The sequence below is a fragment of the Anolis carolinensis genome, chromosome 1, assembly GCF_035594765.1.
Source record: "Anolis carolinensis isolate JA03-04 chromosome 1, rAnoCar3.1.pri, whole genome shotgun sequence".
In the NCBI taxonomy this organism is placed as follows: Eukaryota; Metazoa; Chordata; class Lepidosauria; order Squamata; family Dactyloidae; genus Anolis; species Anolis carolinensis.
The window spans coordinates 62,742,306-62,814,394 of record NC_085841.1 but is presented as its reverse complement, the minus strand read 5'-3'; the positions used below and the strand labels follow the sequence as shown (position 1 = coordinate 62,814,394).

Sequence of the window (72,089 nt, the reverse complement as noted above, 5' to 3'; positions counted from 1 at the left end):
CCAAAGTTGAACTATGTTTTAGCTGCTGGTCCTGTTAGGATGTGTGTGTACTATGTCTTTGAGAAACACAGAAGGCATATTGATATAAATAGCAGCAATTAACGTAATTGTCAAGAAACAGACTGTGGTTTCAAGGGGGTTCCTTTTGTATTCCCAAATGAATTAGCAAATGTCATTGTGCTACCTTTAATGACTTTCCTTTTCCACAGAGGGCCTAGATTATCCTTTGATAGTCCACAGACTTGCTTTCAAACCATCAGAGACTATGTGCCCGGACACCCGCATTTCCTCCTTCCTTTTTCCTGCATACTTTCTGGAAACATCTTTGACTGATAAAGATGTTTTTGGTTTCAAAAGCATGCTCAGAAACATGAGGTTGGCCTAATAAAGGTATTGCACAGTGGGGGCTTTAGACCTCTACTTACCATCAGTTATCCTGGATTTGTATCATTTTTAATTTACTTCTCCAAGAACACAGCTCCGTTCTTTGTGGAAACTCTATTGGAAAAGCAGTGAAACAGCTAGGGAGAAAACTCTCCTCACAAGCTTATGTGAATACTAATCCAATTGCAGCAGGAGGCAAAAATGAATATTCAGCAGAAATTCAAGCACAAAATCTCAAATGTAATGTTTTCTCTATCTAGTTTTTACCACATCAATATTTTCATATAAGATAACTGCTTGAAATGCTCCATAAAAGGACTTCAAAATGTCCCAATTATTGTTTGTGTCATTTTTATTCTGTGGTGCTAAGCTTTCATGAATAGTCCTTGGTTTATTGCCAGCACTGAAAATATGGACCATTAAAGTGGTTCAGAATGCAGCTGTGATAATTACCCCGCCCTCTAGCCTGTTTTTCTAGGATTTTCTAGGAAATGAGACTCAGGGGAAAGCAGACCCTCAGCTTTAAGGATGATAAGAAGGCCTTTGTGGCTTTTCATTCACTCTCTCACCCTAATACCCTTGCTCCCCAAAGCAATTTACCCCAGTTATGTCCTTGAGTAAAATTTATAGCCCCCCCCCCCCATGGCACAGGGGGTTAAACCGCTGAGCTGCTGAACTTGCTGACCAAAAGATCAGCGGATGGAATCCAGAGACCGGGTTGAGCTCCTGCTGTTAGCCCCAGCTTTTGCCAACCTAGCAGTTCAAAAACATGAAGATCAATAGGTACCACTTCTGTGGGAAGGTAATGACTCTCCATACAGTCATGCTGGCCACAACGGACAATGCCGGCTTTTCAGCTTAGAAATTGAGATGAGCACCAACCCCCAGAGTCAGACATGACTAGACTTAATGTCAAAGGGAAATTTTTACCTTTTTATTTATAACCAGTAGGCTATAAATTATAGCCAGTATGCTGTTAGGAATTGTGCAAGTCCAAAACACTGGAGGGCTGAAGTTTGCCAATGCCTGAGGTAGACTCTCCCAGATCCTGAGATTTTAGGGCCAAAAGTGGAATCCTTTGGCTGATCTCTTTTTAATTAACAGAAAATAGGTTACAAAAGTGATGTTACAAGGGGCAGCTCCTGCTGACATCAAACATAATATCTTAAGCATCAATCACACTATTTAGACAACACAGTTTAAATACAAATGCCAAATCTCATCAATGAAGAATACACACAGACATGTATTTTCAAGACTACACATTCGCCCTCAGATTGCTCCCATACAGAAAAGGGGAGCTGTGTCCAGAGATAAGAAAATCTTAATTGTGGAGTGGTTTTAACAACGCTCAATGAATGATTATCATCAATTGCATTCTATAACCAACTAGCTGTGCCCGGCCACACGTTGCTGTGGTGTTGTCTGGTGGTGTTGGTGAGAAATTGTTGAGGTAGTGGTGGTATTGAATGTCTGTTGTATGGTTGTCTTTATGTTTAGTATGCATTTGGTGGTTTGTGTACTGTGATGAGGGTAGAGGGGGTCTATGTCCCTGTGTAGTATTGTATAGTATTTATACATTGTCCATGTGTTGTGAATGCTTGGATTGTGTCCTGCTGTATAGTAGAAAGGGTTGGGCTGGATGGCCCTTAGGGGTCTCTCCAAACTCTTTGATTCTATGCTTCCATCATTATTATTATCATCATCATCATCATCATCATCTTCATCATCATTATTATGTAGAGGCTGGATGGCCATCTGTCAGGAGTGCTTGGATTGTGTCCTCTTGCATGGTAGAAGGAAGTTGATCTGGATGATCCTTAGGGGTCACTCCAAACCTTAGGATTGTGTGATGATGTTATTATTAGTAGTAGTAGTATTAGTATTGAGAGGCTGGGTGGCCATCTGTTGGGAGTGTTTGGCTTGTGTCCTGCATGGCAGAATTGGGTTGGGCTGGATGGCCTTTAGGGGTGTCTCCTAACTGTCTGATGCTATGATTCGATGTGTATTATTATTGTGCAGATATTGATGGCCATCTGTCAGGAGTTATTGGATTGTGTCCTTCTGCATGATATAAGGAAGTTGAACTGGATGATCCTTAGGGATATCTGCTAACCTTAGGATTGTATGATATTCTTATTATTATTATTGAGAGGCTGGCTGGCTATCTGTTGGGAGTGCTTGGATTGTATCATCCAATGGCAGAGTTGGGTTGGACTGGATGGCCTTTAGGGGTCTCTCCTAACTGTCTGATTCTATGATTCAATTTGTATTATTATTGTGCAGATCTTGGATGGCCATCTGTCAGGAGTGCTTGGTTTGTGTCGTCCTGTGTGGTAGAAGGAAGTTGAACTGGATGATCCTTAGGGGTGTCTCCTAACCTTATGATTGTATGATATTCTTATTCTTATTATTATTATTATTATCATTATCGTTATTATTATTGAGAGGCTGGGTGGCTATCTGTTGGGCGTGCTTGGATTGTGTCCTCCATGGCAGAATTGGGTTGGACTGGATTACCACAGTAATTATTTCATATTACAGTAGAATCTCACTTATCCAACTTATCCAGTGTTCTGGATTATCCAACACAGTCTGCCTTTTAGTAGTCAATGTTTTTGTATTTTGCAATTAGGGGGCCAGTTATCTGGGTTTCTATGTGGCCCAAATGCTCATTTTGTTGTTGTTGTTTTTCAAAAATACATTATACAACATATCATGCCTCTGCAGTTGTAGAGCACAAGATGCAGTTCACGAAACTCTCTTATTACAGAGCTTGAAAAGGTTACTTTTGAGGATGGCTCCTCCCAGAATTCTAACACCGGACTGAAATTGTCTGGGAGCCGTAGACATCCAAGGTAAAGTTTTCATGCTGTGTACTCCAGATTTTTACAAACTCTGGACTGTTTTCCTGAGATGCTGGGCAAAGCAAGAATTGATCTTCTTGTGTGTTCTCCCTGATTAAAAATGTTTGCCATCCTTGACCATCCTTGACCATCCTCTGATGTTGCTTGGCCACTCATGTTCCAGTTTTCACTGGTGAAATGTTGGAGATATGCAACTGCACCACTAAGCTGCCATTTTACAACTTGTCCCATTTCCAAGAGAGTGATCCTACACTTGCAAGAAAGCCTGTGCCCTACATTCCACTCTCTAAATTGCCATTTATCTTTACACGGAGCACTGATAAACTGCATTAATGCCAAACTAGCCGAAAAACCAAAGAATAAAGCATATTCTGTGCACTGAAGTCCAATTGTTGACAAGGTTTTTGTGTGTGTGACTTTTGTGGTAAACCACCTTCCGTCAGAGTTGAGAAAATGTCAACAGCAAGACAATAAGTAAGCTCCATAAAGGATATTACAATATTTCCCTGGCTTGTGATACTTCCCCAATTAATCACCATTATTTAAGCTTTAATTGCCCTTTCCTTCTTCACCTATCACTGCTTACACATTGAACAGAGTGCAATGAATAGTACTTAATGGATTGGTATTTAATGCTGCCTCTCTGACCAAATGGCTTCCATTTCTATCCCATTATCACATATGCCATTAAATGCCATTTAAGAGTCAGAGATCAAAGAGGAAGATATTTCTGGCTATCTTCTATTAACATATGTGTTGGGGCTGAACAACCAGCTGGTGATGTACCCAGTGATTCTTATGTAACCCATCACCAGTGTAAAGACTGATCAGTATCCGCAGGAGCCACAGACAGAATTCGTAGCCCTTAACACCTTGACTTTTAAGCAGCCTAAGCTGGTTTCATGAAAGTAAAGATGTTTACAAAGAAGTTAGTTTTAGCCAGTGCTGTGTGACTTAAATACGAGTGAAATTGGAGTACGGATTCAGCATGATGTAATGATTTGAGTATTGCTTTACAGTTCTAGGAGACTGGAACTCAAATTCCTGCTTAGCCATGGAAATCCACTGGGCAAGTCATATACTCTCAGCCACAGAGAAAAGTAATAGCAAAGCTCCTCTGAAGAAATCTCACCAAGAAAATCCTATGACAGGCATGCTTTACTATTGTCATATGCTGGAAACAATGTGAAGGCACACAATACAAACCTACACACACAGAGCTGGATTATGTTAGTGAGGTAATTGTCATAGAACAAACTGGTAGCCAAACAAAAGCATGTTTTGATCCAAATTAAATGGGGAAGCTGGTTCCTTTGTCAATTACTCATGCATAGTATCCTAAAAGTCTTGGACAATGATACAAAAAGCACCTGAAAAATTGCTAGAGAGTAATCAAGGAAGCTCCAGAATGTACAATAAAGAAGGACTGATACCCAGTAGAGAGCTGTCATAGAACCAATTCCCAGGGCTGAATTTCCAAGCCCTGGACTTGGAGCCATAACATAAATAATCTTGAATGTCTCATGGAAACACCTGGCAGAAGAAGACAGAAGAGCATGGGAATTCGGGGTTGAAAATATAAACAATTATAATTGGTAGATTGTGTGGGAACAGTGGGAACAGTAGAAATGTGATACAAGGGGGTGGGGTTTGGTGATGATATTTACGTGTGATGTTACGTTGCAACCAAGGTGATAAAATTGCTTGTATGTAAACATTATGTCATTCTCGACTTTTCCAAGTCGTGTGTTCTTCAATAAAGATTGGGTTTGAGAGCAGCTATCTTTGATCTGCGTTCAGGCTGGTCCTTTGAAGTGAGCGCGACATTTAAGTCGAGAATCCCATTCTCACCCTCCTGGGGAATCGCAGTGAAGTGAAAATGAGTGGAGGGGGCGATCAAAGCCCGAAAGGAGCAGGGAGGCCCTTGCCAGAGGCCCGGCCGCTGGGAGAGGAAACGCTACAAGCTATCGCTTCCTCTACGGGGTACCCCAGACCGAACGGAGTTACCCAGAGGATCCCTAGAGGAGGGAGAGGTGTCTCAGCAGCCGCAGAGACCAGTTGGGGGTCTGGAGGAAGCATGCCGGAGACCGTGGCCCTACGGTTATCTATCTTGGAGACCAACCTCTCCAGGCTGTCGGAGACCGTGGGAAGATTGGTGCCGCTGTTGGAGGAGAATCTCCAGAAGGAGCCCACTCGATACGGTGCCGAAAGAGAGCCGAGTAAGGACGAGGCTTGGAGCCAGAGGGGCCAGCGCGCATCGACGCAGAGCCCAGCGGCGGCAGGCGGCGACGGGGACGAGGAGTACTGGCAGGAGCTGGAGTTCCGAGACAGAATGGCGCGCGAGGTGGAGCGCCAGCAAGCACTGGGAACTCTGAGGCCGCCAACTCCAACAGGACTCCCAACCCCCCGAATGGGCGTCGGGGTTGAAAGGCCACTGGGACCAGGGATCGGGTCCAGTGGGTTGGCGGAGGAAGGCGAAGAGGAGCCGGAGATCCATGGAGAGGAGGAGGATGTGCCGTACGACGAAGGAAGGCGAAGTGCGGGGGCTACAGTGAGGCCCGCATTCGGATGGGTGGAAGGGCCGACAGCAGCGGCAGAATTTCGAGAGCCGCGGGGAACAACCGCCGGGATGGGGCGCGGCGTGTTCAAAGGGGCCGTCCAAGGGAACCCGATGCAACCCTTCCCCAGACCACCCATACAGCAGCAACGGGCCACGGAATGGATGCCTAGGAGAGAGGAGCTCAAACTGGAATACGGAGGGGAATCATCCGAACTGAACTTTTTCCTCATTGGCATCAGAGGATACATGGAGGACAATGCACACACGTTCCCCTCCGAAGGAAGCATGGTTCGGGCCATCGGTAATACTCTAAAGAGGGGAGCGGCCAGCTGGTATGTGCAATTACATGCCAGACGCGACCCGTGCTTGAGGTCAGTGCCCCGATTCCTCGCCGCACTGGAAAACCGATTCAGAGACCCGCTAGAGCAATTGAGGGCTCGAGACCAACTAAAAGGAATAAAGCAGAGGGACAAAACGGTGCCCGAGTATGCAGAGGAATTCCTCCATCTCGCGGAAAGGGTACCAGAGTGGTCTGAAGTGACCAAAGTGGAAATATTCAAAGAGGGACTACGCCCCGAGATATTTAGTTGGGCGGCGCACAGAGATGACCCAGAGACACTAAAGGGTTGGATCCAACTGGCAGGGCGCGTCGAATCCACCCTGTCCCAAGTAAAGCGCTTCCGGAGCGGCGGCGGCGGCGGCCAGCAGAGACCGGTGGCAAGGGGTCGAGGAGAAACGAGGAAGCAGGAAAGACCCGGAGGGAGGCCGGGGATCCCCTTCAAAGGAGATGACAACAGACCTAAACCGGGATGCTTTGTATGTGGGAAGACGGGCCATCGGGCGGCAGAATGTTGGGCCCGGAAGGGGGAGCCGCCAAAAGCCTCAAAGCCCACGCCAGCAGCCGGGAGACGAGCGGAGGAGGAGGTGCGAGCCCCAGAATCTCCGGAGAGGCTGGTGAGTCAAGACAAACGCATGCTGGTAGTGCCGATCTGCTTGTCGGGGTTAGAGAATCGGGCCACCTGTAGAGCATTCGTGGATTGTGGTTGCTCCAGGAACATTATAACTCCGGAATTAGCAGGGGCACTAAAATGCCGGCAGACGCTACTTGACTCCCCAATTGCATTTTCGCAGCTAGATGGATCAGTTGCTGCTGGGGAAGTATCTACGAAAGAAATACAGGGGATCCCATGTAAAATAGGCAAATGGGAAGGAAGAATATCCTTTGTGATAGCCCCTATTGCCACATACAATATCATACTAGGGATTCCATGGCTCGAACAGGCAAACCCCGAAGTAGATTGGAGGGGAAAGAGCATGGCATTTAAAGAGCAACAAACACAATGGGAGATAAGCAAAATAGCAGAAGAGGAGAACGAGGGAGATGAAGCGGGGGAAATAGACCAACAGCTATTGCCCCCTGAATACAGGGACTTTGTGGATGTTTTCAATCAGAAAGAGGCAAGTAAATTACCTCCCAAAAGGAATATAGAAGTAGAAATCGAAATAACCCCAGGAGCAAACTTACCAAAACCAAAAGTGTATCCCATGTCTGTTCAGGAGAAAGAGGAATTGAGGAAATATATTGATAAGAACCTGGCGCGAGGCTTCATTAAGCCGTCCAATTCCCCTCTTGGAGCCCCAGTGTTATTTAGGAGAAAAAAAGACAACTCTTTAAGACTGTGCATTGACTATCGAAATTTAAATGCAATTACTAAGGACAATAAATACCCTATGCCCTTAGTAAAGGATTTGATTACCGTGTTAAAGAAAGGGAGCATGTTTACCAAACTTGATTTAATTGAAGCTTATCATAAATTAAGAATCAAACCCGAGGATACTTGGAAAACTGCATTTTCCTGCGCATTCGGCCATTTTGAATATCAAATTTTGCCTTTTGGATTAAAAAACAGCAGCGCTTGCTTTATGCAGCTTATAAATGAAATCCTGCACCCACTGTTGTACCGAGGAGTATTTATATTTTTGGATGATATCCTTATCGTAAGCGAAGACAAAGAAAAGCACAAAGAAAAAGTGGAATTGGTCCGGGAAGTTTTGCAAAGACTAAGGGAAGCAAAGCTGTATGCAAAACTGTCCAAGTGTGAATTCAATAAAACTCAAATTGACTTTCTGGGGTATCGGATATCTCCGGACGGATTAGCTATGGACCCGTCTAAAGTGTCAGACGTAAAAGAATGGGGAGTACCTCAAACAAGGAGGCAATTGCAATCATTTCTGGGGTTTGCAAATTTTTATAGATCGTTCATAAAAGGATTTGCGCAAATAACCGCACCCCTTACCGAACTTTTAAAAACAAAAGGGAAAGGGGAGCAGAAGGGGGGAATTTGGTTTGTGAAAAAGAAACTGTATATCCCAGCGATATTAAGAATTAAGATTTTGCATCGTTTTCATAATAACCAGAGCGCTGGTCATATGGGGATTACAAAAACGATAAAGGCGATAGCAAAACAATGTTGGTGGCCAGGGATGAGAAAGGACATAAAAAATCATGTTATTCAATGTGATGATTGTGCCAGAAATAAATCGAGAGGAGGGAAGCCAATGGGACTATTACAAACGGTAGCAGAACCTACCAGGCCTTGGGAATGTGTAGCTATGGACTTTGTGGGAGAGCTGCCGGTTAGCAAGGGACATCGCTATATTTGGACAGTATTAGACCTGTTTTCTAAACAGGCCCACTTTATAGCACTGACGAAACTACCATCGGCAGAGAAACTGGCTGAATTATACATAAACCACATTTACAAACTTCATGGATGTCCCAGTAGAGTGGTCAGTGATAGGGGTGTTCAGTTCACAGCAAAATTCTGGGAAAAATTCTTGGAAATGCTAGGAGCAGAAAGGAGCCTAAGTTCTGCTTTTCACCCCATGACAAACGGGGCAGTAGAACGTACTCAACAGACGCTTGGGCAGTTCCTTCGCATGTACTCTAATATGAGACAAAATGACTGGTCTAAGTGGCTAGCCTTCGCTGAACTAGCTTTTAATTCTACTATACATTCCGCAACAAATAAAACCCCCTTTGAAGTAGTTTACGGGTATGAAATCCAGCCTCTGCCCCAATTGCCAAGGTGGACAGAGAATGAAGAAATAGGGGCAGGGAAATGGAAAACCCAAATGCTAGAATGTTGGAGTCAAGTGACTGCATCCTTAAAAGAAGCACACAAAAAGTATAAAACATTCGCAGACAGAAAAAGGATGGAAGGTGATAAATTGGAGAAAGGGGACTTAGTGTGGTTAAGTACACAAAACATCAAATTGGGGCTACCTTCAAGAAAACTGGGCCCCAAATATATTGGACCCTTCAGGATACAGGGTGTGATAAACGAAGTGACTTTCCAATTGGCCTTGCCAAAAAGTTTGGGGAAAATACATCCAGTATTCCATCGCAGTTTATTAAAAAAGTATATGGGTACTTTGGACAAAATGGATACCTAGTGTTATTGTTTGATTGATTTCAGAATCGTGATGGAAGAAGCACAGAAGAGGAGGAAGAAGAAAAGGGGGGTGCCATGTCATGGAACCAATTCCCAGGGCTGAATTTCCAAGCCCTGGACTTGGAGCCATAACATAAATAATCTTGAATGTCTCATGGAAACACCTGGCAGAAGAAGACAGAAGAGCATGGGAATTCGGGGTTGAAAATATAAACAATTATAATTGGTAGATTGTGTGGGAACAGTGGGAACAGTAGAAATGTGATACAAGGGGGTGGGGTTTGGTGATGATATTTACGTGTGATGTTACGTTGCAACCAAGGTGATAAAATTGCTTGTATGTAAACATTATGTCATTCTCGACTTTTCCAAGTCATGTGTTCTTCAATAAAGATTGGGTTTGAGAGCAGCTATCTTTGATCTGCGTTCAGGCTGGTCCTTTGAAGTGAGCGCGACAGAGAGCCAAAGGTTTCATGCAAAAGATTCAGTCCCTATCATCTCCAAGGAGTACTAGGAAAAACCCATGTCAGAAACCTTGGAAGAGCATCTGTAATGTAGGAATCTTTGTATACAAACAAGATAATTATAGCACCATGGTACCACTATCATGATCATGGTTGCGTTCTATGGATTCCAGGAGTTTGCAGTTTAGAAAAAAAGGCATTTAGAATCTTCTGCCAGACATATCTAGAGCAAAGATGGGCAAAGTGCAGTCTGCAAGCGACCCATGGATCCCCCTCTGCAAGTACTTGAAGCCCCCTCACCAGTTCCTGAGAGTCTCTCAATTTTTAAAAAAACGTTTTGCCTACCAACCTCTCAGAGGCTTCCCAAATACATGAAAATGTGAAATAAAACTTTAAAAATATCTACAGAGGATACATTCTGTTGGGTATGGATGCATGATACTGAAAGTCCCATGGATACAGGGATTGTGCTATATTTAATTTTTTTCCTTTCATAATCACCAACAACCATACTTCAGAATAATTAACTAGTACCAATTTCCATTCCAGCTACATCCAAGAGTACTGAAGGAACTAGCGGAAGTTATTTCAGAACCACTGGCAATTATCTTCGAGAGTTCTTGAAGAACGGGAGAAGTCCCAGCACATTGGAGGAGGGCGAATGTGGTCCCTATCTTCAAGAAGGGAAAAAAGAACGACCCAAACAATTACTGTCCGGTCAGCCTCACATCAATACCAGGCAAAATTCTGGAAAAGATCATTAAGGAAGTGGTCTGCGAACACTTAGAAACAAATGCGGTCATTGCTAATAGTCAACACGGATTTACCAAAAACAAGTCATGCCAGACTAATCTGATCTCTTTTTTCGATAGAGTTACGAGTTGGGTCGATACAGGGAATGCCGTGGATGTAGCGTACCTGGATTTCAGTAAGGCCTTCGACAAAGTCCCCCACGACCTTCTGGCAAACAAACTAGTAAAATGTGGGCTAGACAAAACTAAGGTTAGGTGGATCTGTAATTGGCTAAGCGAACAAACCCAAAGGGTGCTCACCAATGCATCGTCTTCATCATGGAAAGAAGTGACAAGTGGAGTGCCGCAGGGCTCCGTCCTGGGCCCGGTTCTGTTCAACATCTTTATTAACGACTTAGACGAAGGGTTAGAAGGCACGATCATCAAGTTTGCAGACGACACAAAACTGGGAGGGATAGCTAACACTCCAGAAGACAGGAGCAGAATTCAAAACGATCTTGACAGACTAGAGAGATGGGCCGAAACTAACAAAATGAAGTTCAACAGGGACAAATGCAAGATACTTCACTTCGGCAGAAAAAATGGAAATCAAAGATACAGAATGGGGGACGCCTGGCTTGACAGCAGTGTGTGCGAAAAAGACCTTGGAGTCCTTGTGGACAACAAGTTAAACATGAGCCAACAATGTGATGCGGCTGCTAAAAAAGCCAATGGGATTCTGGCCTGCATCAATAGGGGAATAGCGTCTAGATCCAGGGAAGTTATGCTCCCCCTCTATTCTGCCTTGGTCAGACCACACCTGGAATACTGTGTCTAATTTTGGGCACCACAGTTGAAGGGAGATGTTGACAAGCTGGAAAGCGTCCAGAGGAGGGCGACTAAAATGATTAAAGGTCTGGAGAACAAGCCCTATGAGGAGCGGCTTAAAGAGCTGGGCATGTTTAGCCTGCAGAAGAGAAGGCTGAGAGGAGACATGATAGCCATGTACAAATACGTGAAGGGAAGTCAAAGGGAGGAGGGAGCAAGCTTGTTTTCTGCTGCCCTGCAGACTAGGACACGGAACAATGGCTTCAAACTACAGGAAAGGAGATTCCACTTGAACATCAGGAAGAACTTCCTCACTGTGAGAGCTGTTCGACAGTGGAACTCTCTCCCCGGGGCCGTGGTGGAGGCTCCTTCTTTGGAGGCTTTTAAGCAGAGGCTGGATGGCCATCTGTCGGGGGTGCTTTGAATGCGATTTCCTGCTTCTTAGCAGGGAGTTGGACTGGATGGCCCATGTGGTCTCTTCCAACTCTACTATTCTATGATTCTATGATTCTCAATGTGGGACCTATAAAGTTGTCTTTGACTCAAAAAGAGCTAAGTCCAGCACACGAGCATCCAAAGATGCCAAATAGCAGTAGTTTCCATTACATTGATCTTCTGTTATTTCAGGTCAATAATGTGTATAGACTTTGAGAGAGAAAAGCACCCAGGCATTGCTCTGTTGGTGAAAGGTCCTCCTTCCAGTCCAACTCCCATTGCTATGGAGAGAGACCAGTCCCTCTTCCCTAAGATTAGCTGAAACTTCCACAAGAGCTAGATAAAATCAATTTCCAAGCCATAATATATTGCCCTAAGCAATTCCTTTTGCAATGCAAAGTATTTTGGACAAACTTACCCTAAAATTGGCAATTAGGATGCATTAGCAGTACAAAATACTGCCGTTGATAGAAATGAAAATTGCTAGAACTATCAATGTAGTTGCCCATCTTGAGGGTGATTTGACAACTATCACAATGGGCTCCTAGGGGCGGTTCAACCATAAGGCAATTTAGGCAGTTGCCTGTGGCACCATCTTGTAGGGGACGCAGTTGAGGCGTCTCCAAGTGCTCTAAAGGCTAAAGCCATTTTTTTGTTTGTGTGTGCTGCCGCTTCCAGCAAGGCTGCTTCCCGCCGGGTGAAGCAGCTGGAGAGTGGAAGCCTGGGAGAGACGCCTGGGAGAGGGAAGCCTAGGAAGAAATCCAGACCACCTCTGATGCTCAGGCAGGAAATACAATTTTTTGTATATTTAAATCCCTCTTAAACTCTTTTCTTAAAAAATTAAGTTTTTAATTAAGCGCGTTAATGACATACAGAGTGTAAGAAAAAACATCAAAAGAGAATCAGATACACATAATACAGTTTTGCCAATCTCCCAAAAACTCCATCCCTTCCCCCACCTGTGAATCACTATCCATGACTTCCAACACCAGTGTGAAACTAGTATCTCAAAAAAACCTACCCCTATCTTGCAATAATAAATTCTCCTTGCAATAACTTAAAAAGACTATTTTTGTCTTCCTTTCTACATATCCAAATGCATGCCCCCATTTCCTAGCAAAGTCTTCATTGCTTCCTCCCTGAATGCCATTGGACAGCTTGGCCATTTGGATATGCTCCTCCACTGCTCTCTCCGGAGCTCAGTGTTTCCCATTCTTCTCTTTTGGAAACCAACCCGGAAGATTTTAACTCATCTGATATATTTTGTTTGCTGTTATTTTGTCATAATGTTATGGCATGTTGTTTTTCAATTGTTGTCCTATTACAGTTATAGTTTTAAAAAGAGATAACAATGTTCAATGTTTGGTGCTAAATTCGCAAATATAGTAATTCCTACATAACACTGTATTGAACTGCTTTTTCTGTTGATTTGTTGTAAAACATGATGTTTTGGTGCTTAATTTGTAAAATCATAATGTAATTTGATGTTTAATAGGCTTTCCTTAATCCCTCCTTATTATCCAACATTTTCGCTTATCCAACGCTTTTATTTTTCAGTGATTGGTTTTGGGGGAGGGGGGGGGGGCAAAATTCTGTTCGCCTATGCTTGAAAATTACCTAGGGTTGGCCCTGTACCCTATACATCAAAGATTGCCGGGCCACCACTGAAAGATTTGGTTGGTGATTTGCACATCTGAAGAATCACGATTTGTGTCAGCTTGCATTATTCAGGTGAGGATGTATGGATTGTGTATGAATTAATGTAGTTTGAGACCACTCGAATGCCCATGACTCAATGCTATGGAATCCTGGAAGTTGTAGTTTCACAGAGTTTTTAGCTTTCTCCTCCAAACAGTGCTGGTACCTCACCAATCTACATACAACCCCTAGGACTCAACAGCATTGCGCCATGGGAGTTTAAGTAGTGTCAAACTGCATTAATTCATATATAATTCATACATCCTCAGCATACAGTGTAGATGCACTCTAGGACATTCAGTGCAACTGTAGTACGTTTCTGGCTGAAGTAGAGACAAAATATAGAGTTTGCTATTATCCAGTCTCAAGTATCTAGGTGGGTTGTGAAATATCTGCAGAGGCGAGGATCATACTGTATTTTCTTTTAGTGAAATATATGGGAATGAACAGCACTCCAAGCCCCTTGGATTTCAGTTAGAGTTACTAATGAAGCTAGACCATAATTGTCAGACAAATTCATTTCTCAGACAATGCTGCCACCTGCTGTATAGACTGTATTACTGCATCTCTTTCAGCATCATCTCCTGATATATTTTTTTAAAGACAAGCACTCTGAAACTGTGATGCCAAACATTAGAGGCATCTCTAACACTCTATGATGCTGTTTTGGAAGGTCAAGGATTAACAGTATCCAGTTAGGTTCTTGTGCCTATCTTGACACTATATTATTGTCTGGAATATATTGTACAATAAGACTGGGCTTAAAGCTAACCTCAAAAACTGTGGCATAGACACTGAGAACTGGGAAGCCCTGGCCCATGAGCACTCGAACTGGAGGTCGGCTGTGATCAGCAGTGCAGTGGAATTCGAAAAGTCACGAATAGAGGGCGAAAGGGAGAAACATGCCAAGAGGAAGGCGCCTCAAGCCAACCCTGACCGGGACCGCCTTCCACCTGGAAACCAATGCCCTCACTGCGGAAGAACATGCAGGTCAAGAATAGGACTCCACAGTCACCTATGTACCCACCACCAAGGCACTACACTTGGAGGGCCATCATACTAGGACAACGAGGGATCGCCTAAGTTAAAAGAAGTGCAATAAGAATTTCCTGATAACATTGCATCATGCCTCCATAAAATACCATGGAGAACATACAATCTATTCGATTCGGGCCCAGCCTACTTGAGGGGCCGCATCTCCTCCTACCAGCTCACATGAGCCCTGAAATTGTCAGGAGAGGCCCTTCTCTCAGTCCCATCGCCACCACAAGGGCAGTTAGTGGGAGTTGAATTGTGGGAGTTGAAGTCCAAAACACCTGAAGGGCCAAAGTTTGCCCATGCCTGGTATAAACCCACTTCTTCAGATGCAGCAAGGAACAATAATAAATTGGGTATAAAGCATATTATTTATATAGTTGAGGGGGTGGGATGGAATGTAATAGAATCTTGACCCTTCTAAATTTTCAAAGCATTGGATTTGGTGATACGTCTTTAAAATCTTATAATGTTCAAATTCTTGTTGACATGGAAGAGTGATAAATCTGCTTACCAAAAACCAGTTTCCCATGGCCTTTTTAAAAAAATTTCTTCAGTTACAGGAGCAAGGAATCTTATATTACTATGTGCAGTGGTCTATGAAGTTATTCCTATCCTTTCCTTTTGTTGTCGTTAACTGCCATCAAGTCAGATTCAATTTACGGTGATCCTATCAATCAGAGAGCGGGAGGCTGTCTAAACGGGTAAAAAATTAATATTCATTACACTGAGATACACAGCATACAACTAGTTTCATTGTAAAAAGAGCTTCTTTTAGGCATTAGTACACTTTTTTAAAACTCACTTTTACTTTGTAGTTTTGGGGAAAATGGTCATCAGAATTTCCTAAGATCTGAATTTCCCATTTCCTAAGATCTGAGATTCTCTACCTGTTAGTATGTGTAGGGGGAGACATTTAAAGTTCTCTCCCTTAGTCATGATTACTCACAGTGGCCTGCACTGCCATATAATGCAGTGTTGAGCTGCATTATATGTCAGTGTAGACTCATATAACTAGGGCACCAAGGTGGGATAGGACTGGATAGGAGAGATATCAAATGAAGTTGAAAGCTTGATAGGTTTATGCATGTTGGGAAGAAAGGAAAAAAAGGTTCAAATTTGGGGTTGAAAATGCGTGGCTATCAATATAATTGGAATACAGTTTATTTGGAGTAGGTATGGTGCTAATTGAGTGAATCGGAAAAAGATACTCTGAACTGAGACAACCCTCAAGTCATCTTCAGCTCAGTCCTTCAAACTCAGGTCTTTGGCTTCCTTGATAAAATCCATCCAATTATGAAATATTACTATTATCTGTATTAGTTTGGGGAGCAGGGAATGAGCTGTTTGGTATAAGAAACCTTTGTGTTCCTCCATGAAGAATATAAGGAAATTTCAGATAGATAGATAGATAGATAGATAGATAGATAGATAGATAGATAGATAGATAGATAGATAGATAGATAGATAGATAGATAGATAAAACCTGCAGGGTTTCATTTCCATTTATCACTCAAAGATGAAAAAAAATCCATTTGCTTTAAAGAGCGATTAGAAAATTAGAATTAATGCCCTGCCATAAAATATCAAGAAAGCATCTCCTCCTTGGAAGAGAAGGCAAATGCATGTCTTGTTCCAATTAACAATTTTTCTAAGCAATTATGCTAATGAAATAAATTGATAAGTGATGGGCATGTAAATGATAGGCAAAGGTAATTTCATTCAGCTGGAGGTGCTAACACTACTGCTATAAGGAGTTAATGTGTCATTTCAAGCTTCAATAAGAAACAAACACTATTAACAAAGTAACAAGGAAGACATAAAATGCACAGAAAATACAGCTGTCCCAATTATTATTTGACAACTGCAATAATGAAGGCCTTTGCCTCTTTGAATCATGCTGGTACTGTATGGGGTTTATTCCCTTCCTTCCAATTTGGTTTCCTTACTTTAAGTTCACATAGTTCCTACTCAACCACTAATTTCTAAGAATGTGAGTATTTATGTATCTTAAATTATAAATTATGAGCTGTGACTCAATGGAAAATGTATAATCAAATATAATAATGCTGAGGAAAGTGGAAAGCAGAAGGGACAGAGGAAGACCGCACTAGTGGGTTGATTCAGTTAAGGAAATAATGACCTTGAGTTTGCAAAAGCTGAGCAGAGCTGTTAGTAGTCAGGGATCTTGAAGGTCTCCCATTCATGTGATATACCATGAAAATCCACTGGATGATCTTGGACAAATCACATATTCTCAGCCTTTCTCCCAAGAAAATCCCATGAGGACATGAAAATTGACTGGAAAGTACTTGGACTACTTGCCATTTCATTTTAGTGAGGTACAGCTTAGAGTAAGTCCCGTGGGACAATACCTAGCTGAACATTCTGGCTCCAACCAAGTCCATGGAAGTTCAGCACACAGAAAACAAAAGTGCAGTTGCTGCATTGTTTACACCCAGCATTTAATTATTTGATACAAAACTTTGGAGCTTAGAGGCTTAGTATAGTTGTCAGTGAAAAACAACTTATGTTTAGTTCCTCAATGAAAGCTTAAAAGGAATGGAAGTGACAAAATCATAGTTAGAGGGACCTTGTAGACCACGGAGTCCAACCTTCTGCTCACCGCAGGCTCTCTAATTAAATCATCCCAAACAGCTGGCTGTGCAAGTTTTGAAGGCATTCAAAGAAGACTCAAGTATCTCTCTAGCCCAGGGGTCCTCAAACTTTTTAAGTGGAGGGCCGGTTCACGGTCTCTCAGATGTTGAGGGGCCAAATTATCATTTGAGGGGGGGAAATGAACAAATTCCTATGCACACGGCACCTATCTTATTTGTAGTGCAAAAAACCCTCAACAACATTTATTTATTTGTTTATTTACTACATTTATACCCCACCCTCTCTCACTCCGAAGGGGACTCAGAGCAGCTTACAAGTTTTATGTACATACAATATATTATATTATTAGCAGAGCACAATATCAGCATTATATATTACTATATTGTACTATACCAATATACTATAATATTATTAGTAATATTACATGTAATATATAATATATAATTAATATTATTATATTATACAATATTATTACATTATATTATTATTATTAGCCGCCCTGAGTCCCCTATTGGGTGAGAAGGGCAGGATAGAAATACTGTAATAAATAAATAAATATTATATTGTATTACATTATAATATTATTATCAATATTATATGTATACACAATATATTATTAACATAGCACAATATTAGTAAACGAAAGAACAATACAATATTTAAAAATAAAAATAATTTTAACCAACATAAACCTATCAGGATTTCCATGGGAAGTGTGGGCCTGCCTCTGGCCAATGAGATAGTCAAGTTAAGTAGGATTGTTGTTATTATGTACCTTCAAGTCACTTCAGACTTTGGGCGAGCCTAAGTCTAAAACTGAGAGCAGGGGCCAGGTAAATGACCTTGGAGGGCCACATCCGGCCCCCGGGCCTTAGTTTGGGGACCCCTGCTCTAGCCAATTGGTTCTATTGTCAAACTGCTCTTATTGCCAAGACATTCCTTCTAATGTTTGATTAAAATATACTCTCCTGTAATTTAGAACCATTAAGCATAGTCTTCCCACTAAGGCAACAGAGAACAGCCCTTGAAATACCATATTAATCATGTCATCTCTCAATCCTCTCTATACCAAGCTGAACATGCCCAGCTCCTTCAACTTCTCATGTTTAGTTCTCCATACCTCTTATCCTTGTTGCCCTTCTCCATATATTCCTCCATGCACAATCTCTACGCGGAAAAGAGTCATTCTAAACCTTCAGAACGCCAACATTGTTTTACTTTACTGACAAACAGTATCATCTACATTGTGGTCTCTCCTTCCTATCAGCTTCAGCAAGCAAATACAAAATAAGGCATCTAAAGAGCCACCAGAAGAGGATTCTGCTAGTTCTTCACCATTATTACAGGGAAGTTAACTTGAAATTAAAGCAGTCTGAGATTATTCTGTGCCTTATCAAATATTGCATTGAACTACTGTGAAAGTTCATACAGAACAATTGAATGCACACACATATTTCTGCACTTTGAGCAATTACAGAAAGGACAGAACCAATTACCCCATACAATGCACTGCTTTGAAAACTCCCCGCCATCAATTCCAATAAAGATGGGTGTATATTTTGTTGTGTGTAGCAGTGGAACTTACCAACTTGCCGAAACCAATGCTGCAAGGCTCTTTTGGCAACATTTTAATTGATATCACCTTCAGTCCCAATTTTAGGGGAAAGGATGGGGAATTTTTAAAAAAATGACTAGTTTTCCTTTTTAAAAACTTTTGAGGCTTATACTTTTTTTTACACAAGATGTTTTTCATATAGGCACAAGAAAACTATTTCAAAAGACTCTCAGGGCATATTTATTTCAATCCAATTATTTGTGTTAACATACAATTGCAGGCCGACGGGCAAGTTTAAGTATATATCACTGTTCTCTTTCATAAAGAATTTGATCTCCATATACTCTGGGGTGTGGCATAAACATAACAATAAATTATTAAATATCAAGATTATTCATAACTGCTCGACAAAACAAAGATAATCAGGGTCATCTTTAGATATTTACTGATCATCAGATGACAGTCTTGTCTGTTAATGAAATGGCAATTTCTTAGATCCCCAAAATTACAACATGTATACTGAAGGGGAAGTTTCTTGGATCTTCTAATATTACAATATAAAGTGTACTCTATTCAAAAAACACAATTTGGAGAGACCGAAATATCACTTTTTCCTGATACATTTTTATCTCATCTTCTTTGGTGTAAACGCCCATGTGCCACTGAGGCATTCCACAGTGAGTTTTGTCTACATTTTCTATACCATCATCCTTTTAGAGAACAAAAAAGCTGAAGAAATGTAGGTACACTTGAACCATACTTGGATAAGTATTTTTATCACCCAGCTGCTATCAACAAGACGAGAAACCTACCTCATATTATGCATTAAACCAAGCAATTGATCGATTCAATCCTTTATGGTCATCTCTTCTCTCCAAGGAAATAAGTTTTCTTTCAAATAGTTTTGACTGGGATGCATTCCTCCTACCAAAGGCACAATATCGCCACTATGTCGATCTAAAGGTCACAATAGTGAAATACGGCCTTAAAAGTTTCACCATGTTACCCAGACACCACATTTCACATTTTATTCACAACTGGCCAATTGGAGTATCTATCTCATTGTGCCATTAAGTCTGGTTGAATACAGAACAGGCAGGTCACCATAAAGAGATAAGCTTTCCCAACTTTCTGCCCTCCAAGTAAATTATGTTCCAATTCTTGTTATCTTCCAACTGACACAGAGGTGATGAGAGCAATATACCAAAAACATCTGAACAGCATTGTACTAAGAGATGCTGTACCATTAGACTTGGACAGAATCACACAGAAAAGAAAAAAAAACCCACCACTTACCCACTTTATACAGAACACCACTGTGTGCAGACCTATAGGCAAGACTGCTATGGTGAAAGCATCCTTATATGCTTTTACTTCCTCATTTTATATACGGGTTCATACCTATTTCCACTTGCAATAAGCAAAACATTTATTGCTCCATTTACATGGTTAGTCACCTGTTCCACCCTGGAATTAATTGCAAATGAATAATTTTCTTTATCATGAAATCTTTCTGTGTCCCTGTGTTAGGCTGAATTGGAAACATGTAAAATTAAACACTATCTCATTGATGTTTTCATCCCATCATTCCTATATGCTATATGAACAGTTAATCAACCCGCTCATGGTTTACAGTTATCAACACTGGTGTCATGTATGGCATAAGAAAATTTTGTACCATATACACAGGCATATGTACCAGGGAACTGCACTATTTTCTCTGGAGTATCTAAAACAACTAATTAAGAATGTAGAATTTTTAAAGAATGAACGAACAGATTTGGTTATAGTATGGCAAAGACCCTGGCAAAACTACACGAAAATCCAAGCATTGGATAACTGTCTGTCATAACATTCGTATTCAATTATCATCTGCTACCAATCACATATATATTTGGCTTTAGCCCTTTACAATTACAGTAATATTTACTTTTGCCTAGACTTGTGGTGTACACTGTGAAAAGCAAAATTCAATTTTGCTTTTCACAGGAATTTTAAGATCACCCTTCTTGAAATACAGTATGTGCTAAAGTTTTCCCCATTTTCCCCTCAAGTGCTCTGAGAGAGATAATGCAAGCATGCATTTTCTTTCCCAAATAGGCTTCCTCTGAAGCACCATATAATAAAATTACTAGGTGTATCCTATCATTTATACTTCTACACAGCCAATGAATATTCATTAGCAGTTATTCTTGGTCATATTCTAATTAGCATAACTACGTTTGATTAACTTGGTTCCAGACCAAACCATATCATGTGGCCTAAAGTAGCACAACCAGAGTTTTGGAGGGAATGTGGTTTTCCAACTATACTGTTAACTTTAAGTTTCCCTTTTCTTTTCTTTCCCAGTTCTTTTCAATACATTATCTGTTAAAGAGAACATTATCAAATTTGGCTACTATCGGGAGGGGGGTTGAATAAAAGTTGTGTATACATATATATACAAAGTTTAATATGAAAAGGACCGAGGCACTGCAGTTCACACCACAGAAGTAGTACTTTCAGGATTGACACGCATTAGTCTTGAAGCATTCCTCAGATCATGCAGCTGCTTAGCTGGCTTTCCAACTCCTTCTTCAAACCGCTTTTCCACTACAGGAAGAACGGTTTCATAAAGGAAAGATGCATTCTGTCTAATAAATGTCTTCTTTTCAGGGTCTTGTTCACAGCGTAAACTATAATCAACATGCTGGACCGCCACAAAGATGATCTCCAGCAAACTTTCCAGCAGAACCATGTGCAACTCTGGGAAGTAGAGTTTGAGAGCCTCCTCCAAGAAAGCCATGGTCTGTTTGGTGAAAGCCACAACTGTGTAGCTTAGGTTCACCCAGCAATCATCGCCAGTGTACTGGTCAAAATTGGTGACTCCACAGCTCCTCATTTCTTCTCGAAGCTTCCCTAAAGCTTCTGGTGTCATTAGGTTCATTTTCCTCCACATCTCTTCAGAGTTGCGATGCTTTGTGGCCTCAATGATGATATCTTTGTAGCTTTGCAAAGCACCTTTGATATCTTTCACTAACAGGGTGTGAATGATGAAAGTCAGGTCCAGACCAATCTCACTGAGTTGCTTGCAGTGTTCCTTTGCCACCTACAAAAACAAGTCACAATGCTAGTTTTTCCATACCTTCACATTATATTTGCACAATAGATCCCTCAACACCCTAAAAGCATATGATTATCCCATTACAAGTAGCAGGAAAATACATATTATATCAAAGTACACTTTAAAAAGAAACTACTATATACAGTAGAGTCTCACTTTTCCAACCTTCATTTATCCAACGTTCTGTATTATCCAACGCAGTTTGCCATTTAGTAGTCAATGTTTTTGTAGTCAGATTTTCAATACATTAAGTTTTGGTGCTAAATGTGTAAATACAGTAATTATTATATAACATTATCATGTATTGAACTGCTTTTTCTGTTGTAAAACATATTATGGTGTTTAATTTGTAAAATCATAATGTAATTTGATGTTTAATAGGCTTTCTTAATCCCTCATTATCCAACATTTTCGCTTATCCAACATTTTGCTGGCCCATTTATGTTGGATAAGTGAGACTCTACTGTACTGTATATTCATGTTTAAGTAAAGGACACACTTCGGAGTCAAGATTATGGATTTTGATATGACCAGTGGATGTGATATGACCAGTGGATAAGTTGAGGGTCATTCTATAGAGAAAGGAAAGGACCATTACTACTTCCATTACTATAGAGAAAGAAAAGGACCATTACTACTTCCATTTGATAGTTATCCTTTAAGAATAATTTATATGGGTCTTGGATTTCATGACATGTTCTTAGAATATGTAGCAATTACTCCTAGGAAAATACCCAAGTGGAGAACTTCCTTTCATTAGAAGGAAGCCACAATATGTAGCTTCTATCTCGGTTTAACCTGAATTCTATTAATTTTATACATTCATTTTTATTCCACTTTCTCTCAACATAAAGATTCAAGGAGAGAATAACCACCATCCCAGCCTTAGAGAACTATGCTGGTCTTCAACAAACTTGAATTGTGTGTAATTCCCTTGAAAAGAATGAAACAAAATAATTGTGACTAAATTTACCTAAAGTGATAGGTCTCATGTCAATTTCAACATGCTTTCGGCTTCAATTTCAAAAAAACACAGTCCTCATTAATTTGAGTCATGTCAGGTCCATAAATCTTTAACATTAGTTTTTTAAATAGAAACCTGCCAGGAAAGCAGAAAGCAGTACATGACACTGCATTTATTTCCACTTCTGCCACCATTCTAGCCATCAGAAAAAGGCAATCTGTAACTCACTCCATGGTGCTAAGAATTGAAGGAAAGGGGGTGGAGTTGGGATATAATTCCCCCCTCCAATATTTTCCAAATGTGATTAAAATTAAGTGCTCAAAATCTCTCACCATCACTGTAGATTGTCCTGACTATTACAACCTATATTCTCTGCTACATTTTTCAGTACATGCTGTCTTTCTTTGGCAGTCAAGACAAGGAGGAAAACCTTGTCTTGAAAGTATGGGAACAAAGCATTTGGGATAAAGCCAAGTTACAGAGTGAGTTTGCACATTAGCTGCAAAAATGATAAGAGGGCGGGGTTCTTTAGTGCTAGGGAGGCAAGAAAAACAGGTATTACCCTGCTATGAAATATAGCAATAGATCTTTTGAGAGCACAAGAAAGCAAAACAGGGGAAATGATTGGAGTAGCGCTTGAGTCATGGGATAAGTGAAGCACATGAAGCCACAGCCATCATAAATAACTGCATACACAAAGAATATCCTGCCTCAGAACAGGAAGTTGGGCTAGATGACTCAATACTTCGCTTCTACATTCAAGGATACTATTTGGAAAACTAAAGAACTAAGGGCAGTGTCCATACACAGTAGGGATTCTTAAACTTTTGCACTCAGGACTCCTTTTGGCCTAAGAATTTTTTGTGTGATCCTGGGTACACAAGTATATAAAATAAGTAGCAATAGGATATTTAGTGATAACAAATCAGCACTTGTGAAGATTGCTAAACAGACTGATTTTCCTTTTTATGAACGATACCTGAAGCATCTTCTGCAGAATTCACTGTAAACACTGCACAACAGATTTGTGCAAATGTCAAAACACCCACTAGCCGACATTCAGAAAACTTTTACTGTAGACAAATGTTTCTGGACCCCAACATTGAGCGAAGGGACCCCACTTGAGGTCGGAGCCCACAGTTTTATGAAGCTGTGATCTAGAGGACATGTAATTAAGGGTAACACAATTTCCCCCCATCTTGTCACTTTAGGCCCTTACCTTTACACATTCAGCAGCAGTAGATAAGCTCTCTTTACTGTCAAACACCTGCTTGCTAAACGCATCCACGAACATCCTCATTGCTGATCGAGCCCAGACAACAAAAGCCGAATAGCACCCACTGTTTCCAGCAAAGTCCGTCTCAAACTCCTTTGCAGTTTCTAGCAGGCTGGTGAAGAAGACATGGCAAAGCTTGTGAATGTACAGTAGAGTGGCACCTTCAATGCGCAACTGTCGGATGGCTGTGTGAACGGCCGCTTCCCTGTTCCGCAGGAAAAGTTCGCACGCCTTGGTTGACTGACCCAACCGAATGAGCTGAGAAACAGCACGACGGGTCGCTCTGGGCCCACCTCGCAGTGACCTATCTGGTGAGAGCTCAAACACAAGCACGTCAGTGAGCTGCCTGATTCTCTCATCAACTTTGGCGCGTAGCTCCCTGACCGGCTGGGTCACGGGCTTATCCCCTAGATACTCATTCAGCTTATCCAGCAAGTCAACTGCCCCTTCGAAGTCTCGCTGGGCAATGCAGACATCCAGATCTTCAGGCAACTCCTGAATCCACTCCAGGGAGAGATCCACCACTTCTTCCTCTGGGGTCCCCCCCTCTCCGGCTTCCTCCTCATCCTCCTCAAAGGGGTTGGTGGCCTCTGGAGGGGCTGGGAGAGGCGTGCGGGCCGCCGGCACCTCCTGCTCCAGCCTTCGCTTCTCGCTCAGCACGCGGCTCCGCTTGGTCTCCTCCAGGACCTCCAGCCACTCCTTCTTGATCTTGGCATTCTCAGCCTGGAAGATGCGGCTCTCAGGGAACATGAGCAGCTTGAACATGTCTTTCATGGGTGGGTTGTCCTTGACATTCACAACGGCCAACCCGTCCAGTGGGTAGAGGGCGTCGTAGCGGTAGGTGCCCCGGCGGTTGGGCAGCCAGGCCGCCACCAGCAGGCAGTCGTTCATCAGGAAGGCGTGTACCTTCTGGACCTGGACCATGTGGTCGGCGTCATACTCCACCAGGTCCCCGTTGTAGACCAGGTACTTGCCGGGGCTCTCGGGGAGCAGGTCTCGGCAGCCCTCCACCTTCTCCAGGAGGGTGGTCAGGCTGCGCTGGCGGCCCTCCTCGCTGGCCGCGGCGGCTTCCTTGGCCGAGAGGGGCAGGAAGGGGTTGGCGTGCGGGTCCGAGGAGGAGGAGGCGGCCCCCGCCGCCCTGGGGTCGTCGCGGTCGGCCTGCAAGAACAACAGCGCCTGGGTGACGGCCTCCAGGATGCCCTTCTGCTCGGTCAGGATGTGGCTGAGCTGGTACATCTCGCTCTCCAGGTAGCTGATCTCGCGCGCCGTCTCGATGAACTGCCGGTAGTTCTGGTAGACGTTGCGCTTGAGGCTCTGCGCCGTCTCCTCGCTCAGGGCCTGGATGCGCTGGCGGTGCTCCTGCAAGTCCCGGTCGCCGTCCGACTGCTGCGAGAGCTGCTTCACGTACTCCTCGGCCGCGTAGCTCCCGGACTCCAGCTGCCGCCTCAAGCGGCTCCCACCCGCTCCTCCGCCGCCGCCCGGAGCCACCTCGCCCAGAGACAGCGCCATGGCCGGGCCGAGACGAACCTTCGCCAAGGAAGGAAAGGAGGACGACGCGAAGAAAGTCGTCAGTCACTGCGCCGGAAGCAGGGCCCGCCCCTGACCGGAAGACCGCTTACGTGCGCCGGTGCGTGAAACGTCAAAGCGCGGCTCGTCGCAGTTACGCGAGGCGCGCGACTCTGTCAGAGGCAGGAAGAGAACAAACCCACAGCGCATGCGCCGGGATTTGAACGCCGTGGGATCAACGAGAGGCTGCGCTTCAGTGGACGGCGAGACTCCCTTTTAGAGGCAGGAAGACAACAATCCCACAGCGCATGCGCCGGGATTTGAACACCGTGGGCTCAACGAGAGGCTGCGCTTCAATGGACGGCGACTTCCTGCTGGCGCTGCGGCTCCAAGAGGAGTGGAACTCGGAGGAGGGCGAGCGTGCGGCCTCCCTCAAGGCGGCCTCCTCACCGGCGCGGCCGCTGTCGCTGGTGGATGAGAGCTGGGAGCTGCTGGATCCCAGTCCGGACGTGCGAGGCCTCTTCGTGCAATTCAACCAGAGCCTCTTCTGGGGGGCCCTGGAGGCCGTGGAGGTGAAGTGGAGCCCCCGCATGACGCTGTACGTGAGGAGCGGGCCGGCGGGCGGGCGGGGCCTCGCTTGGGGCTCCCCAAGCCAAGAAGGCTCAGCAGGCCTCCTCCGAAACAAACGGCCGGGGCCCACAGTGCGCCCTGCTTGGATGTGTTTCCGGTGTTCGGAACACTTGCATATACAGCAGGCATGCGCAAACTTTGACCCTCCAGGTGTTTTGGACCACAAATCAGAGCTGGAGAAGGGAACAAGTAGGAATTCTTCTCAGACCTGGAGAGGGGAGCATGTAGGCCTTCTTAGACCTGGAGAGGAGAGCAAGTAGGCCTTCTCAGACCTGGAGAGGGGAGCAAGTAGGCTTTCTCAGCTGGAAAGGGGAGCAAGTAGGCCTTCTTAGAGCTGGAGAGGGGAGCAAGTAGGCCTTCTCAGAGCTGGAGAGGGGAGCAAGTAGGCTTTCTCAGAGCTGGAGATGGGATCAAGTAGGCCTTAGAGCTGGAAGCAAGTCGGCCTTCTCAGAGCTGGAGATGGGATCAAGTAGGCCTTAGAGCTGGAAGCAAGTCGGCCTTCTCAGAGCTGAGAGAAGAGCAAGTAGGCCTATTTTTGGAGCTGGAGAGGGGAGCAAGTAGGTCTCCTTCTTAGAGCTGGAGAAGGGAGCAAGTAGGCATAGCGTTGGAGCTGGAGAAGTTTGCCCATGCCAAGGTTTGCCCATACCAAGGTTTGCCCATGCCTGATATCCAGGTCCAAAAGCCATGAAGGGATTTCAGTATCAAATAACTCCTTTGTGTCTTTGTTTTTCATCTGCAATGCCGTAGCGTAAGATACAGTAAAGCAGTGATTCTCAACCTGTGGGTCCCCAGGTGTTTTGGCCTACAACTCCAGAAATCTCAGCCAGCTGTTAGGATTTCTGGGAGTTAAAGGCAAAAAACATCTGGGGACCCACAAATTGAGAACCACTACATTAGAGCTTTCCAAACATTGTCTCACGATACATTAATGTGTGTAGGTGGGTCGTGCGAATGTAACAAGAAACTTGAATCTGTGTGAAATAATCAATACACCATATATTTCTAAAAATATAAATGAAAGGTTTTCATGGTATATGTGGTGTCTCCGTACGTTTTGTTATTAGAATTTATGTCTCTGTCCATACCTCTTTTAAGGGGTTGGTTTAACCCAGGCATGGGCAAAGTTTGGCCCTCTAGGTATTTTGGACTTCAACTCTCACAATTACTGGCTTCAGGCCCCTTCCTTTCCCCCTTCAGCCATTAAGGAAGGGGCCCGAGGCTGTTAGGAATTGTGGTAGTTGAAGTTGAGGGCCAGACGTTGCCCATGCCTGATTTAACCTCTCATTTGTTAGAAAAAAAGTTGTTATGAAATGAGTTGTGTCTAAAAAGAGTTTTGTCAACATAAAATATTTGGAAAGTTCTAATATTGATGAATTTGCATTGCATTGTGTGAAAAATCTTTTCAGTTCCTTTCTCAAAAAGGTATTAAAATATCAGATGCCTTTGTGACTTTTGGACCACCCTGAACATAAGGAGAGATCTGGGAGATAGGACACTAAATTCATTGATGTTTAATAGGCATCCTGTACACCTAGCCTGAAGCTAAATATGTACATGATATATTTTTAATAATTTTGTGCATGACACAAAATGTATGTACATTGAATTATGCGAAAGCAGGTGTGTCACTATCTCAGTAAGGACATTTTAAGGATATTTTGGGATTCTGGATAAGGGATACTCAGCAGTAGTACATAATTACAGCCCCTTTATTCCACTTTACATGGCACAGTTTTGAAAGGGCAAAGTGGAAGAAACCATTCCAGTCCTGGGTTAAAAGTACCAGGAAGTATGGATAAGGAAGGCTAGTATGAGCCATAAAGAGGCTCGAATGAAGTGTGAAAGGAAGAAACGTGTCAATCAAGCCAACCCTTGTTAGGACCGCCTTCTACCTGGAAACTAATGTCCTCACTGTGGAAGAACGTGCGGATCAAGAATAGATCTCTACAGACACTTACGGACCCACCTCCAAGATCCTTGACTTGGAAGGCAATCTTACTTCAGCCACCATGAAAGCACCCTTGACAGATGGCCATTCAGCCTCTGCTTAAAAACATCCAGAAAAGGAGATGCCACCACCTGTCAGGACCCAGGCTGCAGAGCACCAATAACCATGCGCAGAGACCAGAATCTATCTAATGTCTTTATTAAGAAAATATATAAAGTCAATAAAAACAAGTGTAGAATATAATTCAGAAGTAGGCCTTTCAGGAAAGGTCAAATATAGTCCAGGAAAATAATGTCCAATATGTGATATTAAAGTCCAAAGTTATAATCCAATAACCGAAACACACACTTTGCCAAGCAAAGTGTGGGGAGAAGACAAGGTCCTTAAGTCCATAGAAACTTGGCAAATAGGCTGGAAGCAAACTTGATACTTGGCTAGAACAAGACTCGAAACAAGGCAACAAGAGCAAATACAAGGTCCGTGGTAAACGCGGGACAAGGCAAGGCTGGAAATTTGATCCGGGAAACAGGGAACTGGAGTACGAAGTCTACACACGATCTCACTCCTCCAGCTGACGAATTGACTCCGCAAGGATTTCTTTGCGGACAAACACCTATATAGGATCTTGTTTTCCCGCCAAGGAACACTTTCCCTGGGAACAAGAAACGAAACCCATACTGTGTCCAGATGCATGACTCCTTAAAGTTTCCCAAGGGAAACAGACTTAATCAGCTAATTGTCTGGCAGCTATCCTGGCGCTCCTGCGAGTCGCCTCCCGAGCGCTTCTATCTTGATTATAATAATCCCGGCGAGAAAATGGGGGAGATTTCTGCTCAAGGCTTGTTTGGCTGACTTCTTGTGGCCAAACATCTTGCAGGTGCAAGGGCTCCAATTCTGGCTGAAACGGTGGAAAACCCAAGTTTTCCTCTTCATCTGCCACAATAGTACTAGGAACGGGACTACATGGCCCATGAGTCATCACACCACCCTCTGAGGAAGCATATGCCACTGCCAAACAGTTCTTATTATCAGGAAGTTCTAACAGCTCCCCAAATTCTAAACCTAAGTATTCCCCACGGTGTAGGTGTGATTGTTAAAGTGGAATGACAGCACTATAATTGTGTAAGGCTCCTGGGGAAAGTGAAATTGATTACAACCACCCCCAAAGGAAAAAAGATGGGGAAGAGAAAAGACTAAGAAAAAAAATCTAAATTTACACTTGAGTGATATTTTATTTATGACTAGCTTAAGTTATTGAATAATAATGAACCTGTTTCTTAATAAATACACTTACAATTAGTAAATAAAACATTGGGTACCAGTCTCTTAGGTTAGACTTTGTATCCAATTTAAAAATAGCTTGCGGTATGTGATATCAAATTAGAAGTCAGGAAGATGTGACAGTTCACTTGTTGATCAATAAACTTGTTGAAAAAATGGGTACTAATCACAGTCTTAGGTTTTCTAACATAAATTTACTGTAAAAAAGAAGGATCCTGATTATTTACTCCCAAGAACTATCGTCCAGCCTTCTATTTCAAGTAAGGCAATAAACCTAATGTGTTATACATACATGCAGTAGAAAGTAAATGTTTGTTGTTTTTGCTTTATACTCTTCTAGATGTGCAGGAGTTTGCTGCTATGAAGGCCGTGGTGGAATGTGCTCCATTCGACTTAGTGAGCCCCTTCTAAAGTTGCGACCAAGGAAGGACCTTGTAGAGGTACTGTTGATGGTAGTCTTTTTAGAGAGACATGGAACAAATTGTAGTATATTTATTGTAGCTAGCATGCCTGTACATTCATGTGTCCAGAAGGCCCTTGAATCTTAATAGTAGTTATCTAGCTCCTTATATGAACATTATGTTTGATGTCCTATTTGATATGAGTTTATTAAGCCCCAGGATAGGAAAGACAGATCATTTATCTCTGAAGGGGTCTTGGACATAACTGACTAGATTGTTCTTGATGATGCAGAGGGGGGGGGGATGCTTGAGGAGGAGGCCAGTTTAGAGTTACAGATTTCAGTCAAAAGTGATAACAAGAACGAGGACAACAGGGTATGGAGCCTTCTACACAGCTGTATAAAATCCACATTGAACTGGATTATATGGCAGTGTGGACTCAGATAATCCAGTTCAAAACAGATAATATGAATTATCTGCTTTGATAGTTTGGGTTATATGGCTCTTGGTCTCAGGAGACCTGAGGAGCACCTTACAGGAAGGTGACCCTGTTAGTCATCACAGTAGACGTGCATCACAGACGTGTGCTGGTGGTAGGGGACTCCCTCCGGAGGGGAACAAAACCGGTGATTTGCAAACATGATAGGATGTCTCGAGAAGTAAACAGAGCCTGGATGGCCATCTGTCGGGGGTGCTTTGAATGTGATTTTCCTGCTTCTTGACAGGGAGTTGAACTGTTTGGCCCACAAGATCTCTTCCAACTCTATGATTCTAAGTATGCTGTCTCTCTGGGGCAAAAATTACCATGTAACTGACTGGCTGATGAGACTCACCAAGCCCACTGACCACCACCCTTTGGAGTTGAGGGAAGCGCAGAGCACACTTTAAGAACCACTGGTCTAGATCAAGGGAAGTAATGGTGCCCTCTCTATTCTGCTTTGGTCAGACTTCACAAGAGATATTTACAAGCTGGAATGTGTCCAGAGGAGGACAACTAAAATGATCAAAGAAGCAGCTTAAAGTGCTGGGGCTGTTTATCCTGCAGAAGAGAAGGTTGAGAAGAGGAGACATGATAGTCATGTTTAAATACTAGAAAGGATGTCATAAGACAGAAGGAGCAGACTTTTTTTCTGCTGCCTTGGAGACTAGGTTTCAGAGAAATCAGTTCAAATTACAGGAAAGGAGATTCCACCTGAACATTAGGAAGAACTTCCTGACCGTAAGAGGTGTTTAACAATGAAACTCTGCCTCAGAGTGTGGTGGAAGCTCCTCCTTTGGAAGCTTTTAAACAGGCTGGATGGGCATCTGTCGGGGGAGCTTTGGTTGTGCATTTCCTGCATGGCAAGGGATTGGACTAGATGGCCCACGTGGTTTTTTCCAACTATGATTCTGTGAAATTTCCTTTCCCTCTGCTAAATAATGTGACTGCATTTGTCTTCTGCTTTTAATGCTGTTGATGTTCTTAGATGTTTAGAGACACAGCTGTGCTTAAGGGAGTACTCTATCTTTTGTAAGTGATTTTTAATCCTCTAAAACAGTAGTTCCTAACCTTTGGTCCTCCAGGTATTTTGGATTTCAACTTCCAGAAATCATAGCCATCTTACCAGCCGTTTGGAATTATGGGAACTGAAGTCCAAAGCACCTGTCAGACTAAAAGTTAAGAACCACTGCTCTAAAATAATAGGATCCAATGATTTGAGCAGCTGTCAAAAAGTAAGGTGGGTGTGATGCATGTAGCATATTGAATATACTTTAACTTTGATTTTAAAGAAATATGCTTCTCAGATCTTCAACCTTTGAAATTTGTACAGAAGGAGAGGCATCACAAAATTAAATGCTTAAAATGGAAAATAATTTTGTTTTGTTTTGAGGTAATTTGCTGTATACAAAAACAACAAAAATATTAACACTCACTTCACCTCACATTTTCGTTTCAAGAAAAACATAGAATCACATTTCTCTTCTGGCAAAAATTAAGAGCCCTTTAAAAGTAACACAACCCCAGTGCCCAGAAAAAGTCTGAAGAGAGGAAGTATCTCTCACCCAACTGTACTAGCTCACGTAGTTGTCACAGTCAGACATGTATTTACTCTTGCCCACCTCATTTATGGACTTGGGTGTCAGGTCAAATAAAATGTCAGGTCAGACTAATAAATTTGACATCCTATAAAGCTGGCTGTGAATTTTGAGCTCCTGCATCCTTCTTTGTTCCTTTCCTTGTTTGCCAGCTTTGGCATTTTGATTTTAGTTTAAAGGCCAGATCGATTACAATGAACAGTGCTTATTTTAAACTGTTTCTGCCAATCTCTGTTTTAAGTCAATTGTAGATAACTGCTTCTTATTAAGAAATAAACACTTCAACTAATCCAGTGATTTTTTTTAAATTTCAGACTCTTTTGCATGAAATGATTCATGCTCTGTTGTTTGTCACTTATAATAACAAAGATCATGATTCTCATGGCCCTGAGTTCTGCAAACACATGGATCGGATAAATCGCTTAACTGGCACTAATATTACGGTAAACATTATCTGTGAGGCACTGTAATTTGTAAACTTCTCAATGCTTGAAGTACAACAGACTAGACCAGGGGTCCCCAGGCTAAGGTCCACAGGCCGGATGCGGCGCTCCAACATAATATACCTGAAACAACTTAAAGGCACAGATCAACAATAATCCTAATTAACTTGACTATGTCATCAGCCAAAAACAGACATACACTTCCCATTGAAATACTGATAATTTTGGTTAAAATTGTTCTTCATTTTAAATATTGTATTGTTCTTTCATTTTTTTTGTACTACAAATAAGATATAGGAATTTGTTCATTTGTGATATAGGAATTTGTGCATAGGAATTTGTTCATTTTTTTTTCCAAACGATAGCCCAGCCCCCAAACAGTCCGAGGGACCATGAACCAGCCCTCTGCTTAAAAAATTTGAGGACCCCTGGACTAGACTACATGACATGATGGAAAATTCCAGGCTAGTAATGAGCATATCTGAGCAAAATTATGTGAGGAAGATGCATGCATATATACAACTTTAAAAATGGACACATAACCAGAGTGAGTCAGTGTTATTAGTTTTAAAAGATCTCTGGCCTATTTTTGTTTACCACTGAGATTTGTGATGAAATAAACCACAAGGGCTCATTAGTCCTGCAGTGTTTATATCTGCACCATTGTCATTTAACTGTATGAAGCTTACTATTAGATTGCAGCTTTTAATTTATGACCAAACTCAATACATAAAGGATATATAATAAAGGAACAATTCATTTGATAGAGCTCTGTCTTCATGTATAACTATGATGTCCAGAATGCAAAAACAACCATATTGAATCAGGCCTGAGACTTATCTAATCCAAGATTCTGTTCACATAGTGTCCAAGTCATTTCCCACCGTAAGCTGACAACAGGATATGATCACAACAGCACATAATTTCCCCATGAACACTGTATATGCATGATCCAATTGTTATGCCAGCACATTAACACTGTTAAGAGTAATGGGTCAGTATGACATATTTTGTTAGAATATAATTTTACAAAATTCTACAGCAGATGCCTTTTTCTCCCTTTGGGTTAATCTTAGGTCTATCATAATTTTCACGATGAGGTGGATTTTTATCGCCAGCACTGGTGGCGCTGCAACGGTCCTTGTCAAAAAAGAATGCCATATTTTGGCTATGTGAAGCGTGCAATAAACAGAGCACCCTCTGCAAATGACTACTGGTGGTCTGATCATCAACAGACTTGTGGCGGTACATTTACCAAAATCAAAGAGCCAGAGAACTACGCAAAGAAAGACAAAGAGAAGAACAGTCAAGCAGAAGTTCCAGCCAATGGCAAAGGTATTTAAGTCTTGTTTCTATCTTTACCAATGAATTTTTTTTCTGGAAAATGTGAATTACATACTTTCTGAGATCACAAAATAGAGAGACTCAATGTAGTATGCTTATTTTATTGTATTTACTAAACAGAAATTCTTAGTATCCAGATAAGCTTTGAGCTGTGAGCATTTGAACTAAAATATCAGACTCGGCAAGACAAGAAAACAATATAGTTTGAATATCCAAACTCCTGCTGAATATACTGGGAGTTTTCAAACTGAATATTTTTTAATTATTAACTTTTTTTTACCCTGCTTTTCTGCTCCTGGAGACTTTAGGTGGCTTACAGTAACATTACATGACCCAATCAATTTTAAAAACATAGCAAATACAAAAGTTAAAACAGTTTAAAACAATTAAATATTTATGCCATGGATAAAAGTTAAAATACCATTGAGATATAATAAAAATTCTCATATAATTAAAATTACATTTCAGAACTCACCCCCCCCCCCTCCCAAATCCCACACACAGCCTCTCCAGCAATGTGTTTGTCATCTTCCAAATGCCTGCTGACACAGAAAGTCTTGACCTGCCTATGGAAGGCCAGCAGGGATGGGGCCATCCTGGTCTCTCTTGCGAGGGAGTTCCACAGTCTGGGAGCAGCCATCAAAAAGGCCTTGTTCCCACCAAATGTGCTTGAGCTGGTGGTGGGACAGAGAGAAAACCCTTCCCTGATGATCGTAGATGTGTGATGGCTTTACAGAGATACAGTCCTTAAATAACCTGGACCCAAGCCGTATAGCTCAGGTTTCAAGAAATCACACTTTAATATATCTGTTCCAGATGCTGTTTGTCTTTAACAGTTGCTTGTGAATACTGTCGTGCAGTGAAGGGATGAGTGATGTTGAACCTAATTATGTGAACCTAGCTAGCATGAAAATTAATTCACATCTGGCGTTTTCAGTATTGTGTGTCATAGCTAACTACTGCATTTAAAAAAACATGTTTATGAAATTATTAATGGGATGACAAAGAGATATAATTAACTATTTTTAACAGATTACACTCCAGAAGCAACTCCAGTTGCTCCTGACACGAAAAAACAAAAAGCAGATTACAACATTTTAAAACTATTTTTTCTTGAGTTTTTACAGGAATAACGGATGGAAAGAACATACAAAGCATAATTCCTTTTAGTGGAAAAGGTTATGTCCTTGGAAGGAAAAGTGATATGACATCATCAGAGAAAACCACAAGTCCCAGCAACAACAAGAGGTCACGGTATCATTCACCATCTGATTTGACTAGAAAAAATCCTAAAAACGAAGATAACTTTTCCTTTACAAATGTTCCCCCTTCATTTTCTTCCATTGAAGACAAAAATAATTTTACTTCTAGACTCATGCTTCCTAAAGTTTCAGTTGCTAACAAAAAAGTTTACAGGAATGTTAATGGATCCCCAATTAAAAATGTATTGTTTACTGAAAGAAGATCTAATTCAAGCTTTACAAATGATACATCAGAGCCACTGTCAAAGGAGACACCAGAAAAAAGTATTTTTCAACCAACTACTTCAACACCTAAATCCTACATTGCATCCCATGGAAATGACAGCCCACAAAATGGCGGAGCATCCAAACGGGCAAGAATGGAAGACACAACTGCCTTTGAAAACTATTTTATAAAGAAAAAGCCTTTGGTGAAAAGTGAGGCTGAACCAGCAGCCATAAAAACTGTGACGCCTTCTGTCAGTAATCAAAAGAAAAAGGTTCGCTGCCCTGTCTGCCAGTCTGAGGTTTTGGAAGCAAACATTAATGAACATTTAGACGTCTGCCTCTGAGATTTCAGATCTCGCACAGCTGAACTCTAAATCAAAAGAATGCTGCTTTCTCCTGGGTTATCCATCTGTTTTATTGCCCATCTTGGCTTTATATTTTGTTGGGTGAGCTGATGTTATTTATGATCTCACTTTGTGTGTGAAGTATAAGGCAGGAAGGATGTACATGTGGATTATAGATCCCATTTTCCCTCATGATAGTCTCTGTTGATTAGGGATAATGGAAATTCTTTCCATGAGTACCTCAAAGTCTCAGGTTTCTTCAACTTGAATAAGTAACCTTTCTCTGCACCTTTATGTCAGTGATACAGTGAGCTCTGAATACACTTTAATAGCCATGAAAAATGTGTATATTCATTAAAGAAAATATGTTTTAAAATTAAAATTTTTTTAAAGACACAGAAAGTTGATATTGTAAAACTGCCTTTTGCATGTTTGCTTTTGAAGGCTGAGTTTTAAGCTGCTACAGCTTTTGCAAAGCAATACTGTGTAAATTCAAAATGGCTTAAGAGAATTTGTATTCATGGGATAAAATAAGTGTAAATTTAAATACGGCTGATTTCACATACGTGTGAATCAAGCCGTTAATCATTTGGAAGCAGTAGACTATTCTGACCAACAGTTTTTGCAAAGCTTTAAAATACTTTTGGCAACTATGTAAATAAGTTCCGGCACTGACCCTAAAACTGTTCATTGGCCCATTTCACTGTCTTGAAATGTTAGGAAGATTCTTTCAAGTTAAATGTTTTGTATGTTCCTCGAGTATTTGCACTTTGTACTAGTCTAATCACATGACAAGGTTAAAAATTTTTTGAGATGAAACAACTTAAGAGTTGTTCCATCTCAAAGAAAAAATCAACCTAATTCTTCATGAGAACCAAATGTGGATTACATAAGCTTTTTATTTAAATTTGCTATTGTTCTGAAATAGTCATTTTTGTTCTTTTCTTAGTTTGATTTGTTTAATATTCTGGCCTTGTAGAGTCCATGAATATTATGTTTATGTCTGTGTTGAAAATGTTAGTATCGGATTTCCCATTTCTGTTAAGAAGCTGGTACAAAGTTGTCAGATTTCCAAAAGTTTTTCCATTGACATTACCTTCTAATAACGAGATATCTTTCAGTTGATACACACATGTGTACAAGTGGTAAGCCACCTCACTCTGTCTGATAAAGTGCCTTTGGATGAAGCCTCATTTATTTATATAAGGAGTAGTTCTTTTTTCTTCTAGAGATTCAGGTTTGTGTTTAAAAACTGGTAGCCTATTGATAATTCTGGTATGTAATAACTTTTCAGAAACAGGGTCTTAAGTTCAAAAAGATCTGATTCACAAAGGTAAATGTCCAAAATAAATTTACCTGTTCTGGATACAGTGGAACAGTCAATATAATTTGAATAAATTTCATATTGAGTGCTTATTTTTCTGTTTCAATAAATTTAAGTAGTACGTTATTCATAGATGGCTTCTGGAAATCCATTTATCTTCAAACAAGTAGCCTTGCATGTTCTCTTCAATTATATATCCCACTGCTCTACCACATTTTGTCTTGAGTGATCAAGTAATTGCCAGAGAGATCATTGTGATCAAGTAATTGCCAGAGAGAATGTACTGTGAAAAGGTCCAGTTCCCCAAATTGTCCACTAATGGCAAGAAAAAAAGCAGTAGAGACAAAGGTTTTACTCTTCATCCAGTAGTGATTTTACCAGTCTACTTGCTGCTACTACTTGTTAGTGTTCAGAAGATGGAGAAGACGAATTGACTTATGTACTGAGGAAAACCAGCAGCCAACACCTGGGGCAAAGGGGACAGTTGATGTTCTCTGGGCTATCCATGCTTCTCACCTGCCAGAGTAGAAAAAGAAGAAATAGCTGCCCAATCATACCTCAAAAATCCAGAGCTGGTCAGTCTCTCTTGTTGAACACCTAAATTGCTTTTTCTGTCAATTTGTTGTAAAACATGATGTTTTGATGCTTAATTTGTAAAATCATTGCATAATTTGATGTTTAATAGGCTTTTCCTTAATCCCTCCTTATTATCCAACATTTTTGTTTATCCAACATTCTGCTGGCCCGTTTATGTTGGATAAGTGAGACTTTACTGTATGATAATCTTTTAAATGTGTCCTGGCAAATGAGTTTGGAAGACAGGTGACAAGGCAATCTATATTTGAATGAAATGTATAAAATTCTATCTTAAAATCTGTTATGCTCTGGAGTTGCAGAACACAGCAAATTGTTGGCTTATGAGGCATGTTTCAGGACACAAATGGAAAAGTATGTGCAGATATGGTGACAAAAATTCATGGTGTAATGGTACATGTTTGTAGAACAGTAGGGTAAACTCAGTTCAAGTCAGACTTTTATTTTTACAGATATTAAAATGGATCCTAGTGTGTTGGTATTGCATGCAGTAGGAAGTGGCTAGGTGTGTCCTATTATCAATAGGGGTGTGTGTGTATATATATAACAATGTTAGTGTGTTTTCTCAGGGTTTTTGTATTTTATTTTTTAGTCTTTATTTTATTTGTTGTCATTTTGTTTAGAAAGTTACAGTTAGGTTGTTTATATTGTCTAATGTGCCTTGCCCTGATATGAACTGTTTGTATGGTTTTATTTTGGCATTGAATGGTTGCCATATTGTTGGAAACCGCCCTGAGTCCCTTTGGGGAAATACGGCTGTCTATAAAGTCTTCTATTTATTATTAAGGGTCAGTCCAGAGACTGTTAGGGCCAGTCCAGAGACTGTTTAGATAGTAGACGACAGTATTAGTGGTTGCATGAAACTGCCTGTGGTGATTAAGTTTCTTATAAATGAAGGCATAAAACATGTATATTTATAAGCACAGTATGGTGATGAGATGCTTAGCGGCAGTATGACATTTGAATGGTGTGAACATGTCAAAGATGGCTGTACATCCATCAGTGACGATCCCGGGTGTGGTGGTACCCAATTGAAAGTTATTACTTGAACATTCAGTGTGTTGAATGCTTATCCTAGATCATTGACACATAACCAGTTGTGAAATTACACAAGAAGCTTGGCATTTTTTCACATGGATTTTCTACCCCATAGTGCCACTATCAACAGTGAGTATTACTGTTGTGTTCTGAGTGATGTGCATATCTGTCAGCAGAATGAATGGCCTGGCTTGATCACTAAGGGTTTCCTATTTTTCCAGGACAGCGCACAAGTTCAGGCGTACTGACAAATCTTTCTATGCTGAAACTTTCCAGGCATTTGTTAAATGCTGGAATAAGTGTAAAATGTAGCAGGGAAGTATGTCAAAATGTGTGTAGTTTCTGTTGTTTTATACATTTAGTGTCCCGATTTGACTTGAATGCTCCTAATAAAAATGCATAATCAACAAACCATGCTGATATTCTACCACAACTTCTTGGTATCAGTATGGGATGCTTAACAGCAGAGAAATAATTCCTTTCCCCATCAAATGACCTATGTGTAGTTTATTGTTCTGAGGCTACTCACAGAAAGAGTGGCTTTGCACAACTCTGTACAGACAGCACTCAAAGTTGATACTTTATGATCAGCTTCTTAGGGAACTTTTGAAGACCTTTAAGAGAACATACAAGTACACTATTATTTTATGCACTGGCACCGAGTTAGAAACCCACAAAATTCTCTGACGACAATTCATGTTTTGTGTCTATAGATGTGCTATTTGAATAGTGTATCTCAAAAGGGGTTGATTTGCAGAAGCCAGGGGGTGGGAATTGTGTAGTCTTCTGGTTACTATATTTGTAGGCATTACTCAGCAGCCATTACCAGCATGGCCAATGGCATGGAATTTTGGGAGGTACAATCAATGATACCGGCACAATTCCCATCATCAATAGAGGGTTGGGATGTAATACTGGACAAAGCTTGGTATATAAAGGCAGGGATTTTTCAACATGAAGGAACGAGATGTAAAAGATGGCACAAACATCTGCATTGCTCTGAAATTAGGACTAATGAAATGAGATTGCCAGGAATCAACTGAACACTAGGAGGCATTTCTGCTGCTGTTTGATAGTGGAACATGAGTCAAGCATGGTGGGCTACACTGGAAATATGAGGTACCAATCTACCATGAATGTTGTAGCTGCATTCTGCTCTGAAGAATCACCATTAGTCTGAAAATAACTTCCAAGATCCTTTCCAACTTGTTCTGTGATATCTTGTGCCTAGAATTTAGTTGCACAAACCCATCTTCCTATCAAACCTTAGAATGGTCAGGATTTTCAGGTAGTTAGGGAAATGTATGATGGTCTTCTAGAACAAGCCCGTGACATTTAGCATTTTGTGGGTTTAATATGGAGGATGCAAAAATGCTGGTTCTGTGTTCAGAACTACAGTTGAGATTATGTATCACGAGAATATGCAGTAACTAAGTCAATATTATAGCTCCCAAAACATTTGAAGTAGTGCAGCCCCTCCAACATGACAATTTTTTTTTTCAGAACATGAAGTAATGAACAGGAATTAAGCTATGTCCCATTCGCCCCTCTCACTATTTAACAACACAAGTTTGGGGATGGGGATTGTGGTTGTTGTGTAAGTGGAACAGTATCCTAACCTGTGCAATGACTATAAAAATGAGTTGCAGTGACATAAGCTGAACTTGCATTATTTTAATTCACTAATAGGATAGCAACCGACATTTCTTTTGTTGAATCATAACTGTTACAATTCAATAGAATAAACAACCAAAATTAAGACTGATTCAAATTTGAATATTGTTTTCTTTAAAATACAGTACCTTGGTCCCCCTTGCCCTAAAAGTAGCACTTCATAGCAGCTGTGGATACATGAAAGGCAAATGCATTATACACATACCTGAGTGTATTAGATTTCTATACCACAGACCATAAATTAGGGATGGAAATCATGTGGCAGTTCATATGTAGTCAGACTATATCTCACAGAATGTTATTGGCACAGCTGCATTCAGATAAGATCTGAAGGGCTACATCATATATACCCATGCTTTTAGATTTGTTGGTTATTAAAGTCAAAAGACGCAACACTTTTTTCAGAAGTTCTATTTTCTCAAAGCAGACACTAGATGGTGCTCCATCTAGGCAGAATTTGTGCACTTCTGTCTGAGGCATTTTTTTGTTTGCTTAAAAAAAACGTGATTTCCTATAACTACATGTTTTGTGAAGGGTTAACTTGGACAGAAACATATCAAATACAAGGTGATTGTGGGAAGATCTAAATGAGGGCTAAACCTGTCATACATACTGCCTTTAACTGGCAGGTCAGACATCCTACTAGCACACACTTTCTGAAGCCTACAAGATTCTCAAGTCCATAGAAAAGTAACATCTTCAAAATATGTGCCTGCATATGCCCCATTGTCTGGCTTGCTCTTTCTGTGCTAGAAGAATCTAAACATCAAGGACAGGATACGAAGCAAACAAGGAAACTCATGTTGGGAGTTTTCAAGACCAGGCTGGTGCAAGTGTGAACCTGAGCACTATCCTTTGGGGGAAATGGGCAAATTAGGAAGTCGTTTTATCCATGAGGATTCTGCTACTGAACAATGTGGAAGCTTGCATGATCATTCCCCCAAGGCAAGTGATTTGCATGAAAACTTAGTAAGAAAAGGACAGTATGTGCCAGTACTGTAATTTTCTAATAGCTAAAAGGCAGGGAGAAGTTTGTCAAGTGATGTTTTTCCCCAACAATGATGCATTCTTCTATACCTGAAGAACCTCTCAAGACCTCGGAGCTATTGAAAAAACAGGATCCTTTGATCTACAAGTAGGATAAGATAACATCCCAAATACATGCACAACACACATGACACTTTCAAAGCTCTACTGGCTTTCAGGTAAAAGATGTTAAGAGATCTTAAAGATTTAAAAAGTGATGGGGTTACAGCCACAGGTTTACATTTTGTCTTAGACATTGTTTCTATTGTTGGGGTATCTCATGCCGTCAGAGGCCACTCCCATCTTTTCGGCCATGTGGTGGCTGAGACAAAGGGCAGAAAGTGTAATTCCCTTTGCAGCTGTAAAGCAATTCCTCTATGGATCCAGGATATCCCTTTTGTTTTGTGAAGTCAAAGACCCTTCTTAGGCAGAGAGCACTGAATTTCTCAAGGAGCCTCTGTACTGCTACATTTGGAAAAATGTTAGGTGCTAAATAGGTAAAACAGCCAATTGTAGTCTAAAACAGAATTTTACCATTGGCAGAGGTAGAGGCCTCACTGGTTTTTAAGTGCCCTTGAGTCACGATCCCCATGTATTTGGTATCACTCTTGCATATTTTGCTTTGCAGCATGACCAACATTGAATATGCTTCCTGGATTTGAGGATAAAGTGTTAAAAGTGCTGACTAATAACATTAATGTTGTGACCATAGCAGAAACCTGGTGGAATGGAAATATTTAACAATCATTACAGAAAGTACAAGAAAGGATGTATTGGAGGTGGTGAACACACACACATAAGTAGCAGTTTTCCACAGACTTAGGTAGCTCTACTATGTCCCAAAAGTAATTTGATACTAGGATATTGTTGTTGATATTACTTATCTCAACAAATAGGATGACCACAAACAAAAGAATGGTAAGGGAGACTGTCAAAAGCAAGAACACTATTATACTGGGCAAGTTGAATTGCATTCATAGATCAAATGGGAACAGTGAGTATAGCATGGTCAGATTCAGCAAATAAGTGGAAAATTGCCAAGGAAGTCCAACACAGTGCCATTCAACTTGAAAACAGGAAACCTTTTTAAAATGACAGGACTGGCTAAAGGAAAGTTGAACGAGTGTCCAAAGAATCAGGTTATTTCACACATTTTAAAATCACCATATTTAAAACAGTAACACTTCAAGTTCAGCTAAAATGTATGCCGCAATTTAAGACAGGGAGCAGAGATAGGAACCAATGTATGCTTGCTACATGTTTTTGGCAAAACCAAAACTAAATAGAGCAGTGGTTCTCAATCTGGTGTCCCCAGATGTTTTTGCCCTCAGCCAGTTCACCAGGTGTTAGGATTTCTGGAAATTGAAGGCCAAAAACACTCGGGGAACCCAGGTTGAGAATCACTGGAATAGAGCTAATACCATAAAGCTCCCTTCTGAGTTTGGAGGATCAGTTCTGGCAAGTACTTGGATGGGGAACCACAAATGAATACCACATGCTGAAGGACTTGGCAAAATGGCCTTCGCAATCAACCTCTAAGAAATTATTGGGGTCATCATCATGCAACTTGAAAGTACAGTGTTCCCTCACTACTTCGCGGTTCACTTTTTGCGGATTCGCTGTTTTGCGGTTTTTCAATAAACTCTAGAAGACTATTATAAATCATAAAAAATTACAATTTACCGCCTAAGGAAGGGAGAAAGGAGAAGTCAAAGGGAGAGAAAAGGAGCCCAAGCAGCAATGGGAGAAGGAAGCAATTTATCAACGCACGATTGGTTGATAAAGACTTAAAATAGTGTATAACTACTAAAGTAATATATAAATATTAAAATATAGTGTCCCTACTTTGCGGATTTTCACTTATTGCGGGTGGTCCTGGAACCTAACCCCAATGATAAGTGAGGGAACACTGGACATACACCCATAAAGCAGGCTCACTGATACCAGTCTTCTGAAAACAAAGCAAAACCTTTTAGGATTTTTTAGGATTCCCACCCTCATAAAAATATGAGGGATAACATTATTGTATACTATGTTGTATTTTTCTTTCCCCCTTCATTGCCTCCCCAGTCACCCTGAAATTTTGTATTCTATGACGGTTGCTGTAGAGGTAGAAATTGCAAAAAAAAAAAAGAGAGAGAGAGATAGAGAGATGAAGTTCAAAAAAGATTATGAGAGGTAGGGGCAGGAATAGGATGTCTGAAGTAAACTACCTAGTGCTGTAACATGCCACAAGTTTGTGTGCAGATGTGTCATGCGACCATAATGAGAAACCTGAGTCAATGTCAAATAAGCAATACATTATGTATTTTAGAAAATATAAAAGATTTTTATGAGATATATCATGTCCTCATACATCAAGACTACATACCTTCTTCTGTTTGTCTTATTATGTTCTGTCCTGTCTCCAAACAGCATTGAATGTTTGCTGTGTATGTGTACTGTGATCCGCCCTGAGTCCCCTTGGGGAAGATAGGGCGGAATATAAATAAAGTATTATTATTATTGTGTTGTCGAAGGCTTTCATGGCCGGGATCACAGGGTTGTTGTATGTCTTTCGGGCTGTGTGGCCATGTTCCAGAAGTATTCTCTCCTGACGTTTCGCCCACATCTATGGCAGGCATCCTCAGAGGTATTTTATTATTATTTTGTCATTACAATGTATGTATGTATGTATGTATGTATGTATGTATGTATCTTCATAAGGGGTTTGGTTTAAGCTCCAGTTTGCAAGTAAAACTGAATTATGTTGTAAAATGATGCATGTCTAAAAAGTGTGTCGCCAACATAAAATATTTGGAAAGCTCTGCATTATAGAAAGTAGCTGCATAATCAGAGGGAGAAAATGAAGGATGGACAGAAGACAAGACAAGAGATGAGGAGGGAAATGGATGTGGATTGAGGGGTTAAAAGAGATTAGAGGAGTGAAGGGTAAGAAAGAAATACAAAAGGAGAAAAGAAAATACCATACAAACAGAGCACAAGAGATGTTCTGATATGCAAAACTACTCCAGGGATGATACAGGAAGGAAACAAGGTATCAGTGGTGGACAGAGACAACAGCATGGGCATTGATGGTACAGTATGAAAGCAGCGGGGTGAAATTCCTAGCAGCCATCTTCTCCACAGTCCACCCCTTACCCTCAGCTCATTTTCTTTAAAAGCTCATCACTGCAAGATAATTAAAAAACAGGATTTACAAATGAAGCTAGCAGAAGACCCTTGACTGCAAGCTGGAATATCACTGACTGCTAAACACACACATACACACCATCAGATTTAGTAGTAATGTAAACTTTAAAAATATTAAATAATTCCAAATAACCACCACATTGTTTCAAGAACCTTTATACATCTTTTAATTAGATTAGCTTTACAAGCAACTTGAGAGCTCTTTCAGTAATGAACACTGTTTTTCAAAAGTTACATGACTTCATAGGAAATCTGCAAATGAATCCTGAATTTCTTTGCCTGCTAGATAAAAGTCTTGTGTTTTACAGCTGGCTAATGTCATGAAATAAAGATATTATGAAGCTTTATCTTTAACCAGGACTAAACACACATACAGGCCATAAGACAGTTTAAAAACAGTCTGCAACTGGTAGGTTAATGCTTGGTGATGCCCAAGACTGGAGACTAAACTGACATGAATGGTTTTCTAAACAGTTGTTATAAGACCCAGTTCGGCAATCTTTTGTAAATAACAAACTGAGAGATTTAACCATGTTTAAATCTCCCCAGCAAGCACAAATGTAAGACATCAATACTTTGAACAGAGGGACAAACAAAAATGTAAAGGCGTATGTTGTGCATTTCTAACATATTAAACAAAATACAAAAGCAGTTAAGAGTCAGAAATGGTGTTCTTTAGGCCTAAAACAGTGCATTGCACTGCAGACCAGACAGAAAAGAAGATTTACACTCCTTGGTCAGGCTTGTAGAGGCACTTACAATAGAGATGTTTTCTTCTGATTTACCAGGATGAAGAGAAAAACTGTTAAAAAGTTTTGACAGCTTGTTTTTATAGGGGAGAGGGAAGGGACAAAAAACCCCAGAACTCTTGTCACAAGTTCCCCAATTATGCTATCACAATACTGAATTTCCCTCTTCGTCAGTTGTCATTAAATACACTCCTTTTTCATGTTTTACATGAATAGTAAGGGTTTTTTTTAATAAAAATTACTGAACTTTCCATAGAAAAGGTCTCTAATAAGAATACACACTATACAGATGCTAAAATGGTCCAAGTCGTACATACAGAAATATTTCTGTACACTCACATTGTTCTGATTTAGTTGAGGGAATCAAGGGGCAGATGATGAAATATTGTGTAGGGAGGCTCATGTTTCTAAGGCTTGTAGAATAAAAACTTTCCTTCAGGGGTTATTCTTGAGCACATAGCCATCCCTTCCCAAACAAACATTTCAAAAAATCTTGTTGAGGGAACATTATTGCTTCACCATCTTAAAGCAAATAATTATTTTCCTGTGTCAAAAACATCTCCATATTGATCAGAAGCAAACGTTAAAACTTTCTCAGCAGTATGACAACCTTTACATTATTAAGGCCGTAGTGATGCACTTCAGTATTAATGCACTGAATACAGCCTTGACACTATGTAAGATCAAGTGACTCAACTGTAAATGAGAAGGAATACTACTGCTTTGAGAGAAACGTCATCTCTGATTTTAAATTGCATTGCCCTACAGTGGCAGGTAATAAGCTTTTTTTTTTTTTTTTTGAAGAGTCAAAACAGAGGTCTCCCATCAAGGTAGTAGAAAGGGTATTTATTGGTACATCTAAAAGCCTAGAAAAGCCCTTGTATTTGTTAGAGGGGTTTGATGGTACTTATGGGCATAGTCCACTTGATAATCCATCTGCACAAGCCCTATTAAAAGCAGAAGCTGCAAAAAAGCACAGCTGTGTTTTTGAATGACTTTTTACTTCTATCAAGTGGCTTTCATAGATGAAGTTCCCAATGGATTGTGCCCACAGTTTCCAACACCAAGGACAGTACAGATAGCGTCAAGTTCACTTAGTGCAAGCCAGTCACTTAGAAAACCCAAATGAGACAGTATACAGAATGTTTGCTTTCTGCATTCAACATATAAAACCACAAATTTAACAAAGTAATTGACAGCAAGATAGGCATCTGTTTCAGTTTTTTAAAAGTTTCAAAGAACACAATACAGCAGCAATCTTTTAAAAAAATGTTCAAATTAGTGTAAGATATGAAAATAAAAACAGTTGGGTTCAGATGGTAATTAAAGTGCTCCTTTTGGGATTTTAAGTGAAAAGACAAAGTGATCATCAGTTACTGGCAACTCTTATTTAAATTAGGTTTTACATGGTAAGATAACAGTGTGAACAGCAAATTTACAAAAATAGATAAATGGTATTCTGAAGAATAATATTTGTTTTGCTTAATTTTGATCAGTTGAACTTGGTTTATACAAAAAAAAATTCAAATGTTACCACTTTTCTTAAAAAAAAAAAAAAAGAGGGAGATGAACATCATTGAGCCGGATGACTGAATGGCAAAATATCAACATAGAAAACTATGTAGGGCACTTCATGTGTAAGCTGTTTCTTCTCAATGCTTATCTTCAAATAAGCAGTCACAGGACTGGAGTCACAATCATGTAGTACAACGCTTCAGCAGTTACAAAATCCATTTGATGCAACACTGAAACTTATTATTTATTGATTGGTTTATTCCAAGTGTTGATTTGGCGTTGATTTTCCTTTATCTTAATATTCACATTCAAAAGTTACAGACAGCGCCAAGGACTGTTTGGGGGCAGGAGGAGAAGAGCCAAGGAATTGCTAGATCGAAGGCTTTATAAAAGGTCTTTCCCATTTGAATCAGAAGGTTTGTTGAGTTCAACCCTCACACCCTTTTCACCTGGAAAAAAGGGGAAATTATTAGAGATTATCATACTAATGTATGTTCTAGAAACGTCTAAATCAGATGCAACATATACTTTTAAAAGAATGAGTTCACTTTCAATTTAAATTAAACACACAGATATTCTAGGAATAAACAAAACACCTCAATACCTTCAAGAATGTAAAGCCATTTTAGATGCCCAAGGATGAAATGTGGTATCTTCTAAAACAGTCAGTACCACCTTAACTGTTGCAACAGAAAACATACATTAAATAAGGAATGACAATGGGCTGCATCCAGCAAATGCCTCTTATGGATAGAAGGGCCGCTACTACCAATGGGAAACTTTAATGCACCTGAGTTTTTTCTGTTGGCTGAATGGGAAGAATGTTACCTTGGCCAATTTCCTCGCATCTCTATAATGTGCAATTCCCTAAGATTGGTTAACTCTGATTTTTATTTTTACAAACTAGATAATTGCCTAAACAATGCCGTAATTTTTCAAAAGCCTTACCATATATATCTGTGAATGTTTTAAACATTGACAAAAAATCAACCTCCAAAACCTGAATGACCTTATGTATGGATAAATGTAAATACTCTTTGGCACTTCCCCACTGTGGTGGAGAGAGGAAGAAGGGTATTTTTAATATAAACTCGATTTATTCATAAAAAGGTCCTAATTTTGGCCCCAAAACTTACCACTGAGTCATACATGGGTACATATGGCATTTGGTATCATCATAATCCAACTGAAAAATCACAACATATTTGATAAGGTTTTCAGTTCTCCAGAATGCTTTATCAACCAAGAAACCATCCCCAACCCTTTTCTTCTTTTGAAAACCCCTTTGGAGAGTCCCAGGTGCCTGAAATGATTTCAGTTCATGAAACAGCCTAATCTGAACAACTAAAGGCTCCTTCCACTTTTCATATAAAAATTGAAACTGGATAAGTCTCCTTATCTTAAACCTCAATCCCTAATGCCACATCTTGTTTGAGTAACAGTTCTGGCGAACGTGAAAGTTTGCGTAATACTTAGTTAGCTTTTAGCTGACTTATTACTCTCATTTTCTTTCTTTTGGCTAACATGGTTACCTTTATTTTTAATCTGAATGGGAAAAAGTGAATGCCATAATTAAGAGAGCATTATAATAAGTGGGCAAGTATAGGGTTTCTGCTGCTGCCATTGCTGCATTTCTACACACCACAAAAACAGTATTTATAATTTTTTATACGAAAAAGAAAGGAGGCACTCTGCCCTGCCAGACTGTGGGGCTCCATGGAACAGGAGGACACTATGCCACTTTCCCCTATTACAGGAAACTGTTGGGAGCTGGCACTGCAATTTAGCACATGGCAAACAAGGAAGTAGTGTACCTCTTGGGAGCAGCTATCAAATTATGGTACAACCTCCAGAGCATTTGGATTCGGAGACTGTCCACAAAGGACATACAAGGTGTGAGTTTTGGTGACTAATTCTGTCATTGTGTATATAGTGGGCTCGTGCTGTTCATATGGGTCTTGTCCACATCTATACTGCTGCCGTAACAGGGACATGAGCACCCTTGGTTTATGGTATCTGTGGTGGGTTCTGAAATCAATCTTCCACAAATATTGAGGGCTCACTGTATAATGATGTGGAGGGTACAGTGAAACCCTGTCAGATGTAGTGTGTCTCACCATCCATAGAATCTGTCTATCCTTGCACTGGTCCATTTGTTAATGTCTCTCGTATACTCTTTTTCTTGGGTGACATGATCAAATTTTTAATGACAAATAAATTAGCACATTTCATCAGATGTTTTGAGTAATCAATTTGTGCTAAATCGGAAATATACAGTCAAATTAATCAGAATTTTCAACGTAATCTACAGTGATCTGATTGCACTAAATTTTAGTAATAAGGGATGTTAGAAAGATGCTGAGCCATTGGGATGAGATAAAATGACATTAAAGCAATCTATATTTCACTTCTAAACACAGAAGTTCAGTTATTAATTGTTGTCGTAATGACCATGGTACTCAGCAGATACTGCTGTATGTTATATTCTGAAGAATTCATGGTTAAGAAATAGTGAGTCTTTTAATAAGGAAGATCATCAAAAATGTGAACACAGAAAAGCGAATTACCTGTTAAGTATTTTACTTTAGCGCGGGCTCGTTCATCTGCATCAAAATACCACACTGTTATTGCGTACCTTTAAAAGAATGAATGAAACAAAGCAGTAGCATGTTTTTAAATATATTTCAATATTCTTTGAAATATCTTTCTAGTGACATTTGACAAAGAATTGTGACTAACCCCTGGTGCTGCCTCCTCTCAATATGGTGCTAATGGACATCATGGCTTCAGTAGAGACTTTCCACAGCCCTTCAAAGACCACATTTTTTTCTTTTTGGAAAACAATATTTCTAGCTGGACAGGCTGATAGCTCATATCTCAACAGTGTGAAGTATGATCAGAAAAAAACATTTCAAATGAGAAAGAACTTTTTACAATTTTCCCCTGTAAGTAATATGTAGAATGAGTCATTTTGGCTCATAATATATCAGGAATCCACCACCTTTTTAGGCCCATGGACAGATTTTAAAAGGTTCAAAAGTCTTAAGGGGAAAATTACAAAATGGCTGTCATAGGACAATGTAGGTAAGTTAGATCTCAAATTAAAAAGGGACATTTATTGATATGCATGATTTTGATGAGACCCCCCCCCCCAAAGCCACTATTAAAACACTACTGAAAATTTTGTTGACTATATTAAAAAATCACAGATCTGGTACTGGCCAGAACTGCCGTGAAATAAAGCATATTTACGTGGAATGCTTTAAAAAGCAACATCATAGAAAATGTATGAACCCTTATGTTCCACCTATACATTGATAGTGGTTCAGGAGATTTGGACTTCAACTCCCAGAAATCCCAGCTAGCTTACTAGCTATTAGAATTTGTGTGAGTTGAAATCCAAAACACCTGGAGGGCTGAAATTCGCCCATGCCTGATCTAGAACTATCTGTGCTTCAATTGCATGGGGATGTGCCCCTGTGTCGCTGCAAAGCCTGGATTTTTTTTATCTCTTTGTGGGACATATATGATATATGATTTGATGGTAGTGGTGGTGCATGCATGTGTGGGGTGTGCATGTTCTCATATGCATGTGTGTGTGTGCATGATTTCATGTAAAATATTTGCAAATTTAAGATGGGTTGTTTTATCGGCTTCAACATGAACATGCAGATTCCCACAGGAGTAGCACTTTATCTGTTGAATGAGGAAAAAATGGACTCAATAAAATGGGAAATGAAATTTTCTCTTATGGTTTTACTGACTAGGAAACACTTAAAGATCATTATAGACAAGGCTGACCAGAGCCTTAGCAAAATAAAATGAATAAGGAGGGTCCAACTGGAAGGGTACACTGAGGAAATGTCATTTTCCACTTACTAGTAAGATTTTAAATGTTATCAGCAAAGCAAATGACACTACTGTTCATCAGCAAATGGGCACCAGTTTCTCAGAAAACAGAACATGTCTAATAATAAAAAATATATAAAGTGGCTAAGTCCCAAATTTGAGTAGACCAATTAATCAATGAGTTATCTATCCATTAATGTAATTATTTCCCCCCTTTTCTTAAACATTACAAAATCAAAGCAAAAAATGCATGTCAACATTTCCATATTCAGAAACTGGCTTCCATGATTAATCCCTTCACCTTCGCTGACTTTAAAAATTCAATTTAAACATTTTTCTCATGAAACACTTAAATGTATTGGGGTTCAATATGCCCTGAAGAAGAAAAAAAAGCTTGCAACTACATAGAAATCTACTTTTTTTTACTCATTTCAATACATTCTTGAATCATGACTTCTGCTAGATCATAACTTATGCTAATGCAGCATGATGCTAATTATTCCAAGTTTAAACTCCTGTTCCCAAGTCTAGAGAAGCATAAGTTATACTTCCTGAAAAAGCAAGACAATCACCAAGACTTACAGAGAGGAATCAATTTTTGAAAGAAAAAACAAAACATTATTGGCAGGATTTCAATTCCCACCCAAATATACAAGTTAGTATGCAAACATTCATTCATCTTACCTTGTAGCAAATGCAGGCTGCACTTCATGAGGGTTGCGGCGGTCAGACCAGAAAAACAGCAGTCTATCAAATTTAGGTTCAATGTCAGCAAACTGGGCTTTGCCTTCTGGGAATATTCGAAGAATACCTCCACTTGTCTTTAAAAACAAGAACAGTGCTTCACATTCACAACTGCTATCAACAATTTCAAGGAATTATCAGAATTACAAACAACTACAAATATCTAGCTATGGAATATTAAGAGAGAAAACTTATCGGGAGAAAAACTCTTGATTGAAGGAAGCAGCAGTTCCTTGGCCACAATACAGGCAAATGGTAGTGGTAACCCACTCTGAAATGTATTGTGAGCAGTTAAGTATCCATTTCTGAGGGCCTCCATTCTATATGTAAAACCCTTTCCAAGATTGAAAGCTCTTTCTTCTAACCACCATGAATGCAATAATCCTTTACACATCTAAATGGATGCAATGCCAATTCAGTGGGTTTCAAGAGATTCAGAAAGAAAACTGGCAAAAGTGGGACACTACCTATAGCAGGGAAATAATAGCAGTGTGTTCAAAAACACCATGCTATTGGATAGGAGAAGAGTCTAAGAAGGACGATGCTAGAAATGATACTGACCTTGGATCAGGACTCCCCTGCCAATGAATTTAGATTTTTGGCATTCATTCATGGTTCTGAGTAGCCAAAAATAAAAATTCATTGGCAGGGGAGTGCAGATCCAAGGCTCTAGCCAGCATCTCAGATTGGACAAGAGGGACTGAACAAAATTGCAACCTTGATGAAGGAGAAGAGATCCTTTGGACTTATAAAATATACAAGTTTAGGAGCAATTTCTCTAAGTTGGGAAGGTTTACAGCAGTGAAGTACCTAAAAGGTCAGTGCTGGAGAAAAGAGTAAATTACCTCTCCCAGTTGAGCAAGTATTTTTGTATTGTATCTAAATGAGATGCTGTCGACCCTAAAAGTTGGCTGCAAGCCTTTGATAAAGTTTACCATGTGCTCTCAAGAGTCGCTTCAGGGGGTATGGAGAAGCTGTATTGTTCTAAGTGACTATGCATAGATTTATTGAAATGATTAAAAAAATTATTGGCTGATCAAGCATGCAAAAACCTCTTTGAAACAGGAAATTACCTTGGCATCCCAATCCTTATTAAGGTAATATATACATGTGACACATCTTCCATCTCCATTTGGGTTATCAACATGACGCACATATCCTGTCCCATTGCCTGGATAACAAGCCACCATTGCCTGCAATCAAAAGATCAACACATGAATAGAAAATAACTTTTCCCTCCACTTCTGAAAGTTTTAAAAATCCCAAAGCAAGAAAAGTCAATAGAAATAAATTTCAGTTTTGGAGGACTACTCAGATATCTGGAGGAAGTGCTGACAAGACATGGGGGGGATCAAGAGAACAAGAGACTCCTTTCAGTTCCACTTATGTAAGTACTTCACTAAACAAACTATTGGATCTTGGGTGGAAAAGATCAATGAGAAAACAGTAACAACAACACCAAAATTACATTTAAAGTCATGAACCTTCAAATGTGTATGGGGTCTGTTGTACAAATGAAACACATTTTATTTTCCTGATTATTTTTCAGTAAGATATTAGACATGAGACTAAAAACACATTAACTTAAAAAAATGAAGAAACAGGAGAAAACCCTCACCCATACCTCTATTTCCCAGGGGGGGGAATGGAAAAATTGGTGAAATAGATTGCAGAAGTTTCTTATAATAATCAATAAACACCACAATAGCTGGTCTAGTATCCCTTCTTTCTTTTTATAGCAATAAATGCCTTATGGTACCTTCACACTATGGAGAAGAAATAATTTGCACAAATTTGTTAATGCCAGTGGTTTCATCTATTTTATTTCTTTAGTGTTTTATCCACTCCTAACAAACCAACAAAAGTAAAAAGAATCCTGACAATTCAGGACATTCAATCAATGCCAATATCACTCCTTTTTTTGGAAAATGTATTCCACCACCATCCCGGGGGGGAGGGGGGGATTAAAATTGATCCCTTCCACATTGTGGGAAATTTGACATCTCTACACTGAATATATATTACTTTAATTTTTTCTATCCTTAATACTTTTCACTTTAAAGATTTTTTAAAACCCCTCAAAGGGTCATACATAATCATTTGCAATAACTGAATGAACAAATGACATTTCAAAGATTGAATTTTCATACTCTAAACTGTTTTTAGGAAAAAATAGAGAACTTCAAATGGTCATTTTAGTCAACTATACAGCAAGAAACATCACTGACACTGCAAAAAGCTATAAAGGAACCATTATAAGTATGTCAGTGAATGAATACAAGTATTCTTACAAACAATAAGATTCCTTTCATCCTTTCTTTTAGCTACTGTCATAAAAACATGATAGAAAGAACACCATGAGAAGTTCCACATGTTGCATTCTATTTAACAAGCTGTTCTGCACTTCTCAGAGGGATTTTTAAAAAGTTTTTAAAATTGATATTAAGTAGTAATTTGGAAAATATGAATGTGAGGGAAAAGACTCCGAAAGTGTAATCTCTTGTAACATGCTATGTAGGCCAAACAAATGTTTCTGGGAGCTTGTTATTTAAAATATTACCATTCATTGTGGCATTATGAATGGTAAAATATACAAAATATCAAATACTATTTTTGCCCTGTATATAATTTAAATAAAACAGTATGAGCAAAGTGAATAAAACAACAAACAGAATAAGAACAATCTAGCCTTATGTTACTACAGCTAAAAAATATAAGACGGCAACAGACAACAAACTCAAGATGTAAGGAAATATTCACATTAATCTAGCAAGATGTCATAATGACTCAGCATAAAACAGTCACATAAATAACATTATGTAACAAAATCTTATTTCTAGTTTGAAAGTGTTGTTTCCTGTTCAATTGTGGGCACTTACTTTGAAAGCAGTTGTTATACTCCAGAAACTTCATTTTTGTGGCTGCCACAAACTATGTTGAATTGATTGAGACTCTATGACAGTAGTTCTCAATCTGTGGGTCCCCAGATGTTTTGGCCTTCAACTACCAGAAATCCTAACAGCTGGTGAAGTGACTGAAATGTGCTACAGGATGACCCGCAAAAACAAAGTTTTTTGCAGTTTAATAAATGTTTTCTGTGTCTTTATGGTAGAATAAATTAGGAAATGACATTTATAAAGTATCAGTTCTTACATATACAGTACAGCAGGCATGGGCAAACTTTAGCCCTGCAGGTGTTTTGGACTTCAGCTTCCACAATTCCTAACAGCCGATAAGCTGTTAGGAATTGTGGGAGTTGAAGTTCAAAACATCTGGAGGACCAAAATTTGCCTATGCCTGCTATACACTTTGAAGTACTCACTGACCACAGGACAAATCAAAAACACAAATTGACAGAACATCACTAGTAGTCACTTACTGTTCCCAGTTGAGAACAAGTACAGGTTGCTTATGCAAAACAGCTGGGACTAGAAGTGTTTTGGATTTTAGATTTATTTTGGGTTTTTGGAATATCTCTGTGTGTGTATGTCTGTGTGCATGCACACAGACACAAAATAGGATATTGTGCATATGTTTTATATACACCTTATAAAAATAGCCTAAAGTTAATTTTATAAAATACTTTTAGTAATTTTGTGCATGAAACAAAGTTTGTGTATAGTGAACTGTCAGAAAGCATAGGTGTTAGTAACTGAACCACCCATGTGGAGGTAATTTCTGGTAAGGGATATTCAACTTATCCAAATACCAAATGCAAAAAAATTAAACATTCCTCATCACACAGTAAGTGATTTACAGGCTGAGGTTCTTAAACAGGAAATTACAAAGGAATACTATAAAAAATAACTGCAAAATTGAATAATGTTCCAATTCATTAACAGAGGTATGAACAAAGATTATGGCTTCATTGCATACTGCATATATTAATGCATATATTAATGCAAGAGTCCTCATATATATAACAAAACACGTATAAACTTATCAGTGATAGTTTTCAATGCATCTTTCTGGATACTATTACAGTATATCACTCCCAGTTATATAAATATGTTTTATACCAGAGGCCTTAATACCTCTCGGTACTGCATCTGAAGAAGTGGGTTTATATGAATAAAAGCTCTTGCAAAAATAAAAACCAGTTAATCTGAAAAGTCCTCCTTCCTTTTTAAAAAGGTTTCAAGAGACCAATACGCTATTTATTTGAAAACTACCATCTTAAAAGGTAAAACTGCTGCCTTAGATTCTTTTTCTTAGGAAAAAGCCACATTGACATCTTATCACTTAATTATTAAAACATATCTATAAAGCCAAACTTCCGTACAGAGAATACCCCTTTCACCAAGGGTAAATGCTCCCACTTGGCACTTTTTACTACAACGTATGTTATATGCTTTGACTTATGCTTCGACTTATGGTGACCTTAATAATTTCATAGGCAAGTTGGTTGGGACATTTCCTTCCTCTGAAATATAGCCTACAGCATCTGGGGGTATCAACTGGCCATCTTCAATCCAAGTACTAATTAAAGCTGACACTGCTTAGCTTTCAAAATCAGACAGGTTCTGGTATCTTTAGGCCCATTTTACTACAACTTGCACTGTCACCGTAGCTGTCCGCTGGTCCCCTGTACGCAGAAGCCTGCTGTTCATATGTCCTATGCTGCCTGGACAAAGGGAGGGAAGAACCTTTCTCTGCCTGCTTACTTGCTTGCTGCCTTCCTCCCCAAACACAATGCAAAATGCAGTGAACAAGTACTTTTTCACACACAAAAAACTTTGGGCATACATCTTTATATTTTAATGAATATGCTATTCTGGATTTTATGAGTTATCTATGCTGGGCTCCCCAGATGTGGCAGTCTACATATTGAAACAATGAATAATTCTACTGCTTGTTGGATTGTACTCGAACATGCTAGTAAACTGAAAATCAATTCCTATATCATCAGTAGATTAATATTCAGTGGCTGGAGATCCAACTGCTCCCTGGACATTTAAAGTCATACATACACACTTTATAAACACAGATATTTTGTCTGGAACACTGGAACACATAGAGCATGCCTCTGAAATGTTTTAGCCATTACGATTAGTTAATGAACAAGAGGGAACCGCAGTCTCTATGGAGTCCTTTCTTTGGTTCTAATGACTGAGAATATGAAAATAATTACATTTTTTATTAAAAATTAGCATGCAGCAAAGACAGAAGGGTTTTAGAGGCAGGGAAAAGGGGGAAGTCTTCAAATGTTATGTTTAAAGATTTATATGACCCGTTGTGTGTGTGTGTGTGTGTACACACCCTTCAAGTCGTCTGTCAACTTATCGGGATCCTGTAAATTTCAGTGTTTTCTTAGGCAAGAAATACTCAAGGATGAGCCCTGCTTGGCTTCCAAGGTGAAACAGGATTAGTGCCTTTAAGATATTTGGGCAGCTAAATAAACAGCTTTTACTTATTCATTTTAATGAAAGTTTAACTGAATAATTGAATTTAATTTTAATATTTATATTTAGTACATTTTTAACTGTATTGTTTTTAAGGTTGTGAGCTGCTCTGGGTCTCCGTTCTGAGAGAAAAGCAGATATAAATAAATAAATGAATATAATACTGTAATAATAAAAGTAGCAGCAGCAGGCTCATTGCAGACAGAACTACATCCAGGGATAGCTATATTGGGCGTGAAGAAGCATATAGCAATTTTTTTTTAAAAAAAAAGATGCCTCTATTAGCTTAACTAAAAGGTACAAAATATGTTACATAGGATTTTGCCGCTCCCAGATATCTTCATCAGACATGGGTGTTAAAAGTCATTTCAGGGTTAGAAATGTGATCAAGGAGGGTCACAGAACATCATTTTTCTTGAGATGGACCATGAGCAATTTGGGACAACAAAGCAAGGCAGTTTTGTGATATGTTTTCCCTTTTAAAACTAATATTTAGTTATATTAATTTGACAATAGTAACAGAATAATATAGTTTTATATTCTCTCTATATACATTTACTGTACTTACTAATCATGTCCCTGAAGAATTTTAGCGAAAACGAGCCCAAGAGGCAATGAGAAGAGAAGGAGACGATTTATCAACACATGATTGGTTGATAAAGACTTAAAATAGTGTATAACTACTAAAATAATGTATAAGTATTGAAATATAGTATCCCTACTTCATAGATTTTCACTTATTGCGGGTGGTCCTGGAACATAACCCCTGCAATATGTGAGGGAACACTGTATATCCCATTTTCTCTGGTTATTCCCCCCTCCCTGCTTCCCAATTCATAAACGAGGGTTGTTTCCATGACTGGGACATGGGTGGGGGAAATAACAGGAAAATGGGGAAATGGTTTTACTCCTTAACACACACACACACACACACACACACACACACACACACACACACACATATATATATATATACACACACACACACACACACACACACACACACCATAAAATGGACTATCCTTCTCTCTCTAATCCTTCTCCCTGGTGGCCTCTGCCCGGATAATGGAACAGTACCGATTTCTGTAATCCATTATATCTGTCAAGTTTTGGAAAAGCAACCAAGCAAAGGTTGAAAAATACACTTATTCAAAAAATATTGTTTAAAACATTTATTTCAGCATTTAAAATAGATCCATTTATCACATTATTGTGAATTATAATAGTAGGAATTATTCACAGTAAGTGCTGGGCCAATATGTTCTTTCCATCCATTCAGATTGGAAGAGAAAAATTAAAAGCTATTACTTCCACCTGGAGGTAGTATCATTATCAAAGTGCCTTTACATTATGCTAATTCCTTGAATAATGACATTAATACTATAAATACAAAAGTCTTCCACTTCCTTCATAATTCACAACTAATACCACATCCCTTTTATGTCAAAATAAACAGGTTTCTGTCCCTGTGTAGAGAAAAGCTACAAAGCCTCTTTTCCTGTCAAAAACTGACCAAGCAAAGTACTCGCTGAAAGAAGACTACGAAATCAAATTAGCAGAGCCAAAATAAATGTTTATTTATTGTATTTATATTGTGTCGTACCTAGTTCCACATATATTTATAATACATATTATAAATACATAATATATATTATAAATGTATAATATATATTATTATATATAAAACTAAGGAAAGTTTCTGATTCAAAAGTATGCCCCAGAGTACCAAGGCCTTTCCTCCCTTCACTCTAAGGGAATAACATCTTAGTACCTGAACTGGGGGAAAAGATTCAGAAATTCCTGTGTTTTTTTAGCACAGAACAATGTTATGATAATTATTTCCAGTAACAGAAATTTAAAAACTCGATGTGATCACTTTATAAATTAAAATGTGGTTTTCAAATATTTCCATCAATTTTAATGAAAAATGTACTGAAATGTGTACAATGTGACAAAGAGAAAAGGAGAAAAAAACAAATCAAGAAACAAAACTTAAATTATTTTGTCTGTGTTTCTAGGCCATCTCTAACAACACTATTCATCCTGGTTCATAGGAGAATCATAAAGGCAGATGACACTATTTTATTTATACTATTTAAAATCTATCATTCTAATGTGACAATTTTAATTACATTTTATCACCATTTGTCTGAGAAGGGCCTCTCTCCGACTCTATATGGCTTACACTTATACATTACAGTCAGCATTAGCAATTCTTTTTCTATACTTAGGTAACTTTCTTTTGTCTAATGACTTTGTCTGCGATGTATTACACTGGCCCAGGGGTTCTCAAAGTGTGTACCATGGAGCCCTTGGGGCTCTATGGAGCATATTGAGGGGCTCCACGGTTCCCTCTTCCTCCCCAAGTTTTCCTTCCTCTTTCCTGCTCATCCCCCTCACCCCCTCCCAAAAGCCTTTTTTCCTTGCCTTCCTCACCCCCAAAAGCCCTTTTCCCTCACCTTCCTTGCTTCCAAAACCCTATTTCCCTCCCACCGCTCAAGGGCTGCTTTTATTGTGCTTTTCCTGTATGGCAGAAGGGAGTTGAACTGGATGGACCCTGGGATTTCTGTTATTATTATTACGAAGGCTGAGTAGCCATCTGTTGAGGTGCTTTGATTATGCTTTTCCTGCATGATAAAATACAATATATACACATTTTTGGGGCTCCACAAGAAACTTTTGCTTCAAAGAGGGTTCCGCAGGTGAAAAAGTTTGAGAACCCCTGTACTGGCAACATACATGAGACTGTTTCTGGGTATATTTGACCTACTGATTGCAAAAATGGCACCTGTTTTCCCATATCAGTTCTATGTTTTGAGATATAGAACATATGACATGTATCTTCACTCTGTTTACCCATAGAAATGAAAGAAGACATTAAAAATTAAAAGTACACCACATAAATATCTACTTAATTGATACCAAAAGCACATATTTGATACAAACATTCCAGTCATTCAACATACAAGAAGCTCCTTTTGTAAAACTTTCGAGAATGGGATCTACTAGGATAGTCCCATATAAGATTCAAACAATAGTCTGCCATCATGTGTGCATCCCATCTTTCTTGGTACCTGGTTCCCATTGTTTTTATGTCTTGGTGAAATCTTTCACCTTGTCCTTCACTTAAGTCACCACAGTTCTCTAGAAAGTGATCTAAGTGTTTGTGCAGATAATGGACTTTACTCATGTTACGGAAATGAAAGAGCATATCCTCTACTAATTGTGTGTAATTGTCTGCCTTCTTGTTGGCAAGAAGGTTTTTCACAACAAGAACAAATAAAGACCAGGCACACGATTTGATTTCATTCACTGATACTATGAAATGTAGGTCATTTATAAGTTGTTTGAGCTGTGGACAATTCTTGTCTTCAGTTTTTTCATGGTACGTCCAGGTAACATATGCACTATGTCATTTAAGCTTAAAGATTTATGTCAGTATGTATTAAAGGAAAGTAAATAAACAGTTGTGAAACAAAGGTAATTATTCACAAAAGTGGTAATTTACATACATACATTTCCCATTTAAATAAGAATGCTTGTTATGAAATTCCAATTCTGCAGATGAGATATTTTAAGAAACAAGCTAAAATTGTATAAATCCAACCACATCTAAACTTGAGCCGATGCAATCTATCCAATACAATTTTCTGAAAAAATGCCCCAAATAAACCCAGGAAAGAGTCCAAAAACCAAGTAACCAAGAAAATAATGGGATGTGTTATCCCCAAAAATAAAAATAGCCTTTACCTTTGAAAAAAATCTTACCAGAGTATACTGTGTATTTTCCCGTCTGTTTCCTACTCTGCTATAGATAGTATTAGATACCAATATTCCTACAGTAAGAACCACTCGAATTTTCTTTTCCTGGACCCTTGATAACCGGTGACTAAATATGCTAATCTAGCAACTAGTCACTTTATGTACTTCATTTTTCTTTGTTCTCTTTTTTTCTGTTTCTCAATTTATCTCACAATAATGTACTTTGCTCACTGTCATACTGTGATTATAATGTGGACATTTGAATGAGAACCAGAACATAGGTAAAAATCTATGCATCTTACCAAAACATCCTTGTGGCTTCTATTAATATGCAGGGCAGGCCTTTCATTTTCTAATAGGACAGACCACTTTTCTAACAGTTTAAAAACCAAACAAGTAGTAATTAATCTCTCCTAGAAATATTAGTATTGGAAGATAGAGAACATAATGTTCTAAATTCTATCCAGCAGAGGGAAAAGAAGAACACTTCCCTTCTCTTTATTTACTCCTTCAAGAAGTATCATGCATAGCCACCAGAAATCCAATATGCAGAAGCTGTTTTCCAGAAGTACAACATATTTTCAATGCACTGCAATTCCATAAAATGAAAAACAATACAATTATAACAAAAAGCCAAAAACACCAACATAGTCTCTTTCCAGCCATGAGTTGCAAATGCTGTAAAGATTGAAGTAGGGGATGTCTAATAGGCAGCAAAACTGAGACCTTACAAAGCTGCACCTGCTCCCATCTCCCCCAAAACAATATTCCCTCCAAACACATCTAAGGAAAATGATGGCAATTTCCCCATCTTCTGTGTTTGAAAAAACGGCACATTCTAGGCCTAAGTTAGTACTGGGGGTGGGGGTGAAGATGCTCCTAGTAAGGCAAAGAGTTTTTAAGAGCATGCTGAAAATTGTTTTGAGAGATGTCGTGAAATGCCTTCTTCACCCCATACAATGGATTTGGGAGCCTCCCAGGAGATTTTCAGGGTAAAAAAAAACCTGGTGGCACAGTGTGTTACAGTGCTGAGCTGCTAAACTTGCAGATCGAAAAGTTGAAGGTTCAAATCCGGGAGCGGGGTGAGCACCCGCTGTTAGTTCCAGCTTCTGCCAACCTAGCAGTTTGAAAACATGCAAATGTGAGTAAATCAATAGGTACCGCTCTGGCGGGAAGGCAACAGTGCTCCATGCAGTTATGCCGGCCACATGACCTTGGAGGTGTCTACGGACAATGCCGGCTCTTCGCCTTAGAAATGGAGATGAGCACCAACCCCAAAAGTCGGACACGACTGGAATTAACATCAGGGGAAACCTTTACCTTTACCTATGGTCCAAAAGCCACACTTTACCCGCCTCTACAGTAGACCTATTGAATGGGGGTTGACCCCACTAGCAAGTCAAACCAAATGGCACTATTGCTTGTCAAGCATTTTCAGCACTATTTTATTCCAATCTTTAAAGAGCTCTTTCTAATTAAAAATAATACATTTAATTCACTCTTGTTTGCATCAGATTTTTTTAAAAAAATAAATGTATTCCTTTTGTTCATTACTACTGATGTTGTATTTCTGAGAATAACTGGAATTCTGGAAATGACATTAACATACTATTTACTCCAGATTAAATTTTGCTACTACTGTATTACTTACCCCATTTTGCAAACTTTTTCGAACATCCGTATAAAAATAGAGATACTATACATCTGCTGCTCTTGTGTGCCTTTGAGTTATTTCTAACTTCTGATGACTCTAAGGTGAACATATCATAAGGTTTTATTTCCAAAATTTGTTCAGAGGGGATTGGCCTTTAAATCCCTCTCTGACTGATTGTGTGAGATTTACCATGTAAGATTTAAGATTCTCCGTATTACTTCTATCAGTATTTCAATTAAAGAAATTGTGTACAGTATTTATTTTGAAAGGAATCAAGTACCCACAAGTGTTGTTTTGGTTTTTTTGGCAGGATTTTCATCAATCAACAATCTTTGAATAAACAACACCTAACTGACATGCCTATTTTCATCTTACTTGGATCACAAGCATGTTTTAATGTTTTAACAATACTTCATAGCCACAAGTCATCTTTATGACCCCGTCCTTTATTCACTGATGTATGAATATCTAGATTCTGTCCTTTATTCATTGATGTATGTTAGCTGGGTTAGATCTCAAGTATACATTTGAAAAATATGCATCACTGAGAAATGGCAAGAAACATTCATACCTAACAGAAAGTCAAACTTCCCAAGTATAATCTCAACAATGGTTAAATACCATCATATTCAAACAACACATACGTATATGACTGATCTCTAAAGTTAAGAAAGGTGAACCAAGTTTTAGGAGTTTAAATAAGAACAAAATGTATTTTAGCTGACACAAATATCATTGAGAGCATGCAGTGATCATTTTCTTTACACTATGTTTACTTCCCAGTCCATTTGCTTTGAATTTCAGATTTTTGAAAATTAAAGGTAAGTATAAGGGAACAAGAAATACTAAGGCTTTCTTACAGTTTCCTCTGTCAACCAACATATTTAATTCTTAACACAGCAACATTCCTTAGGTTCCATTTCTGGCTGTTATCAAAGAGAGGCTATTCCACAAAGGCAAACTACAGTTTAAGAAAGTCCCTTTTAACAAAAAAGAGAGGCCAATAAGGAATAATCTATTGTACATATATTAAAAACCACCTTTTACTCATACCTAGACCCACAGGCAATGACCCCAAAAATTGTGGGTTGGCTTACCGCAGATCGATGCAGGAATAGGAACCCAATGCAATGGCAGTGATAACAGACAGGGATATGAAGTTCCTGTTCCATACCTTTCCCTTGCCCAAACTGGAGAAAGTAAAGCAGGTCCGCCTCCTTCCCCAACATCTTTTTTTCAGCCTGGGAGGAGTTCAGGTGAGCCATTTTGGGCACCTGAGGGAGAGTGGAGCAGTGGCGACCATTTTTAGTTAGGGCTTTCTGCATAAGCTCTACAGAGAGACCAGAACTGTTATTTTTAACTGGAGGCCTACTGCAAGACCAAAATGGTTCCCTATGTCACTGATGAATTGAGGATGAAGGGAGGGCTGCCATTTCCCACCCCACCAGGCTTCTAGTTTGGCCAAGGGAGTGGCAATGGTGCAGGAGCTTCTTGCCTCTTCTCATAACCTTTCCTAATAGAATCAAATTGATTTCCTTGATGCTCTCACTCCTTTTTATTAATTCAGGTTATATTCTTATTCTTTTCCTACATTAATATTCCTTTGTATCTCTGTGCCCATGTGAGCTGCCCGAGTCCTTTTGGGGAGATGGAGGTGGGATACAAAAATAAAGTTATTATTATCATTATCATTATTATCATTATTTGTCAACATTTTAAGATCAGCAATATAATTTCACATCACTATAACTGTTCAAATAGAAGGATCCTCTCCTTTTCTTTAACTCTTCCTATGTATATTCCCTCTATGCATTTTAAAAAGGAGAAAAGATCCGTTTGTTACATGCCCCTATATTCAATCCTTGATTTACTCACAGAACAAAGCAAACTATATATTTTTGGCTTCAAAACTTGCCCTTGGCTTAGACATGATGTTGACATATGCATTAGTATATACAATACTTTCAGTCAAGTTGATAAGGAATACCCTCACACTAACATTTAGACAAATGATAAATATAATCTAAATATGAAAGTATTGTGCATGGGAGATTACTAGTTACACTGAAAAGACAACCTTCAGTGGAGTATGAGAACTGAGCAAAACAGAAAAACATGATACTAAAAACACACACACACATGCACACACCAGGTAAGCCAAATCGATTTTGTGAAGGAAAAAGAGAAGGGGCAATCTGACCATTAGAAGCCAAACTTCTAAGCTGACTACAAGGACAGAAGCAACACAAAAGATTGAAAACAATCACTAAGGTTCTGGGGAACTCTACAAGTTTAATATTAAATCTGTTTGTCTTAAAGTTGGCACACAACTTTTTTGCTTTCTTAAATAAACACACCCTCCACTTTGACAATACAAAAAGACAAACAAGAGCAATAGGGTCTGAGTTTTAGAAAAAAACCTAAAACATGAGTATGTGCACTACACAGAGGTACCTAAGGAAAAGTAGAGAAAAAGCCAAACAGAAGTGTTTTGAGCCATCAGGAAGGAAAAAACTACAAGTAGGAACAGTATCAGTCTAAACAAACAGCAGTTATAGTACAGGCACCATTTTAAAAATCAGCATAAAGAACAGACTAGGACTGTAGAGATACTTCAAAGTAGTGGTGGGAAAACTTTGTTCTGCTGAGAGCCATGTAACTGTGCTAATCTGTTAAGAAACCAATATACCAGCAGCAGGTAGGACTGAAGCCAGTGGTAGATGGAAGAGATAAATGTAGTCAAGTCCACTCCCTTACTCTCTGTGACAACTCTTTCCTGTCTCTGTTCCTCCAGCTACCCTCTTTATCTGCATCTACTGGGAATGAGGGTGCACTTACACTGTAAAATTAATGCAAACTCGCACCATTTTAATTTCCATGGCTTAATGGTATGGAATCATGGGAGCTGTAGTTTGAAACACCAGACCTGTTTGGCAGAGACGGCTAAAGATCTTGTAAAACTAGTACTCCTATTAGCATTGAGCCAAGGCAGCTAAAATGGTGTTAAACAGCATTAATTCTAAAGTGTACATGTGCCAAGACATACCATTCTGCCAGAAAATCCTGAAGCCATCTTTCCAGAGAATTTCTGAAATTAGTTGAAGTTGTTGAATGTGCTGGTGTAAAGTAATGACCTGGACAAAATTAATACATGCACAAAAACATTGAGGTGCTGAAAACTATTATGATGCTGCAACTCTTAGTGACCAGAAAGGTGACAGCATGAAAGGCAATTATATTATCATAAGGAAGCAAATGTTGAAGTTCACCCAAAAATGATAACTGGCTCATTGAGAAGACATGGGATTACAAGGGGACATTCTAAAATACATTTTAGAGCCATGTTTTTATGAGACCAAATGAAGTATCATGCTATACAAGCTTTTCAGTTTTCCAGAAATCTACAGAGACAAGATCTTAAACAAAACTGAAGTCAGGAATAAAAAGAACTCGCTGATACTGAAGTCATCCCCTTAAAATGAGAATGTGGGAGGAGGGAGTAGTAATTAAAATTAGATTCTTCGGCGTACCCTGCTCATTTCAGATCATACTTACGACTGTCTTTAGATTGCATGCATAACTGAGGTGATGCATGTAATGACTGATTCATCATTTTTTGAAGGTATAAAATCCAACTGCTACCTGGAATTGTCTTCTAGACAGGGTTTACTCTGTTAGTTTTGATTAGCTAACCCACTCACCAAATGATCGTTTTATTCATGAAATAGAAATCTGTATGGATGCTAAATTCTACCTGTCAGAAATTCAATACAGAAATCTAATAAGCAGTGAGTCCAGTTAAGGAAAATCACACATGATCCGTAACAGGTAGGAAACAGAAAGAAACTACACAGTTTTTATATAACGAAAGCTAGAAATTTCAAGTGGTGCACTAGACTTTTAAAAAGTAAATATAAGCTAAATTACCTATAAACAGTAGTTCTCAATACATGCCATGCTCAGCTTCTAAACACTGAATGCTCTTTCACACACCAAATAGAGAACAGATTTTTATAACCCTAATAATACATAAATTGAATGAAAGTCTTGATATATCAGTTCTCAGGACAACATACTCACTGCTATATGCATTGATAACCTCAAGGCATTCAATGATTTATATAATTCAGAAAAAAATACTAGGCCAGCTGGGTTAGCATTACCAGAATCCTTCTTCAATGTTGCTACATGTAACCACCATTCAACTTGTAACCTGTAAGACCTTTCGGACATTAAGTTATCCAGAGAGGAAGCAGGGTTCCTAAAAACAGCTACTGTCGTCTAAGATTCATTTCGGTTCATGGGTAGTTTTATGATATAATGATGTGGAGAATATTGCTAAGATTCAGTGGAACATTGAAAAAAATGGTTTTAAGGGGTTTAAACTCTCACTCTAGGATACAAGACAGAACTGTGACACATGATTAAATAAAGACATTTACTGATTCATAACATCACCAAAAAAAAAACCCAAACAAAACCCTATGCTAATTTATTTGTAAAGGTTTTACAGTCACTTCTTTGCTCACTGTGAATATATATATATATAACATGAGGGTTAGTGGGAGGCCTGGTTCCATTCCTGTCCCCAAGGCACATCCAAATTCTTCCACCAAGAATTTCAAAATCCAGAAGCTGCCAGTACCATAAGCCTGATAAGAGACTTTAGGAAGACAAAGAACACACATGGAACAGTAGCTAGAATTGATGTTCTATGTATTTTTATTCTAACTTTCAGCATATTAAACTATCTAATAAAACAAGAGTTTAAGATTTAGCTGTATACCAGTTTTTGGTATACTATTTTTAAGAACAGTTGTATAAAATATTCTAAAACAGTAACAAACATGCCCACCCATTTCAAGAGGTGTCCAACAGAACATGAATAAAAAAATGTATTCATAAGTACTATAATACTCAATTCTCTCCCTGGTTCCAAGATCTGTAGAAGAGTGGGACAGGAACAGCTTTACTTCTGAAGTTACAACAGTCCCTCAAGTTCAGTTGTTTATCCTGCTGTCTGATGGTCAATATCTTCTGTCAACAATGTCATAGTACATTAAAAAACAAAACAGACCTTGAGAAGACACTGAAGTTCTCATGAAACAAACACCAGTGGTCATATTAACATATAAAGCATGAAAAAACAGGCCCCGAGAAGGTACTGTGCACTGATGTTCTCATGAACCAATCACTGGGGTAGTGTTACATTAATATATAGAATTGTTATACTCCTGGCATCAAATGCTTCTGATCTGATGGTTAGCACAGCTCCTATAGGCGTGAATTTTATATTACAGACACACACACAGAGCACAAAACAGTATACACAGAGGAACAGGCACTATGCCCTCCAAGAACATTTTTGAGCTTCAAATGTTTACATGAAGCAAACCACCAGAAACCCCACAATCCTAATTCATTTGTGTGATACATTCAGCACCTTTAAACGAATAGGTGTGGCATAACATATTTTCTATGGCATATGTCCCTTGATTATTGGACTCTGATGTTTTTAGGTACTCAAGAAATCTTTCAGTATTAAAAAAAAACAGGGAATGACATCAAAACAACTGTAGGTAGCACAATTGTCAGTTTTAGACAGGATTCATAAACTTTACCCCCCCCCCCAAAGATTTTGAGAATAACTGTAAGTCATAGCTGAGAATGAGACTGACAAGCAAAAGGCTGCTCATCATGAAGAATAACCCCACTTTACTGCTTCTGTGACCACACCCACTATTACTTTTTTTATTTGATTACAAAGCGGAATGTTAATTTCCTAAAGCTTCCTTCCAATCACTGCAATCACTGCCTCTGTAGGTCAACCATTACATTAAACAGCTGCAGGGGGGAAATCAATGAAGAGAGATCATTGATGTCTACAAGCATATGTGCACCCTGCTGCCCTTGCAGACCTTTAAACAACAATGTGCTTGTTGTTTAAAGACCTCATAACCTCAGAGGATGCCTGTCATAGATGTGGGTGAAACGTCCAAGAGAATGCTTCTGGAACATGGACATGCAGCCCAGAACACTCACAGCAACCCAGCAATGCATTTGTTAGATCCCTTTCGGAGGACCTCACTGCTTATTTATTGGGAAGCAAGGTTTAATCTATTCAAGCATGTATCACGTTCCCATTAAAGAATTTGAGAATTGTTCCCCATTTTCCAGGAAGGACAGGAGTCAATATAATGTGGCAAGTTGGTCATAGTGGTCTGGGGGTCTCCTCTCACATGCCAGCATGTAAAAGTCTAATTTCTGACCTGACTTGTAGTTTAAAACAACCTAAGAGTGGTAGGTTGGGAAAGCTACCTAGATAGGGGCAGTTTCTCCCTGTGGGCCACTTTAGTATGTTGGCAACATGTCAGATTTCTGAGGTGTGGGAGAAAGAGTGCAAACCACATGTGTGGGAGTGGTTAGGAAGCTGTTTTGATGATTTTTGGTCAAGAAATGGCCTGGCAATTCCAGGTGGCCATCTGATTTGTTTGTGAGCTGTGGGATTTTGGGGGAGTTCTGCTAATTGTTGTGTGTCTTTAAGTTGTTTCCAAATTATGGAGACCCAAAGGCAGTGGTTCTCAACATGTGGGTCCCCAAGCGTTTTGGCCTACAACTCCCTAAAATTCCACCCAGTTTACTAGCTGTTAGGATTTCTGGGAGTTGAAGGCCAAAACATCTGGGGACCCACAGGTTGAGAACCATTGCCCTAAGGCAATTCTATCACAGGGCTTCTTCAGGCTGAGTGACTTGCCTCAAGTTCACCTGTGGGTTTCCATGGCCAAGTGGGGAATTGAACCCTGGTCTCCAGAGTCAGCTTTCACCACTTGTTCCTCCTAAATATGGGGAAATAGTTTTCACCCTTGGCTTCAGAATGTTACCTCTCACTAGGCATCTTTTGTGAATGTTTCTCTAAAAAGCAATACCTGGAAGTAAATGGGTTTAGAGAAGGCATGGGCAAACTTCGGCCTCCAGGTGTTTTGGACTTCAACTCCAATAATTCCTAACACCTGGAGGGCCGAAGTTTGCCAATGCCTAGTTTAGAGGGAGTGGAATGATGGGAGGAGGAGTGATTATAACCAGAGGTCAGTAAAGCCCAAGAACATCCCTGATGGCCCTGCATGTAAGCTGCCCTTAGGGCAAACTTTGGCCTTCCCTCCAGGTAGTTTGGACTTCAACTCCCACCATTCCTAACAGCCTCAGGCCCCTTGCTTTTCCCCTTCAGTCGCTTAAGTGGCTGAGCGGGGAAAGGAAAGGGCCTCAGGCTGTAAGGAATAGTGGGAGTTAAAGTCCAAAACACCTGGAGGACCCAAGTTTGCCCATGCCTGCCTTTGGGGATATGGAGAGGGAGGGCCACTCACTTTCGTCCTGCCGTTGATCTTGTAGTTGCCCAGCTTGCCATTGCAGTGGCGGATGAGATCGTCCATGCTGTTCATGAGCTTCCCGATGGCCTTGCAGCCGGGCTCCTTGCCTTCCACCCAGGTGATCTTGTCTCCGCGGATGTCCCGGGAGGAGTCGCTCTTCTGGCTGACCAGCTGCCCGTCGGTGAAGCGTCCCGTGTGGTGCAAGGCGCGCACCTCCTGCTCGATGCGCCCGCCCAGCTCCGGTCCCAGGAACTCATCCACCACGCAGATGCCGTGCTTGTTCATGCAGGGCACGATGTACTCCAGCGCCAGCCGCTGAGGCACCTGCGACTTCATCTGCCCGTTGCGCCGGAGCGACGCCTCGCCGGTCAAGTTGGACTTGTCCCGGTAGATGAGGCCTCCCGCCTCCCGGGTTGGCGGGGCCGCCGCAGCCGCTTCCTCCTTATCCTTGTCGTCGTCCTCCTCCTCCTGGGCCTCCGGCGCCGCTTTGGCAACGTGGTTATTGGTCGCCACCGGGGGAAGAGGAGGGGGAGTGGGAGGAGGAAGGGGCTTGGCTCCCTTCTTGCCCGCCGCTGCTCCCGCTCCTTCCTTTTCCCCGGCGGCGTGGGGGCGGCTGTGGCTGTTGTGCCCGTGCTGCGGGTCCCCTCCCCGGCAGATGAGCTTGTGCTTCTTCCAGTCCTGGCGCTGGTGCTCCTTGCTGCAGTAGAAGGAGCTGCGGCACCGCCCGCACCGCAGCAGGTTCTCCATCTTCCCGCACAGCTCGCAGTACTGCCGGTCCCGCTCGCTGCTGGCGCTGCAGCTGTTGGGCCCGCCGCCGTTGTTGCCGTTGCTGCTTTCCCCGCATCCGCCTTGGCCGGCCCCGCCGTTGCTGCCACTCCCACCGCTGTCATTGGCCATGCTGCCGCGCGCGTCCCACGCCTCAGCTTCCTCCGCGGCGGCCTCCTCCTCTTCAGGAAGGCCAAGCGCCCAGCTGCGGGCTCACTTCATCATGGCCGTCGTGCTCTGCCGCCGCTCTCTTCCCACCCCTTCGTCAGCGAGGCCTCCTCGCCCGCCGGTCCGCCCGCCCGCCCTCAGTAGTTCTGCCGCCGCCTCCGCCACCGCTTCATGGCCGGCTGAGGGGAAGGGAGCGCCTCATCTCCCGCCGAGGCCTCCCTCCCTTGCTTCTCCTCCCCTCAAGCCGGAGCGAGCGAGAGAGAACCCGCGTCTTCGTCGACGTCCTCCGCCTCCTCCGTGGCCGGCGCGAGACCCCGTCCCTCCTCTCTCGCGCCGAGGGGGGCGGAGCTTGCGCCGCCACTCTCCAACTCCGCGCTGCACGTACGCCACTTCCAGTCAGCACGCCCTCTCTCCCAGATTCCCTCCCTCCCACGCGAGGGGAGGGGCTTGGGGCGGATGTGCGCATGCGTGTCCCGCACCTCCGCGAAGGCGAGGTCTCCCTGCGCTTCAAGGTGGGCGGGGTTGGGATCGGAATGGCCGTTGCTCAGCGCACGCGGTGTCTGTAGGAGGGGGAGGGGGAAAGCCCTCCCTCCCTCCCTCCCGCGTGCGCCTGCAGGAGGGGGACACCGCTTTGTCTCCTCAGAGCGCGAGCGGCGCCTTCAGAGGGGCAGCCAAGATCCCCGAGGCAGCAGCACCACGCACGTGGCCAGGGCCTAAGCCCATTGTTTTCAAGCCGCTTGGGACTTTTTACATAGGGATTACCTGGGAAGGAATCCCACTGGAGCATTGCAGTCCACCAGAATACTTGGAGAGTTACCCTGGACCGTGCTCTGACCTACGAGAAGCCCTGCTTGACTATTATATATTATATTTTACATGTAATATTACTAATAATATTACAATATATTGATATAGTACAATATAGTAATTTATTGCCGGTACTGTACTATGCTAATAATATAATATTGTATGTAAATTTAATTTGTAAGCTGCTCTGAGTCCCCTTCAAGGTGAGAAAGGTGCAATATAAATGTAGCAAATAAATATCAAGCAAAAAGTGGGCGTTAGAAATAATATCATAGGAAAGCTGACTGGCAAAGTGAAGACATCTGCCCTTGTGCTTTGCTACTCTGCTGCTGAATACGCATGCCCAGTGTGGAATACATCAAACAATGGATGTGGCTCTTAATGAGACATGCCACATTATCACAGGATGTCTACAGCTCACAGCAGTGGAGATAATATACTGCTAAGCCCAGTGGTTCTCAACTATTTCTTGATTTAAAGCGTTGGCGTAGATGTCACTGCCTTGGTCCTTTCATTGTTGGCTGCTACTTCCCAGTGGATGTCAGGTGGTGCAATACTGGCTAAGCCAGTGGTTCTCAGCCTGTGAGTCCCCCCAGATGTTTTAGCCTTCAACTCCCAGAAATCCTAACAGCTGGTAAACTGGCTGGGATTTCTGGGAGTTGTAGGCCAAAACACCTGGAGATCCCCAGGTAGAGAACCACTGGTTTAGCCAGCATTGCACCACCTGACATCCACCGGGAAGTAGCAGCCAACAATGAAAGGACCAAGGCAGTGACATCTCTGGCACATCCCCTGTTTGGATATCAGCCAGCATGCCAATGCCTTAAATCAAGAAATTGGGCCACAAAGTGGAGTCCACAACATGCGAGTGTGGAGAAGAGCAAACCACAGACCACCTATTACAATGCAGCTTGAGTCCTGCCACATGCACTATGGAGAACCTTATAGCAACACTAGAGGCACCCCAAGTGGCCAGCTACTGGTCAAAAGACTTATAGTATTATAATGCCAAGTATTTAACTTTGTGTTTTTAAATACATTACAAC

The 72,089-nt window shown here is 40.3% G+C and overlaps 3 protein-coding genes across 5 annotated transcripts; 1 reads left to right on the top strand and 2 right to left on the bottom strand.

The window, feature by feature from the left end:
* Positions 1–18,847: 18,847 nt before the first annotated feature.
* Positions 18,848–25,633, bottom strand: exoc8 (exocyst complex component 8). The gene is made up of 2 exons (XM_003215814.4): positions 23,918–25,633; positions 18,848–21,719 (listed from the first exon to the last, which is right to left on the bottom strand). Exons 1-2 carry the CDS (start codon positions 25,481–25,483, stop codon positions 21,111–21,113), a joined length of 2,175 nt encoding a protein of 724 aa, XP_003215862.1. The 5' UTR covers positions 25,484–25,633; the 3' UTR covers positions 18,848–21,110.
* On the top strand, positions 25,631–36,832 carry sprtn (SprT-like N-terminal domain). Of its 2 annotated transcripts, none has more exons than XM_008124327.3 (5): positions 25,631–26,078; positions 29,680–29,779; positions 32,131–32,259; positions 33,336–33,594; positions 34,731–36,832. In XM_008124327.3, exons 1-5 carry the CDS (start codon positions 25,789–25,791, stop codon positions 35,414–35,416), a joined length of 1,464 nt encoding a protein of 487 aa, XP_008122534.1. In that variant the 5' UTR covers positions 25,631–25,788; the 3' UTR covers positions 35,417–36,832. The 2 variants fall into 2 exon arrangements, with proteins under 2 accessions (XP_008122534.1, XP_008122530.1); XM_008124323.3 differs by having other exon boundaries at positions 34,722–36,832.
* A 7,572-nt stretch (positions 36,833–44,404) lies between these two features.
* On the bottom strand, positions 44,405–70,640 carry egln1 (egl-9 family hypoxia inducible factor 1). Of its 2 annotated transcripts, XM_062975600.1 has the most exons (6): positions 69,301–70,640; positions 52,195–52,314; positions 51,062–51,198; positions 49,096–49,163; positions 47,133–47,208; positions 44,405–46,977 (listed from the first exon to the last, which is right to left on the bottom strand). In XM_062975600.1, exons 1-5 carry the CDS (start codon positions 70,198–70,200, stop codon positions 47,135–47,137), a joined length of 1,299 nt encoding a protein of 432 aa, XP_062831670.1. In that variant the 5' UTR covers positions 70,201–70,640; the 3' UTR covers positions 44,405–46,977; positions 47,133–47,134. The 2 variants fall into 2 exon arrangements, with proteins under 2 accessions (XP_062831670.1, XP_003215910.2); XM_003215862.4 differs by lacking the exon at positions 47,133–47,208 and having other exon boundaries at positions 69,301–70,636.
* Between the last annotated feature and the right edge of the window lie 1,449 nt (positions 70,641–72,089).

What these genes read in the sequence shown, in the direction of transcription:
- egln1 (XM_062975600.1), bottom strand. Translation starts at nt 70,200, where the DNA reads ATGGCCAATGACAGCGGTGGGAGTGGCAGCAACGGCGGGGCCGGCCAA. An exon ending in ATAAGGATTGGGATGCCAAG is followed by an intron (nt 51,199 to 52,194) that starts GTAATTTCCTGT and finishes TTGTTTTTAAAG; the next exon opens with ACAAGTGGAGGTATTCTTCG. An exon ending in CAGCCTGCATTTGCTACAAG is followed by an intron (nt 49,164 to 51,061) that starts GTAAGATGAATG and finishes ATTCTTTTAAAG; the next exon opens with GTACGCAATAACAGTGTGGT.
- sprtn (XM_008124323.3), top strand. Translation starts at nt 25,789, where the DNA reads ATGCGCCGGGATTTGAACACCGTGGGCTCAACGAGAGGCTGCGCTTCA. An exon ending in CAAGGAAGGACCTTGTAGAG is followed by an intron (nt 29,780 to 32,130) that starts GTACTGTTGATG and finishes TTTAAATTTCAG; the next exon opens with ACTCTTTTGCATGAAATGAT. An exon ending in TAACTGGCACTAATATTACG is followed by an intron (nt 32,260 to 33,335) that starts GTAAACATTATC and finishes GGTTAATCTTAG; the next exon opens with GTCTATCATAATTTTCACGA.
- exoc8 (XM_003215814.4), bottom strand. Translation starts at nt 25,483, where the DNA reads ATGGCGCTGTCTCTGGGCGAGGTGGCTCCGGGCGGCGGCGGAGGAGCG. An exon ending in CTGCTGCTGAATGTGTAAAG is followed by an intron (nt 21,720 to 23,917) that starts GTAAGGGCCTAA and finishes TTGTTTTTGTAG; the next exon opens with GTGGCAAAGGAACACTGCAA.